Consider the following 72,089-nt stretch of genomic DNA (forward strand, 5'->3'; position numbering starts at 1 on the left):
CATGGTCTTTTCTCTAGAGACCACTAGATTTTCTGCTCCACTTTCAGGAACCACGGAACTGTTGCACCCATCAACAACAGTGCTACCTTGCAGCTTGTACAGAGTTCCAATCTGAAATCCTTGCATCAATATCAGTGCTCCCCGAACCATCTTGCAGGTATCCTTCTCGAACACTGTTTTTGTAGAAATTTTGAATAATATGACACTTATTCACAGAGATTATCCTGATTATACACTATTGTGGAATGCATGCATAATACATAACCTCATCTACATTGATCATCAATTTTGCGGAATTAAAAACAATGAAACATCAATCGCATGCGCACATTAACACAATATGTAACCCGGGGAAAGCATACAGCTGAAAACCCCACACTATCTGTATATTATAATGATAGAGAACATGTAACAATACATAGTACAATACTCCTCACAAGTACTCAGTACTATCTCCACCTGCTACACACAAACTAGCTCAGATTTGAATCAAGTCACTGGTTCAAATCTCCTCCGCTGTCTGCCTACCTCTACTGCACAATCCAAAGAAAGAATAGGAATGATCCAAGCTCGTTTTCCTTGGCTTGTACTGCGCAATCCTCATTGGAAATCTCCATCAATGCATGTGCAAATCTCATGCACAACTATAGTCACAACTGATAGCAGTCTCAACCTCTAACACCTGTCTCCACTGAACTGTACATGCACTGAGTTAACTGATGTATTCTTTAGTTCCTTTATGAGTTAATAATTAGTGAATTAATTAACAATTAATTCACATCACTCATCACTAGTGTATTTTCAGTTAAACTAAATACAACTAGTTCAACCAAGTCAAACTGAACATAACTCCATCAACTCCTCAATCAAATCCACCAAACTCAATCACTTGAGTTCTAACTGAAGTCCATCATGCAATAGCTCAACTGACCCATAAGAAAAGCGTATTTCCTTCTGGCAGTTGCATGTGCCACATCTGTAGCTCGAACTAAAGTGCTCCAAGAGGATAAGATAATGTTTATAGTCTAAATATTATTATGAGCTAATAATATTCCACTGTTCTATTTTTAGCCCAACAGTCTAAAAATAGACTCCGCCCATATGTCTAAAAATAGAAGTCCATCTATTTTTACCAACATCACCAATCATCCACAAATAGAATCTTGCAACTCATAGACCATGATCCATATGTCTAAAAATAGACTTTGCGCCAAAAATAGCCTGTGGGCCCACTTAGTGAAGGCGACTCCTTTCCACTAAGCTCCATCATTTTGTTGCATTCTCAACACTCCCTCTCAACAACATATGGATTATTTGCAACCCCTATCCTGCCTCGGTGGTATTCGAATTTGCTCCTGGTGAGCGCCTTCGTCAAGATATCAGCATCCTGATCCTCTGTTGGAATGTATGAAAGTAACATGATTCTCCACTGCACATCAGATCTATCATGAAATACTGGATTATTCGAGAGTTTAATGCAACTCTGGTTATCACAATAAATCACAGTAGGCCCCAAGCATGAACCGAACAACCCGACCAGGATCTTCCTCATCCATATAGCCTCGCATGCAGCCAAACTTGCTGCCATATACTCGGCCTCTGCTGAACTGAGTGCCACAGATCTCTGCTTCCTACTGTACCAAGAAACTGTTGTTGACCTGATACTGAAAATCCCTCCAGATGTGCTCTTTCTGTCTGTTGGGCTCCCTGCCCAATCTGCATCCATGAAGCCACATAGCTTCACCTCATCCTCCTGTCTGTACCACAATCCATATCCCGATGTGCCTCTGGGATAATGCAATACATGCTTGCCTGCCTTTTAAAAGAGCTTGATTGGCTTAACCATAGCTTGTGAAAGTTGGTTAACAGCATAGCATATATCGGGTCGTGTATTGACCAGATACATAAGCGACCCCACCAACTATCGATAAATAGTGGCATCCACTACTTCTACTGAAGTAGCATCCTCCTTCCTCCAACCTCCAGGAAGAGGAGTATCAACAGGCTTGCAGCCATGCATGTTGAACTTCTCCAGTATCTCCTGAGCATACTTACCTTGAGAAGCAAATAGTCCATCGTTGTGCTGCCGAATTTCCAATCCCAGGAAATAATGAAGGAGGCCCAAGTCCTTCATCTCAAACTCCCTAGCAAGATCATCCTTGCATGAAAGTATCAACAGCTCATCACCTATCAAAATCAAATCATCTACATAAAGTACAATGATAAGAAACTTACCCTCCACCACAATCTGGTATAGGTTAGGATCCACCTCACTCTTGGAGAATCCAAGTCCGGTGAAATAACTGTCTATCCATGTGTACCAAGCACGTGGTGCTTGTTTCAACCCATACAATGCTCTCTTGAGCCTGCACACACGCGACTCGCTACTAAAGATCTTGAAACCTTTGGGCTGCTCTATGTACACCTCCTCCTCAATGACTCCGTTGAGGAATGCAGTCTTCACATCCATCTGATGAATGTGCCACCCCATCTGCACTGAGAGAGCAAGAATCGTCCGTATGGAAGAATACCTTGTGACAGGTGCAAAGGTCTCCTCATAATCGATCCCGTCTATCTGTGAGAAGCCTCGGGCAACAACTCTTGGCTTGTACTTCTCCACACTCCCGTCAGCTGCCTGCTTCACTTTGTAGATCCATCTCGAACCCACCACTAATTTCCCCTCTAGTCTTGGGTCAATCTCCCATGCACTGTTTCTGACAATCGAATCATACTCTTCCACCATGGCATCTACCCATGCGGGATCCTCCACAGCTTCCTTGAAAGAGGATGGCTCAGTCACAACACATTTGCTCACAAGAGCCATGTATCCAGTGTACCGATCAGGTGACTGTCTCTATCTACGTTGGCCTGTAGGTGGTCCTACAACCTTCTCTGCATCTTGAGCCAGTCGCTCAGCTTTTGTAGTGTGCTTTCTCCCTCTGATGGTTGGCGTTGCATGAATGGTCTCTTCCACTCCATGAACTTCATCTTGTGGCTGATCCACGTCCTGAAGCTCATCCTTACGAACTAATAGCTCCTCATCTGCATGCAAGTATGGATCCCTCTCAAGCAAACACTTCATGGCTTTCTCCTCCTGAAATTTGATATCCCGTTGCACAACAGTCTTGCGACTATCTGGCAAATACACACGATAGTTGTGGGGCGTATCAGTGTACCCCACAAATATCCCAACCTCTGCGGTCGGCTCCAGCTTCTTCTTGGCATCCTTCGTCACATGCATGTAAACATTAGAACCAAAAATCCTCAAATGAGAAATATCAGGTCTCTTACCAGAATAAGCCTCCTCGGGTGTACTCATGCCAAGTACCCTGTGAGGACAACGGTTCTGCACATATACTACAGTATTGCGTGCTTCCGCCCACAAGTGAAGGGGTAGGCCCTAATCATGCAACAATGCTCGTGCATCACCCACGATCATTCTGTTCTTCCGCTCAGCAACCCCGTTCTGCTGTGGGTTATGGGGAGCTATGAGCTCTCTTCGAATCCCTTCTACGCTGCAGTAGTCCTTGAACTCGCTAGAGATGAATTCACCACCATTGTCACTCCTAAGAGTCCTCACCTTCTTCTCCGATTCCCCCTCGACCAGTGCTTTGAACTCACAAAACTTTGATTATGTCTCGCTCTTCTTCTGCATGAAGAAGATCCAGCACTTTCAAGAGAAATCATCAACAAAGATCACATAGTACCTGTGCTTTGCTGTCGAAGCTACTGAGAAAGGTCCACACACGTCTGTGTGAATTCTCTCAAGGATCGTCGTGGCGCAACTATCCTTCTCGTGAAAGGTGGCTTTCACAAATTTTCCCAAAGTACACCCCTTGCACTGATTTGACTGCGCAAGAGTGCCTTTGGGAAGCCTAGTAGTAATCTGCTGCAGTATCTTCAAGGCTCCATGGTTAAGGTGGCCCAACCTCTTGTGCCACAGCTTGCCATCATCCTGGCTCACCAATCCTACTGCCTTGCATGCCATTTCTGCGCAGCCATCTACATGCAACTGATAAAGATTCCTGACTCAAACCCCTATCTTTCGGGTTTCTCCAGTTGTCTTACTGCGTAGGAAAGTCTTTCCCTCGCTGAAAACAACATCATATCCCTTGTCTTCTAACATCACCACAGAGATAAGATTCTTATTCAATCCTAGAACATGAATCACTTCCTTCAATACGAAGGGTTTACCAGACTCCCTCTCAAAGGAAATGGTATCGATACTGATCGCACTGTATCTACCATCATCACCCATCTCGATGTGCACTCCAATATCTTTCTCCTCTAGATCAGAAACAAATCTCGATCTCCTGTCATGTGAAAAGACGCACCACTTTCTAAGAACCATACCGATCCCATCAAACTTGATACCAAGCATTCGACCAATGAAAAATCAAGCTCAAACTGCGAGACTAAGCCCTCTCCCACTGCAGATCTAGCACCTTGCTTATTTTTCTTCTTCTGTAGACAATTTGTGGCATAATGTCTGTGCTGGTGACAGTGAAAGCACTTCACCTTGGACATGTCCTGTTTTTTGCCTTTCGCACCGGAATGAGAAGCTTTCTTGTTCTTCCCCTTCATTGCTTTGGCAGCCAAAGCACAATTTTCTTCATCAAGTGCCTTTGATGAAGATCCATCCCTGGTATTCCGCCTGATCTCCTCTTGCACAAAATCTGACCAATGTCTCTCCCATCTTGGAAATTTCTCCCGACCATTGACAGAGTCCTGATAGGAATGCCAACTCTTCGAAAGACCAAGGAGAGCCAAGCTCACCAAGTCCTCATCATTGACAGTCACCCCCACACTTCCCAGCTCATCCCTGCATTGGGTGAACTTCGTGAGATACTTGGGCATACTCTCTCCTTTCTCACACTTAACGTTTCTGAGTTTACCCTTGAGCACCAACTTCCTCTGGTCACTCTTGCTTTAGAATAAATCTGTCAATGCTTTCCACATCAAGTATGGATAAGCCTTTCCATGCAGGCTAGACACAATGTGATCCTTCATGCCCTCCAACAGAATCCTTTGACACTTTGCTGTCTTCTTTTGCCAAACCTCAACGTGAGCAGCATCAGTAGGCTTTGGGACCTCAGCCTCTATGAAATCCTTCAGCCCATTTTCATCTAACACCGCCTCCATCCTGTCTTTCCATGCAATATAATTCGAGCTGCCCTCAAGGGCATACTCCAATCGCAATCTGTTGAAAGAAATTTCAACTTTGACACCATGAAAACACTGCTGCAAATTCGAATTCCACCAGCTCAAAACTAAACCACTTCTGATCTAAAATTCGTGAGGACAAATTATTTCTCGTACAGAGATTGAATGTATGGGCTTTTACCAAATATCTCACCTTCCAAAGGAAGGATGAATCCAGAGGCTACCTAGGCCGATTACATACTCTGCTTGAAGAAATAAAATGTAACCACTTTCTGAATAATATATTTGATGATCAACTCTGCTCTACTACCATGTAGAAATTTTGAATAATATGACACTTATTCACAGAGATTATCCTGATTATACACTATTGTGGAATGCATGCATAATACATAACCTCCTCTACGTTGATCATCAATTTTGTGGAATTAAAAACAATGAAACATCAATCGCATGCGCACATTAACACAGTATGTAACCCGGGGAAAGCATACAGCTGAAAACCCCACAGTATCTGTATATTATAATGATAGAGAACATGTAACAATACATATTACAATACTCCTCACAAGTACTCAGTACTATCTCCACCTGCTACACACAAACTAGCTCAGATCTGAATCAAGTCACAGGTTCAAATCTCCTTCGTTGTCTGCCTACCTCTATTGCGCAATCCAAAGCAAGAATAAGAATGATCCAAGCTCGTTTTCCTTGGCTTGTACTGCACAATCCTCATTGGCAATCTCCATCAATGCATGTGCAAATCTCATGCACAACTATAGTCACAACTGATAACAGTCTCAACCTCTAACACCTGTCTCCACTGAACTGTCCATGCACTGAGTTAACTGATGTATACTTTAGTTGCTTTATGGGTTAATAATTAGTGAATTAATTAACAATTAATTCACATCACTCATCACTAGTGTATTTTCAGTTAAACTAAATACAACTAGTTCAACCAAGTCAAACTGAACACAACTCCATCAACTCCTCAATCAACTTTACCAAACTCAATCACTTGAGTTCTAACTGAAGTCCATCATGCAATAGCTCAATTGACCCATAAGAAAATCGTATTTCCTTCTGGTAGTTGCATGTGCCACATCCGTAGCTCGAACTGAAGTGATCCAAGAGGATAAGATAATGTTTATAGTCCAAATATTATTATGAGCTAATAATATTCGACTATTCTACTTTTAGCCTGGCAGTCTAAAAATAGACTCCGCCCATATGTCTAAAAATAGAAGTCCATCTATTTTACCAACATGACCAATCATCCACAAATAGCATCCTGCAACTCATAGACCATGATCCATATGTCTAAAAATAGACTTTGCGCCAAAAATAGCCTACATGCCCACTTAGTGAAGGCCACTCCTTTCCACTAAGCTCCATCATCTTGTTGCATTCTCAACAGTTTTTACACCTGCATCATCCAGCTTGCTAACAGAAATTAGATTTCTGGCTAATGCAGGAATATGTAGAACACCCGGAAGTGTTCTAACCCTTCCACCTTGCAGCTTCAACTTTACTTTTCCACGACCAATGATTCTACCCTTCTTGCCATCCCCCAAGAAGACATCACCACCATCATATTTCTCATACTCACAGAACCACTCTCTATGGGGAGTGAAGTGAAAGGATGCACCTGAGTCAATCAACGATGCCTCGTGATCTACATGTGTACTTGAAGAATCCAAGTACACATCCCCACCTTCATCTGAGGTGGTTTTCGCCTCTGCAGAAGGAGCTTCATCAAATCCCTTTCCTTTGTTAGAAGATTTAGATTTATAGTCCCCTTTGAAGTGGCCTTCCTTTCCGCATTTCCAGCACACCACCTTTACAGGTTTTCCTGGAGATTTAGATGTCCCTCTAGATTTAGATCTCCCACTCGATGACATATTTTTGTTTCTGTTCTAGGACCGTCCTCGTACAAACAACGCATCACCATTTTGGCTGTCCATATTTTTCCGTCTCATCTCCTCCGTCAACAAGGTTGAGACTATTTCATCAAATTGCAAGGCAGTTGCATTGCTACCTATTGCAATAACCAGACTATCTCACGAATCTGGTATAGAACACAACAAATTGATGCACTTATCTTCATCTGAAATTTTAATATCAACAGATTCTAACTAACTTACCATAGTATTAAATGCATTCAAATGCTCTGTCACCAAGTCTCCATCTTTCATCCTCAGGTTATACAGCTTTTTCCGCAGGAACAGTTTATTCACCAGAGACTTAGATTGGTACAAAGTCCCTAACTTGTCCCACAAAGCCTTTGCTGTAGCTTCCTCTGATACATTCAACAATACTAAATCTGAGACACACAATCGTATTGTGTTCTTTGCCTTCCGATCCAACTTCTTCCATTCTTCATTGGACACTCCCGTTGGTTTAGTACCCGGATCTACCATGATCCACTGATCTTTATCCACCAACAGATCCTCCATCTTGAGTTTCCACAACTCAAAACTCTGACCATTAAATTTCCTGATCTCTATCTTTCCACTACTCGCCATCTTCTTTCACCACCAGAATCGATCTCACAGATCTCCCACTGAATAGGGTCTACCACAAGCCCAAGAGAAACCCCTCAGCAACAAACACGTCCCCTTGAAGCCAAATTTGCTCTGATACCAAATGTAGGTTTTAACCCCATAAAGAAATTACGTACATACGAATTCTAAAACACAGAAAATAAATAATGCGAGAGCAGAACACGTAAAACACATATACAGAGAGATTTTCCCCTGAATCCCAAAACTGGGACTACCAACTTGATTTTTCATTATGTTCCTTTCAATGTTATAATACATATTTATACATGCCAATGTTGAGATTTTCTGTTTCATAAATTAGGCCAAAATCTCTAATGTGTGCCAACAATAGGAATTTGTTGCTAGATTAGCTCCAGTTTGTTGGGAGGGAGTTAATGCATCCTAAGTTTGATGTGAGAGGATTTATGAGGCAGTTAGATTCTCTTTGCTATAAATCAGATGTCCATACGGAGTGTTTGAGGAGTGTGAGAGTGAGAGTTTGTGAGGATTTGATTTATGTAATCTCCTGTTTGATTAATAAAGAATTGTCGATGCCTATGTTTGGTGGACGTAGCCCAGATTGGTTGGGTGAACCACGTTAAGTTCCTGTATTGCATGTGCATGATTTTATGGCTGTGTATATGTTTTATTATTTGTTGTGCATCTGATCTCCAACAAGTGGTATCAGAGCAGTTGGAGGCATGTCACAGCTGGACCGGACTGGAGCTGGAGCGCGTGCTGAAGGTGGAGCGCAAAGTGCATGGAGGTGTGATTGAATTTTTGCCTAGAGGTGTTGCGCAGAGGGAACTCAGTCCCAAGTGTGCACCTACGTGCTGTGTAGTGAACCGGCAGTGAAATTAGTATACAGCTGCGTGGAACATACATTAACCTGCTGCGTGGAGCGTATGATCCTTTGCTGTGTGGATACGTGCTGGAATTATAACATCCCTTGCGTTTCTGGAGGTATGCATATTTGATGTTTTACGTGTTGTCATATATAAAATGTTTTATATGGCCATCAATGAAACGGGACACGCTCTCCTAGCATTGTGTGCACACATTGTATCGATACATATATATCTCCCAGACTTATTTGCATTTCAGCTTTATTTGCAATACCAAGCAAAAGGGTGTGATAAAGATATTCAAAAGCTGAGCATTTGATTTTTCTTTGCCGTAAGCTGATGGAGAAGACATTATTATATTGTATTTGCATTGCTCCATTGCACTTTTGATTTACAAAGACAGACAAAAATATTGAAAGTAAAGTGAGAGTGGAGAAAAAAAGTATGCAATGCGTGTTGGTATGTTGGGTCCCTATAATACTAGTGATTACCCCATTACTATTGTAGTTATACCCCTTATTTATATTGTTGTGCCCCTATTACCCCCATATTGTTATTTCTGTGCCCCATAGAATCCCTCTATTGTTATTTTTGTGGCTTTATATTATTATTGTTAGGTCGGCTGGATTATATTGTGACTCCTTAGACTCCTATATATAGAAAGGAGGTTTTTTCATTTGTATCATCCAAGAATTGTTCATTTTATGTAATGTAAAGGAGGTTTCCCCCTCGAAGAGGCTGAATTCTAAGGCGTTGATCTATCTTTTCTTGAGCTGGTTTCATAACATTTGGTATCAGAGCTTTGGATTCTAGGGTTTCGCTGCTCCAAACAGGTCATCGTGGCATTTTCGCTATAACTTTTTTTTCTGTGACATTTCAGAAGTTGCAAAAAACACCCATTTGAGAAGAAATTGCGCTGAACCTTGGGTCCGAATTTCAGAGCTTTTCGTGCGATATTTGCGGAGATATGATCTGAGGAAGTTGGTCTTTTTGCAGACTCCTGAATTACATTCAAAACAGGTGACCTGGGGAAAATCGTCATAACTTTCTCTCTGGGGATCGGATTGAAATTTTGTAAGAAGGTACAAAAAGAGGACAGACTGTAGTTTCTTGTGTGTGTGTTTCAGATTCAAAGGTTGAAACAGTGACTCGTGGCACGTCGTACAAGTTCGCTCTACTGAACCAGTCTAAAATCAAGTCACTGTGGGAGATTTCACATAACTCTTCCTTGGAGAATCCAATTTGGCTCAGACTTGTGGCATTGGAAAGAGGATGCAGAAGGCTACTACAGGTAGCAATTTTAGAACTGGATGATCCAAAATTACAGAGATACATCAGATTCAATATCAAGCTTCTATAAAGTGAAAAAAAAGGTGTGTAGTTTTTTTAAAATTTTTGTGTAAGCTTGGTTTAACGGAATTCAAAGGGAATAGTAAAGCATTATTATCGGTAACTGATGCCCCGAGGAAAGAAAATGCAAACACCTAGTAAGGAACCTGAAAGCTCTAGCATGACTCATGAAGAAGAGGAAGAAATGCTACATGATATATCAAAATTACAAGAACAAGTGCAACAAATGTCACACTCACAAAAGCTAACAGAAGCTAAGATAAGTGGCGTGGAATCTAAGATAAATGGAGTGGAATCTAAGATAAAGGGCATGGAAGCTAAGATGGAGGATTCGATGGCAGATTTGAAGATAGATTTGAAGACAGACATGGAAGAATTGAAGAAGTTGCTACAAGAAAGGGTCACTAATGGTGAAAAGGTAGTAAAGGAAACTCATGATGAGAACAAAAGAAATGTTAATCATGATTCCATAGATGCTAATGTTGGATCGAAGAATCACCATATTCCAAAAATCGATATGAGGAAGTTTGATGGCAAGGATCCCGCCACATGGATATTACAGATGGAGCAATTCTTCGATCTCAATAATGTGCAAAACGCACAAAAGGTACGTATGGCAACTGTATATTTGGAACCAAATCAATTTGTATGGTATCAATGGCTTTGCTCTCGTAAACAATTTATCACTTGGGCAATTTTTACGGAAGAATTGATAGCACATTATGAAGATACAAAAAGCAACACTTTTTTTAGCCAATTGATAAGTCTCAAACAAAAGGGTTCAGTAATGGAGCACATTGAGGAGTTCCAAAAATTGAACATAAGGGTAAAAGATATTCCAGAGGAGCATAGGATTGATGTGTTCATAGGGTCTTTAAAGGATAATATCCAACATGATGTTCGCCTTTGGGAACCTGATTCATTAGAGAAGGCATTCAGGTTAGCAAGAAAAATGGAAAGCAAAATTATGGCAACCAGGAAGCATACCACTCACAACTATAAAGACGGAAGTGTTGTTGCCCCTAGTCTTCCACAACCTATAAGGTTGACACCACAACAATTGGAAGAAAAAAGAGCAAAAGGGCTTTGTTACAGTTGTGATAGCAAATACACTAAAGGTCATAAGTGTGCTGAGAAGAAATTATTCTACATAGATTGTGAAGAGGAAGAAGAAAAGGAGCAAGAAAGGTCAAAAGAAGAAGATATACTCCAGGAACAAAGCCTAGATGAAGAACAAATAAATCCAACCATATCTTGTAATGCATTGGCGGGAATTACCACTCCTCAAACCATCAAGATAGAAGGAAAAATCAAGAAGAAAAAGGTAATAGTGTTGATTGATTCAGGAAGCACCCACAATTTTATTCATTGTAGGGTAGCAAAAGAATTGAATTGCTTCCTATATCCAACACCAGAGTGTCAAGTGATGATTGCAAATGGAGGAACAATAAATTGCTCTGGAAAGTGCCATAATATCAAGCTATCCATGGGAGAATATGTATTGACTAGCCCAATGCTTTCCATTCCAATGGGAGGTGTTGATGTTGTACTAGGAGTCCAATGGCTACAATCCTTGGGTACAATAGCTTTTAATTTTCAAGAACTTTTCATCAAATTTTCTACGGAAGGAAAGGAAGTTGAATTAAGGGGTATTGCAGGGAAACCAGGAAAGATAATCAGCTCTAATGGCATGACTAAGCTTCTTAAAAAGGAGCAAAGAGGTGTAATTGCACAATTATGTTCGCTAGATGTTTCCACATTGGAATCATCTATTTCTCCAGATCTCCAAAATGTCCTGGACAATCATTCCAAGGTATTTGAGACTCCCAAAGGTCTCCCACCTATGCGTGATCATGATCATGCTATTCATCTGATTCCAGGAAGTGTTCCTCCAAACATCAGGCCGTACAAATATCCCTATGCCCAAAAAAGTGAAATTGAACGTATGGTTGCAGAAATGCTAGAGGCTGGTATAATTCAACCAAGTCAAAGTTCTTTCTCAGCTCCAGTAGTATTGGTGCACAAGAAGGATGGATCATGGCGCATGTGTCCAGATTATAGGGAGCTCAACAAGCTCACTATTAAAGATAAGTTCCCCATTCCTGTTATTGATGAATTATTGGATGAATTGCATGGATCAATTTACTTCACCAAGTTGGATCTTCGTTCGGGATATCATCAAATCAGAATGAAGATTGAAGACATTCCGAAAATGGCATTTAGAACTCATGAGGGTCATTATGAATTTTTGGTCATGCCTTTTGGCCTTACCAATGCACCTTCAACATTTCAAGGTTTGATGAATTCAATTTTCAAACCATTCCTTAGAAAATTTGTGTTAGTATTTTTTGATGATATACTAATCTACAGCAAGTCTTGGAAGGATCATGTTGAACATGTTGACAGGGTGCTACAACTATTGGAGGAGAAACAATTATATGAAAAAAGATCCAAATGTTTCTTTGGAGTCCAGGAGGTGGAATATTTGGGTCATATTGTATCTCATGAAGGAGTTAAGGTAGACCCTAGCAAAATTAAAGCCATTAAGGAATGGAAAATCCCCACATCCATAAAGCATCTGCGAGGATTTCTTGGGTTGACAGGGTATTATCGCAAGTTTGTTAAGAATTATGGGAGAATAGCAGCACCTCTAACAACATTATTGAAGAAAGATTCATTTTCATGGACTACGGAAGCAACAAAGGCCTTTGAACATCTTAAAGAGGCAATGTGCCAAGCACCGGTCTTAGCTACGCCGGACTTCACAAAAACCTTTATTGTGGAATGTGATGCTTCAGGAAATGGAATTGGTGCTGTTCTAATGCAAGATGAAAGACCCATTGCTTTTGAAAGTCGTCCAATCAAGAGAAAGTTTTTAAGCAAAGCTATTTATGAGAAGGAAATGTTGGCAATACTCCATGCACTTAAGAAATGGCGACCCTACCTAATGGGAAGACACTTCAAGGTAAAAACGGATCATGATAGCCTTAAATACTTTTTAGAACAAAGATTATCCTCTGAAGAGCAACAAAAGTGGGTCACAAAGATGTTGGGTTATGACTTTGAAATCATCTACAAAAAAGGGAAGCAAAATGTGGTGGCAGATGCACTCTCAAGAAAGGATGAGGATGTGGAAGCATTGTTGTGTGCCATTTCTATTATCCAACCAAATTGGATAAACGAAGCAAGGGAGGAATGGAAGAATGACGAAGAAGTGTGGGCACTTATTCGAAAGCTACAACAAGATTCCAGTACTTCTGATACATTTAGCTGGCAAAATGATTCTTTATGGTACAAAGATCGCTTATACCTCTGTAAGAATTCCCAGCTAAAACAAAAGATTCTTATGGAATTGCACACTTCTCCCTTAGGAGGGCACTCAGGATTTTTAAAAACTTACCACAGGGTTAAGAAGGAATTTTTTGGGATGGCCTTAAATCAGATATTCAAAAGTTTGTGGCGGAATGTTTGGTTTGCCAGCAAAATAAAGTTGAAACAATTAAGACACCAGGTCTATTACAACCTTTATCCATTCCAAGCCAACGTTGGGAGGAGGTTTCAATGGATTTTATCACAGGTTTACCCAAGTCTGAGGGAAAGAGTGTCATCATGGTGGTAGTTGACAGACTTACCAAGTATGCACACTTTTGTGCATTATCACATCCATTTAAAGCCAGTACAGTTTCTACTGCATTTATGGAAACAGTTCAAAAGCTACATGGAAACCCAAAGATTATTGTAAGTGACAGAGATCCCATTTTCACTGGAAATTTTTGGACAAAATTATTTTCTTGTCTTGGTACTCAGTTAGCTCATAGCTCATCTTATCATCCTCAATCTGATGGGAAACTGAGATAGTAAACAAATGTTTGGAAGGATATCTTCGTTGCTTTGTATCTGATAAACAGACACAATGGGTCAAATGGTTGCCTCTGGCTGAATGGTGGTATAACACTTCCTTCCATACAGCAACAAAAATGACCCCATTTATGGCACTTTATGGGTATCAACCACCATCCATCACATCATATTTAAGAGAAAATTCTAAGGTTCACGCAGTGGAACATCACATCGAACATCAACAACAAGTCCTCCAACTCTTAAAGGATAACCTCGTGTTGGCACAAAATAGAATGAAACAACAGGCAGATCAACATCGCAGTGAAAGAAGTTTTGATGTAGGTGATTGGGTATTCCTACGGCTACAACCATATAAGAAAATGTCCCTAAAGCAAGCTAAGAAGGATAATAAATTATCACCAAAGTATTATGGTCCGTACAAGGTGTTGCAAAAGATTGGTACTATGGCATACAAATTGGAGCTTCCTGCAGCTTCTCGATTGCACCCAGTTTTCCATGTTTCATGTTTAAAGAAGGTTATAGGTGACAAGCTCCCAATTCAAACAATATTGCCAGAACTTGACGAGGAAGGAAAAATTATATTGGAACCGGAAGCAGTCACAGAAACAAGAACTCGACAGCTACGAAATCGATCAATTTCAGAGTATCTTATCAAGTGGAAGAACTTATCCGCTGAAGATTCCACATGGGAGGATGAGAATTTTATGCAGAAGTATCCAGAACTACTCAAGCGTTGAGGACAACACTTTTTTGAAGGAGAGGGGCATGTTGGGTCCCTATAATACTAGTGATTACCCCATTACTATTGTAGTTATACCCCTTATTTATATTGTTGTGCCCCTATTACCCCGATATTGTTATTTCTGTGCCCCATAGAATCCCTCTATTGTTATTTTTGTGGCTTTATATTATTATTGTTAGGTCAGCTGGATTATATTGTGACTCCTTAGACTCCTATATATAGAAAGGAGGTTTTGTCATTTGTATCATCCAAGAATTGTTCATTTTATGTAATGTAAAGGAGGTTGCCCCCTCGAAGAGGCTGAATTCTAAGGCGTTGATATATCTTTTCTATCTTTTCTTGAGCTGGTTTCATAACATGGTATTTAAAGTTATTGCTGCGTGGAGGAATTGTTTGTTTTTTGAGATTAATTTTTTGCCCAATGTACTGTAAGTTGCACAGCAACAAAACAAAAACAAAAGTTTTTTTAAAAGCAAGGATATAAGTGCATATGGCAGAAATTTGTATGTGAAATACAAAGGGCAGATGTTTGTTTGTTTTTAAAGGCAAAGGCATTTTTTAAACACAAAATTCATTTATTTAAAGTTGTTTTTGGAGATTATTGTGTTTTGCTGATACAAGATGGCGAAAACTCAAAGTACCCGGTTTGAAATTGAGAAGTTTAATGGCAAGAATAATTTCGAGATCTGGAAGGTGAAAATGTACGATTTTCTTGTCCAACATGGTGTGGCAAAGGCATTGTTGGGCAAATCCAAACAGTCTTACAACATCACAGATAATGAGTGGGCCGAGATGGATGAAAGAGCGATAAGTGCTATTCGACTGTGTCTAGCTGATGATGTCCTGTTTAATATAGTGTCGGAGACAACAACTGCTGGTTTGTGGATGAAACTGGAGAAACTGTACATGACCAAATCCTTAACCAATAGGATTCTCCTTAAGCGACAGTTGTACAGTTTGTGAATGAAGGAAGGTAAATCGATTGCTGATCATTTAAATGCTTTTAATACTCTTCTTGTGCAATTACAAAGTATAGAAGTAAATATTCAATCTGAGGATAAAGCTATTACTTTATTGTGCTCGTTGCCCGAATCATGGGATCATTTTGTTACTTCTATAAGTCTTAGTTCATCAGAAACTATTGAGTTTGATGATGTAGTTGCATCCTTATTATCGGAAGAAACAAGGAGAAGGTCGCATTCCGAAACCTCTACATCAGAAGCTATGATGGTTAGAGGTCGTTCGAACAAAAGACACTCCAGGAGGCCGAGCGACTCACGTTCAAAGTCAAAAGGGAAGAAGAGTAAGCTAAAGTGTTGGTTTTGTGGCAAATCAGGGCATTTAAAGAAGGACTGCTGGAAGCAACAACAGCAAACTTCAAAAGAAGATTCTTCGACAGAGAAGGAGGAAAATACGACAGATACAAGTTCGAAAAGTGACAAGTGGAAAGCAGCCATGAAGGATGAAATGATGGCCTTGGGTAAGAACGGCACATGGGATCTGGTTGAGCTTCCGAAAGACAGGAAAACTGTGGGGTGTAAATGGGTTTTCAAGCTGAAACGGGGTGTGAATGATACAGAAGATAGGTACAAAGCGAGACTGGTTGCAAAAGGGTTTTCTCAGAAAGCTGGTATTGACTTTCATGAGCTTTTTCACCAGTGGTTAAAATTGTTTCAATTAGAATTGTGTTAGCATTAGTGGCTTTGCTTGATTTAGAGTTGCAGCAATTAGATGTTAAGACTACATTTCTACATGGAGACTTAGATGAGGAAATTTATATGGAACAACCGGAAGGGTTTGTTCAGCATCACAATGAGAAATTTGTCTACAGGCTCAAGAAGTCATTATATGGCCTGAAGTAGTCGCCTCGGCAGTGGTATAAGAAGTTTGATTCTTTCATGTTGAGTCAGAAATATGTTAGAAGTGAATATGATCAATGTGTTTATTTTAAACAGTTAAATAATGGAATATTCATTATCTTGGTATTGTATGTTGACGATATGCTTTTAGCAAGCAAAAGCATAGAAGAAATCAACAGGTTGAAGGCTCAGATGGCAAGGACGTTTGATATGAAAGATCTAGGAGCAGCAAGACAGATTTTGGGCATGGATATTTTCAGAGACAGAAGCAATGGCAAGCTATGGCTATCACAACAAAAGTATATTGAGAAAATACTTTTGAGGTTTGGTATGAATAATGTGAAGCCTGTGTCAGTCCCTCTCGCTTCCCATTTCAAGCTTTCTTCGAGTTTATGTCCTAATTCAGATGAAGAAAAGGAATTTATGTCTCGAATTCCATATGCTAATGTAGTAGGGTGTTTAATGTATGCGATGGTGTGTACGCGACCAGATATTTCACATGCAGTTGGGGTTGTCAGCAGGTATATGGCAAATCCGGGTAAAGAGCACTGGTCAGCAGTGAAATGGGTGCTTCGGTATTTGAGAGGCACAAGTAGTTATTGTATCACTTACAATAAGAGTAGTGAATTTGTTTGCGGATATGTTGATTCCGATTTTGCAGGTGATTTGGATAAGAGAAGGTCAACTTCAGGGTATGTCTTTACTCTTGCAGGTGGAGCTATTAGCTGGATGTCAAAGCTACAAAACATTGTTGCTTTATCCACTACTGAAGCAGAATACATTGCTGCTTCGCATGCTTGCAAAGAGGCGGTTTGGTTGAAAGGTTTGCTTGGTGAGTTTGGTAGGTTACAGGACAACATCAGGTTACTTTGTGATAGTCAAAGTGCAATACATTTGGCTAAGAATCCGGCCTATCATAGTAAATCAAAGCATATTCCAATTAAGTACCATTTTGTAAGGCAGGTTATCACTAAAAGGGGAGTCTCTCTTGAAAAGGTGCATACAAAGGAAAACTGTGCAGACATGTTCACGAAACCAGTTTTGTTGGAGAAGCTACGCTGGTGTTTGGCTTCTCTTGGCTTGCAGAAAAGATAAAATAATAAACAAACAGGGCATCAGGCTAATTGTTGTCAAGGTGGAGATTGTTGAGATTTTCTGTTTCATAAATTAGGCAAAATCTCTAATGTGTGACAACAATAGGAATTTGTTGCTAGATTAGCTCCAGTTTGTTGGGAGGGAGTTAATGCATCCTAAATTTGATGTGAGAGGATTTATGAGGCAGTTAGATTCTCTTTGCTATAAATCAGATGTCCATACGGAGTGTTTGAGGAGTGTGAGAGTGAGAGTTTGTGAGGATTTGATTTATGTAATCTCCTGTTTGATTAATAAAGAATTGTTGATGCCTATGTTTGGTGGACGTAGCCCAGATTGGTTGGGTGAACCACGTTAAATTCCTGTGTTGCCTGTGCATGATTTTATGGCTGTGTATATGTTTTATTATTTGTTGTGCATCTGATCTCCAACAGCCGAAGCATCCAATACCATGCACTGAAAACCATCACGTCCAAAAAACATGTGCGAAAATCATGCAAAAAACCATAGGTGGGTCCGCCCAGCCTAACATAGGGTCCAAAACCAAAATTTTCTAGGGCGCTGCCCCAGACCCCATAAAGTGGGGTTATGGGTGCCCCTCAAACCCCCTATTAACTACATGGAAAAAATATAACACAACCCAACAAAAATGTAGAAGAACTGTGGGCATTTGATGCAAGCATATCATTCCATGTTTCGTTTGCATTGCTAAGCAAATTGAACATGCTTTGTCTCATCCTCCTAGAAGTGAATGAATTTCCCCCCAAAACATTTTTGAGGCTTTCCAATACCACTACCACATCTTTCATAGTTGGTCATTCATTAGGTGAATCTTTTGAACAAATCAAACCAACTTGTAGCAAAGAAAGTAGGCATTTGTATGCACTATTTTTCTCAAATTCATCTCCATCCACCTCGTTTAAAAGTTGGTGGTCAATTACCTCCTTCACTCTATTTGGGAAGGTTAGGTTCACCCACTTGTGAATGTCAAGGTCTCCAGAAAACATGTCACTGGTCGGTTGTTTCCTTGCACTTTCCTTGTAAGTATTTACAATAACAAAATGCCATAGCTGTGAAAATCTCGTTTGGTAGACATTGACTCAACTAATTCACACTTTGCATTAAGGATAACCTTCATCATTTTTTACTCAACCAATTCATACAAAATTGTTGATGAGAAGATACAAGTACAAATCTAGCATTCTAAAATGACATACCTGGTGCAACATAGCCCACAGTGCCTTTTAAAGCAAGTGTTGAAGTAAGTGGCTGGATAGCAGCTTCATGATCAATCTTGCAATACCAAAATCAACTACATGCCCTAACATGTTTTCATCTAGAAGCACATTGTTGGGGTTTAAATCACAATGCACTACTTGCACAATAGAATCATGATGAAGATATTCAAATGCATGGGCCACATCTATTGCAATTTTCAATCGTGTTGTTAGTCCCATCTGACACACATATTCACCATTTTTATCATCTTTATTAGGATACAAAAGCTCCTCCAAGCTTCCATTAGACATAAATTCGAACAACAATGCTTTGAAATCAGGGTTGGAACACGAGGTTATGATCTTCACCAGATTTTGACGTTGAAACTTTTGCAAGGCATTACATTCTACTGTAAAACCATTTTCAACCATGTTATTTTACAAATGGAAACTTTCACAGCAACAACAGTGCCATCTCTCAGAGTCCCTTTATACACTAAACCAAAATTCCCTGCTCCCAACAAGTTTGCCTCAACAAATCCGTTAATTGCTATCTAAAGCTCTTGATACAAAATCCTTTTGTGCTCTAGCTTTTGCAAAATAAAATTTTAGAAATCAAAGTTTTACATAGACATATTCCCTTTCTGAAGTAATATTAAAAATAGAAAACACATAAAAACAACTGCTCCACTCACTAGCAAGGGCAGAATAACCTCTTAGGCTTTTATGTGCAACACAAATTCAAACTTGAAATTTTTTTAAGTTTTGGACATCACCAATCATCCGTCATTGAAAATTATTATTATTTCATGAGATGGGATGAATCCAACAAGTTTCAACGAAGTGCTTTTTTTAATCATAAAAGTTACGTCACCATCTCAGAAGTTCTTTTTACTACTGAATCCGTTATGAACCATTAATTATTTGAAATTAGTTTAAGTAAATGAGCTTAAGGTTTTTAAAATTTACGTATTCGATGATTTTCGATAATTTAATCATTTCTGATCATTTCGATCATTCCATCGCTTGTTTGTCCTTTTTCACAGGCGAAAATGTTCGTCAAATTCTCAATATTTCTTACAAAAATATCAATATCCCACCTAATTATTTCTTACAAAAATCCTCATAAGCTGAGGAAAAAAATATCAATATTTCACATAAATATTTTTTACAAAAATCCTCATAAACTGAGAAAAAAATTACCAATATCTCTCGAAGAAAAAATTATATATATTTTAATTAATTATAAATGTTAGACCATTCAAAAGCAACTATTCAAAAGTAAAAATTATATAATTAATTATAAATGTTAGAGTATTCAAAACCAACTACTCAAATGTCCTGTCAAATTTGAAAATAAAAAATTACATAAATTTTACAATTTAATCAATTATTTACCCTTAACAATTGATGGAGTATCCACACAAAACCCACCTATCCAATGTATTTTTAGAAGGTCTTTCAATGATACACTCTTTAATTCAGTAATAATAAATTTTCATTTCAAAAGTGAATTAAAAGCAAAAATTAAAAAAGAACTATTTTATTTTATTTTATTGCACAAAGTTATATTTAATTTGCCTATTTGCTTTAAAATTTTGAATTTTTATTATTTTTTCAAACGAGTCAAAAAATTTAAATTCAAAATTAACCATTTTCTTGAAACAATCAAATTTTCATAAAACAATAATTAAAATGGATAACCTATTTTTTAGGTGAAGGCATATCTATTTTATTTAACCTTTTTAAAAAGTGGATAACTTATTTTTTAGGTGAAAGATATATGTAATTTATTTAACCTTTTTGAAATTCTAATGATTTGATTTTTTTCAAATGAGTCAAAAATTTTAAAAGCAATATTTCCATCAATTATCAACTACATTGTAAAATAATTATTTACAAATATCCTCTCAAAGTTGAGAAGAAAATTATGGACATTTCTGTCAAAGTTGAGAAGAAAAATTATATGAATTTTATATTTTTGTTTTATGATAAAAGGAATGCCAACTAAAAATGTTAGACTTTTCAAAACCATTTGCCCAAAATTTACATGAATTTTATTTTTTACTTAATTGTTTATCCTTAATATTAGGAAGTGTAAGTTACAAAATCATCACTCAACTATTAAATTTAATAAGGGTGAAAACTAAGAAATATATATGTGTCATATATCATTAAATTAAAATAATTCTACAAATATGAGTTGTGGAAATTTTAAAGAAAATTACAATTTATAAATAAACTCCAATCTTAAAACATTATTAAGTATCACTCATTTTATATTATTATGAAGAGCACATTATATTAAATAATTATAGAAATACAAAATATTTACAATATTTATTAAATTCCATAGATGTATATTACTTTCAACTATTTTTTCTAATTTCAATAACAAAAACAACAAATTTTAAATAAATTTAAATATAATTAAAATTCTGAAAATTTACAATTAGTAAAATATTTAATAAATAATAAATTTAAGTGCCCATAGCATATAAGAACCATTACAATGGGAAGCCAATTATCGATGAGAATCCTTTACTATGAGAAGTTGAATATCTACATAGGAAGACAAGAAGCCTTGAAAGGGCGTGACATTTCTTAAAAACTTGTGCAATAATGTATGGGAATAAAAAAATTGCAAATAACTTTCCTATAATATAATTGAAAAGGGAGAAATTATTTAAATATATAATAAATCATAGCTTTATGAGAAGAATGGTACAATTAACTATAATTTTAGTTTTAAAGGTAATGAGTAATTTGATTTATTTAAAAACAAAAATATCATATTTAAAATAAGAATTCAATGTTTAAATTATTTTTTATTACAGTTAAATATTTTAAATCAAATAAATTACATATTTAAAGAGTAATATTGTCATTTATCATTCATCACTTTCAATTATATATAAAATTAAAATAAAAATTACATTCAAATGGGATTTCAACATTTAAATTTTGGTTGAAAATATAAATAAATTATTTATAATTGAATTTTAAATAAAAAATCATTAGCTAATATTGTAAAGAGAGAATGTAATTTTTTTTTTTGTGATTTTTTTATTTTATTGATATGAATATTGACATCATGGATGATGATGAGGATGAATTGCATCAAAATACAAATCTTCATGAAGGTAATAAAATATTTCTAAGACATTTAACTTAGACACTAATATTAATTACAAATATATAATAAATACAAATAAAAGTTTGTTCGAACAATTAAAAGTAATATCAACAAATTAATTAAACTTCAACATAGTTCACAAAATCAATTCATTAAGCTAAAATATATGTTTATAAGCAATAGGTGATTTTTTTAAGAATCATGTCCTTTCTTTTTCTATAAAAACATAAAAAAGAATGAATATGATTTTTAGACAATTAAAAATATTGACATTATGAATGGATAATAAAATATACATAACTTAGATTTGTCATTCACATAATATGGTGTTACAAAAAGTGTCTATTTTTTAATTTGACACTAATTACAAATAGATATAAATGCTAATAGAAGCTTATCTCAACCGCTAGAAGTTCAAAAGAAGTTGTCATTATACAAACAATGGAAAGTCTACTTAAATCTTCTAGTATTGCAATTTTCACAAACTAAAATGTAGAAGAACCTTGGGCATTTGATGCAAGCATATCATTCCATGTGTCATTTGCATTCCTAAGCAAATTGACCATTCTTTGTCTCATACTCCTAGAAGTGAATGCATTTCCCCCCAAATCATTTTTGAGGCTCTCCAATACCATTACCACATCTCTCATAGTTGGTCGTTCATTAGGTGAATCTTTTGAACAAATCAAACCAACTTGTAGCAAAGAAATTAGGCATTTGTATGCACTATTTTTCTCAAATTCATCTCCATCCAACTCATTTAAAAGTTGGTGGTCAATTGGACTACTGGTGCGACTCGCGATTACAGAGAACTGTGATTGACCTAGCCCCTGCGCCGCCCCGTGCTGGCTCTGCGAGCTGTAGCTGCGGATCTTGGCAGCCATGCCCAGTGAAGGGGAGGCGGATCCTCCCCCCCTCCCTCCAGAAGTTTTAGAATTTCAAAAAATTATTGATGCATGCAAAAAACGCCCACCATCTGCTCAACAACAGAAATTCGTTAAGAGAAAAGAATACATTCCCTCGGTGGCCCTCCCTGAGGAAGAAACCTGCCGCTCAGCTCTGAATCTAGCTGACAGAGGGCTCATAGGGCAGTTTACCGGTCTCTGGCCTTCGCCCAAATCTGTAGAAAACTGGATCAAGAGAAACTGGACCCCTCTGATCAAGGAGGGAATTAAATCTTATTTTGTAGGTAAAGGTTTCTTTGTATTTGTCTTTGAAACAGCAGAAGATCGAAGTCTTATCTTCAGGAACGGGCCATACTTCATGGGGCCACAGGGACTATATTTAAACAAATGGTCTCCAGATTTCGACCCGACCCAAGATGTTCCTTCTGCGGTTCCAGTTTGGGTGCGGCTTCCCCATCTTCCCCTGCACTGCTGGAGTCAGAAATCTCTCCAAATCATCGGCAACTCCCTCGGCAAATACATTGATCAGGCCGCAAGGAAAGACCAATATTCCTGTGCTCGAATATGTGTGGAAGTAGATCTGGAAGAAGGCCTACCCGAAGCAATAAAACTTACCGTGGCAGGATGGTCACATATCCAAGAGCTGGATTACGAGCAGATCCCCTTCAAATGCAGACACTGCCATGACTATGGCCACTTTGCAAAAAATTGCAAGAAAAAAACGGAAGATCAGAGCCACCCCCACAAAGGAGATCAATGGACTACAATTCAGAAAACGGGTCATACAAAAGCAACAGGGAAATCAGCCACAAAAGGGAATGATCAAGGAAAAGCTAGCAAAGAAATTGAAACACAACAGCAACCGTATGAGATCCCAAGCACTGAAGAAGCCTCTCCATCAGAACCCCCAGAAACGGATATGAACAATCCAGCACAGGTCGAAGATCCACAGACAAATACAGAGCGTGGCGGAGAGGCATCGCCCGGCTCTCCTCAGGACAGCCCCTCCAGGCTTTCATATGCAGATATAATAAAGAAGAAAAAATTGCCAGATCCACCGGACTCCTCAGATGAAGAGACCTATGAGAGACCCTCAAAGAAAGCAGGCAGGAAGACCCACAAAGCAGCCAGGGAGGAGGAGGCAGAGCGACTCAAAATGCAAGGGAGCCAGTCCACAATAGAGATGACTATAGGACGAAATACTAGAGGAAGATCCATCAAGGGAGGAATCCCAAACCCCTCGCCAGGTAAATAATGCGTATAGTCTCTTGGAACTGTAGAGGTCTGGGGACCCAACCAAAAATTGAAGCCGTCAAAGATCTGATGAAAATAGAACCCTCAGACATCCTCTTGCTCCAAGAGACCAAAATCGATGGGCGAGCCCTCAAGGATATCAGCAAATCTAAATGGAAGAAGAACGATGGCATAGCAGTCAGCTCAAGGGGAACCTCGGGGGGAGTTGCAACTCTCTGGTCGAAAGATCAGTTCCACCTATCAAACTTCCATGAGACCCAGCACTGGATCTTCACGGAGCTCAAGCATCTAGAAAGTAAGTTAACTATAGCTTTATTCAATTTATATGTTCCAGTAAATTATGTAGAAAAAAGAGATTGTTGGAATACTCTTTCAGCCTTCTTAGATCAACACCCCCTAAACAACATTGTCCTGGGAGGAGATCTCAACTTAGTCATGAAGCCAAAAGAAAAAAGGGGGGGAAACAGCAGCAGAGATCAGTTGCTCCCATTGGTAGAGGAAATAATGCAGCAGAGGGATCTACTCGATTTTGCCCCGGTGAGAGGCAAATATACTTGGACCAACAACAGATCTGGGTCTGACCACATCGCTGCCCGGCTGGACAGATTTCTAATTCAAAGTTCCCTGCTGATGGAAAAGATTCTCATATCAACAAAAATTCTCCCCAAGCTCTCCTCGGATCACAAGCCAATCCAACTCCTTTTGGCTCCCGAAGAAGATCTTGGCCCCATTCCGTTCAAATTCAGTCCTCTTTGGATTGAAAAAGCAGGGTTCAAGGACACGATCCAATCAGCTTGGGATATCCCCATCAACGGATCCCCAAGTTTTGTTTGGGAGCAAAAATTAAAAGCCACCAAAAAAGCTCTAAAAGAGTGGCTAAGGAAAATACATAACCCCACCAGCCAGCAGAGAAAACTCGATGTTCAGCAGCTAGAAACCTTGCAAATTGATATGGAAGGGCTCAACATTACCCCGGAAATTTTAAATAAAGAAGCGGCCTTCCAAAGAAACATCCACCAATCCTGCAGAAGGGAAGAAGAGCATTGGAGACTTAAATCTCGCAGCCTCTGGCTAAAGGCAGGAGATCGAAATACTGCCTTTTTCCACCGACAATACAAAGCCCGCCTATCTCGGAATCATATCACTGAGATTAAAAATGAAGAAGGGCAGATCTATAATAAATTTGATCAAATAAAAATTGCAGCTGAAAACCATTTCAAAAATCTATATGGCACAAGGCACGAAGGAAGCAAAGAAGACATTGAGGATCTTCTCTCTCATATTCCCCACCTCATCACCCATGAAGACAATCAGGCTTTACTGAAACCAGTTTCTGAAGAAGAAATCATCAAGGTTATTTGGGCAATGGAACCAGATAAGGCCCCTGGGCCAGATGGTTTTACAATACATTTCTTCAAAGTCTGCTGGGACATCATCAAAATAGACTTGCTGAAAATGATACAAGGTTTCTTTGGGAAAGCCAAGATTGGGGGAGGCACCAACTCCACCTTTCTCGCCCTGATACCAAAAGAGGCCAACCCGGAAACATTCAACAGGTTTAGGCCCATCTCCCTATGCAATGCCTCCTATAAAATTCTGTCCAAGATTCTGGCAAATAGAATTAAACCCCTTCTGGACAAGCTGATATCCAATGCCCAAGGGGGTTTTGTCAAAGGCAGACATATCTTGGACAATATCATCCAAGTGCAGGAAGCCATCCATTCCAGCAAACAGAGGAAAGAGAAGGGGATGCTGATCAAGCTTGATATGGCTAACGCATTCGATAGAGTCAACCATTCCTTTCTTCTCAAAGTCCTACAATCCTTTGGCTTTCCTCCTCAGTTCATCAACCTTATCAAAGCTTGCATCTCATGCCCCTGGATCGCCCCCATGGTTAATGGACGCCCAACATCCTTCTTTCAAGCTCAGCGCGGATTAAGGCAAGGCTGTCCTCTCTCACCTTTCTTGTACATTCTCATGGCAGATTCCCTTAGCAGGAAGCTGGCCGCGGAAATGAATACAGGAGATCTCCCAGGAATCCGAATCGCAAATGATCTAAACCCAATAAATCATGCTTTATTTGCAGATGACTCCATTCTTCTAGGAGGAGCCTCTACTAACATCGCAGCTAATTTCAACGCTGTTTTAAAATGTTACTGTAGAGCTTCAGGAGCCGTTATAAATAACAGAAAGAGCTCGATCTTCGGATGGAATGTGAGCCAACATATTCTCAATAATATAGCCCGGATCTTTGGATTTGAGTGCTTCGCACATTGGGACAGCATCAAATATCTTGGCTTACCCCTTACAACCGGAGTCAATAACAGATCTTTGTGGCATGGCATCATAAGCAAAATTAAAGACAAGATCACTTCCTGGGGAGGTTATTGGCTAACCAAGGGAGGAAAAATTATCCTTCTTAAATCCGTCTTATCTGCTCTTCCCATATATCAAGCCTCCTTTCTTCTGGCCCCGAAACACATTACGGATCAGATCTCCTGTCTTCTACGAGACTTCCTCTGGAAAGGAGGCAGAGGCAATCACAATAAAATTCATCTGGCAAACTGGGATCTAGTCAAGCGGCCAACCCTCGATGGTGGGCTCCAGATCAGAGATCCTGCTCTCTCTAATCTGCTACTTGGATGCAAGCTTCTGTGGAAAATATACTCAGATCCTTCACACCAGGTCAGTGAAATGCTCATCTCAAAATACGCGCAGGGGATCTCCCTCAGGCATCTGTCAGCAAACAATACTTCAGCAGGCACTCTCACTTGGAATCTCTGCAGGAAAAGCATAAGCAGTTTCAGTAAACATCTATACCGCATCCCGGGCAATGGGGAGAAGATCCTTCTCTGGAAAGACCGCATCATGAACAGCCCTCCTCTCAACTCCCACGCAGAAATCCGGGACATCAGAAACTGGCTTCACGATGTAGGAATAAGAAAGTTGAAAGATATCTCTGAGTGGGACAGCAAAGGAAATTGGATCGAATGGGCGATCCCTCCAGTGCCAGCGCAGCTTCAACACCAAACTGAAATCCTCAAATCACTGCTCTTAAATGCAGCGCCATTACACCGCAATATCGCTGACAGATGGGGGTGGGGTGAAACTGGGTTTTATACGCCATCCTTGGGCTACTCTGCCCTGCAGATCAAAAAAGACAGCCTTAGAACGCCTTCATTCTGGAAACAGGTATGGAGTGCCAAGGGACTACCCAAAGTCAATTTCTTCTTTTGGACCCTCATTCAGAATAAGCAGCTCACTGGGGACAACTTGGCAAAACGAAACTTTGTTGGGCCTCATAGATGTGCATTGTGCAGGAACTCAGGAGAAACAGCCTCCCACCTGTTCATGGACTGCGTTTTTGCCAAAGAAGTATGGACATTAACCCTTCTTGGTCTGCCCGTCTCCCCGCCCCATCACAGCTCCATTGCTGTCCTCTTTTCTGAATGGATTCATCACTATCCTCATCCCATTCCAAATAAATCCTTGTGGACTCACATATGGCTCTCCATTCCTAAATTTGTAAGCTGGGAAATTTGGCTGGCGCGGAATGATTTAATTTTCAATAACTCCCCTCGCTCTCCTGCTAAGACCGCCTCAATTGCTAAAGCCCTCCTCATAGAATCCGTCCTCCAGCACTCCCACTTCTCTGACTCCTCCCTTCTCCCCTCTGAAAAGGCTTGGCTGAACCTCCACAGCCCTCATCCCTCTTGCAAAGCCACCTCCCTTCCCCCTCCCCTCCCCTCTCCTTCATGGAAAATCAGAGAATCTGAAGCAGCTTTCCAGAACTGGTGGAAGAAGCAAAATACAACTTCAATCTTCTTTGACGGAGCCTCCAAAGGAAATCCGGGGGTTGCGGGAGCTGGTGGAGTCATATACTTTGCAGACAATCTCAGTAAGCTCCATTTCTGCTGGGGGCTTGGCATCTCCACGAACAATCAGGCAGAGCTCCTCGCCCTCACAAAAGCCTGCCAAATAATGCAGGATAAAGGCATCAAAGACTGGCAAGCATTCGGAGACTCCGAAATCCTCATTAGGAAGATCAATGCAGATGACCAGTTCAGCAATGCAATCCTCAATAAGTCTCTGAATAGGCTGAAGCTAATCCTGCAAGACTTCACCTCCTACAAAATTTATCACATTCTCAGAAGTCTGAATAAGGAGGCAGATGAAATGGCAAACAAAGGTTGCCTATTAGAACCGGGAACTCTAAACTACAATGGTAACAGCTCAAGTCACATAGCATATCTTAGCTAAAGGGCAGATCAGAATAAGAAGCAGAAAGCAAGGATCACACCCCACTGATCAAGCATGAGAGGAACAAGACTGAATCTCCGGCACAACATATGATACAGGGCTCAGCAAGAGGTGGACAGGTAAAATTTGGGGAACTTACTCCTTAGCGAATATATTCTCATAAGGAAGCAGCAGCTGGAAAAGATGGAGGCTTGGAATTTCTATATAAAATCAGATCTATCAATAGCCGGATCATGGTTAATGCAAATGATAGAATTTTACTGATAGCAAGCGGACCATTCCTGTTTGTAGACTCTGTGGAGCATGGGCAGTAATACTAAGACCCTGTCTGCCAAGTATGCTGCCATCATAAAATCATGCTCAAAAGCTGACTTCTTGGCATGAAAAACAAAGTTCAGAATCTAAGTAGGCATTTGGTTCATCAATGAGACAAATATCTGCAAGCTGCACAAAGATGTGAAGTTATTGACAAATTACAGAGGCTGGTCGTAGAAAATTCCAAGGCTTATGCAGCTCATCTAAAAAATCAGTTGGACTTTGTCACGCTACTGCACTCAGAAAAGGAACGGTGGAGGACTACATAAACGAATACTGCTGGACAGGGCTCTGCCGACGCCATTGGGCTCGCTTGGAGGGTTCCAGTCTACAGTGGACAGCAAAATGCGTGCCAAGATCTCCAACAGCTCCAGATAAATCCGCGGCAATGCTTGTCCCTAAACGGAAATGCGCAGAGCCCTGAGAGGTGTCGCTCCTCAGGCTTGCGGTTCAAGACAGAAAATCCTTGTCCCCAAGCCGCGCAGAGGAGAGGTGTCAGCTTGCAGAACCCCATAGGCGGGAAATCAGAAAGAAATGCTTTGTAAAACTGAGGCGTTTTTGACCTTGGTCAATCCAGATTTTATAATAAAAGATACCCGTTAATGTTAAAAAAAAAAAAAAAAAGTTGGTGGTCAATTACCTCCTTCACTCTATTTGGAAAGGCTAGGCTCACCCACTTGTGAATGTTAAGGTCTCCAGAAAATATGTCACTGGTTGGTCGTTTCCTTGTAAGTATTTCCAATAACAAAATGCCATAGCTGTAAATATCTCCTTTGGTAGACATTGACTCACCTAATCCAGACTCTGCATTAAAGATAACCTTCATCAAATTTTACTCAACCAATCCATACAAAATTGTTGATGAGAATAGACTAGTACAAATCTAGAATTCTAAAATGACATACCTGGTGCAACATAGCCCACGGTGCCTTTTAAAGCAAGTGTTGAAGTAAGTGGCTTAGTAGCAGCTTCATTGATCAATCTTGCAATACCAAAATCAGCTACATGCCCTGACATGTTTTGATCTAGAAGCACATTGTTGGGGTTTAAATCACAATGCACTACTTGCACAATAGAATCATGATGAAGATATTCGAATGCATGGGCCACATCTATTGCAATGTTCAATCGTGTTGTTAGTCCCATCTGACACTCATAATCACCATTCTTATCATCTTTATTAAGATACAAATGCTCCTCCAAGCTTCCATTAGGCATAAATTCGAACACCAAAGCTTTGAAATCAGGGTTGGAACACGAGGTTATGATCCTCACCAGATTTCGATGTCGAACCTTTTGCAGGACACTGCATTCTACTGTAAAACCATTTTCAGCCATGTCATTTTGCAAATGGAAAACTTTCACAGCAACAACGGTGCCATCTCTCAGAGTCCCTTTATAGACTGAACCAGAATTCCCTGCTCCCAACAAGTTTGCCTCGGCAAATCCATTAGTTGCTATTTGAAGCTCTTGATACGAGATCCTTTTGTGCTCTAGCTTTTGCAAAATGGAATTTGAGGAATCAAAGTTTTGCATAGACATATTCCCTTTCCGAAGGAATCTCAGAAGTAGACAACATAGCATAAAAGTAATTGCTCCACTCACTGGCAATAATATTATTTTGACAAGTGCAGAATGACCGCTTGGAGTTTTACATGCAAGTAAGTGGAATTCTTTTGGTCCACAAAGGCTAGGATTTCCGATTAAAGACACAACAATCTTTCTGTTTGCAAAAATCCTTCCTTCTGGAACTTCCCTGTGACATAGTTGAAAGACAAATTCAAACTTTGAAGCATTTTTAAGTTTTGGAGAAGAACAACTAGTATTGGCCCGATAAGGAGTTGGAAGAGCGATCTAGGTTTGCAAGACTCTATAAATTTCCGAGTGAGTCTCGAATAGGCCCTTGGATGGAATTTTGAGATAAGTTCAATAATTGCAGTTCACTACAACCTCCAATTGCAAGGGGAGTTGTTCCAGTTAGTTGATTGAAAGAAATGTCTATAGCTTGAGCCATTGTAATTTTACCAATCTCCATGGGTAAGGAACCTTCTAATAAACTCCATGACAAATTCAAATAGAATTGGAGATGAGAAAGTTTTGCAATTTCATGTGGTATACTGCCTGCGAACCTATTGTGAGACAAATCGAGCAATTCCAAATTTGTACAATCTAGTAAGTTGGAAGGTATGGTTCCCGATAAATAGTTATGATGAAGATGGAGTCTTCTCAGTTGTTTAAGGGGTGCAAGGGAATTTGGAATATTTCCAGAGAGAATATTTCCACTAATGTCCAAGAGACCAAGGTTTTGTAAACTTTCAAAGTCATCGGGGATGTTTCCTTCTAATCTGTTGTTACTTAAACACAATATTTGTATTTTTTCAAGCTTTCCCATATGTGGAATGGTACCAATTAAAAGATTTTCACTTAAATATAGAAAAGATAGGCTACTAAGATTGCCAATATGTGGAGGGATGTTTCCTTGTATTCTATTGTTTGCTAATGACAAGTAAGACAAATTGGTAGAAAGTCTTCCTATGGCAAGGGGCAAGACACCACTTAGTTTATTGTTGTGCAGTTTTAGTGATTGCAGGTGAGAGCAATTGGTAAGAGATACAAGAAAGAGTATGTTTGGAGTGTTTCCACTATCGAGTTGATTAGAGTGCAAGTATAATTTTTCAAGGAGGGATAACTTACCCAACTCTATAGGAACACTCCCACTCAAACTGTTACGACTTAGATCTAATTCTATGAGTTTGGAACAATTTCCAACAGAATTTGGAATGTTTCCACTAAGTTGATTTCCCCACAAAGAAAGCACACTCAAATTATGCAATTTTGAAAAAGATGCAGGAATGGATCCTACCAAATTATTTTCAAATAGCATAAGCGTTTGTAAGTTGATGAGCAGCCCTAATTCTTGTGGAATGCTACCCTTGAGATGGTTGCCTGCAATATCTAAGTAAGTCAAAGTGGATAGATTGGAAAACACAAGGGGAATGGTGGCTGAAAATGCATTTTGACGGAGGTCGAGCGATTGCAAACGGGAGAGTAAACCCAACTGTGGCGGAATGGGATCGACGAGATAGTTTACTTCAATACCCAAGTCAATCAAGGTAGAAAGATTACCGAAGGAAGAGGGAATGGCACCTATGAGGTAGTTCCCACCCAAGTAAAGGTGTTGCACATGTGGGAGCTAACCCAACTCCTCGGGGATAAATCCAGTCAGAGCATTGTAGGAGAGTGCCAAGTGAACCAAATTTCTGCAGCGGCTGAGTTGACTTGGAATGGGACCGGTGAAAATATTGTGATCAAAACGCAAAAGAATCAAGGAGGAAAGGTTTCCCAAGAAGGAGGGAATGGTACCTGTTAGCTGGTTGTATTCCACGTGGAGTTGTTGCAGATTTGTGAGGGAACGCAACTCTTGGGGGATACTGCCCGTGAGATTGTTGTTGGAGAGCATCAGGATACTCAAATTTCTGCAACTACCCAGCTGACTTGGGATATTTCCTTCCAAGTCATTATCTGCCAACTGGAGCTCCCTCAAACGAATGAGCCGTCCCAATTGAGGCGGTATATGACCGTGGAACGCATTGTGTGGCAGGAGCAGTGAGCGGAGAAAGGAGAGATTGCCGATCGAAGGAGAAATGGAACCGCGCAGATCCATGTGAGCGAGGTCGAGGGACGCCACTCTGTTTGGATGATAGCGGCTGCAGGTAACACCATTCCAGTTGCACAAGGGGTTGGCCGGACTCCAAGTTACGTCACCATCTCAGAAGTTATTTTTACCACTGAAACTGAATCCGTTATGAACCCTTCCTTATTCGAAATTAATTTAAGTAAATGAGATTAAGGTTTTTAAAATTTACGTATTCTATGATTTTCAATAATTTAATCATTTCCGATCATTTCGATCATTCTATCGATTGTTTGTCCTTTTTCACAACTGAGAAAAGAAGAAAAAAATTATATATATTTTAATTGATTATAAATGTTAGGTTATTCAAAGCTAACTACTCAAAAATCTGGTCAAATTCAAAAAAAAAATAATTACATAAATTTTATTATTTAATTAATTATTTACCCTTAACAATTAAAGTATTCACACAAAAACCACTTATCCAATTATTATTATTATCCAATTATTATTATTTCATTTGATGGGACGAATCCAACGCGTTTCCGCGAAGTGTTTTTTTTTAAATTATAAAAGTTACGTCACCATCTCATAAGTTATTTTCTCTGAATCAGTTATGAACCATTACTTATTGGAAATTTACGTATTCGATAATTTTGAAAATTTAATTATTTCCGATCATTTCGATCATTCCATCCGTCCTTTCTCATAAGTGAAAATGTTCAGCAGATTCTCAATATTTCTAATAAAAATATCGTAAATATTTATAGATAAATTCAAATCTTAAAACATTATTAAGTATCACTCATTTTAAGACAGGAAGGCTTGGTTAAACCTTTGGGAGATCAACTAGAATGATGCTTTGCAAAACATTAATAACATTAAAAATATTGTTACTTCTAAGTTCAAAGAAAAAATGTGGTGTGAGAAAGATTTACCAGCTAAAAGAAAATTAAGTTATTATAAGAAGGTCATCAACCTCACCCTACAAGATCAAAAGTATCTCTCTGTTTTAACTATCTCAAAGAAGAAAATTAATATAGCGAAGATTAGAACGAACTCTCATGAGCTCCATAGTGAAACAGATCGTTGGGAAGTTCCTAAAACACCATGGATGGAAAGGATCTACCATCTCTGTGAGAATAAGAACATCGAGGATGAAAACCACTTCCTCTTAGAGTGCCCCGCGTACAACCACATTAAATCTCAGCTTCATAATATTTGTTGCAATACTAACCTCACTTCCTCTTAGAGTGCCTCGTGTACAACCACATTAGATCTCAGCTTCATAATTTTTGTCACAATACTGACCTTCCTAGCCTTTTACGATGTCAAAATTATAGTGAGCTCGGGAGGCTTCTCTCCAAGGTTTTTGAGCATAGGAATAAAATCTTAAATCAAACTAAATAATTTTTTTTATTTAGGTCCAATAGACCAAATTTTGGTCTCAGTGGACGTTAACCATCATCATGATCATTATTATGAAGAGCATATATATATATATATATATATATATATATAATCATGCTATGTCATATATATATTAAATGTTAAATTTGTATATACTATATATATAACAAAAAAATCTCGTTTTGGATTTTTAATTTAATTGATATTTTTTTAAATACAATTATTTTTTAAAAATAAATTACTATATTTATTATTAAAAAATGTTTAAAATATAAATTAATTTATATTTGAAATAAAAAATTAAATAAAATTTCTTATTTGATAAATAAAGGTTCACCATGATAACAATATTCATCATGTCATTCTCAAGTTTCTAATTTAATTTTATTGGTTATAGTTTGGTTGTTTTCTATTTGGAATTTGTTTGGGCATATTTTTGGTCAAATTTGTTTGAAATTTAAATTGCATTTTAAATAAATAAAAAATCATTTTTTTTTTTCACTAAATTCCTAAGAAAAAACTTTAAAACCTATAATAATTAAAAAATAAAGTTTTTACTATAGAAAAAAAATCATAATAAACATGCTATCATTGCAATTATTAAAAACTAATACAATGAAATGAAAAAAATTTAAAACCTAAATTATAGTTTTTTTTGTGGTTTTCAAATGTTTTCCTAGTGCTTTTCTAGATTGTTTTTTTATGGTTTTCAAGGGTTTTCTTGGTGGTTTTTTGTGGTTTTCATGGTTTTTTTTGTGATTTTTATATGGTGGGTTTTTATTTCAAATTAACTTATTTTTGCAATAAAACTAAAATAAAGGAAAAGATTAGCTAGTTGGTCTTTCAGATCGATGAACATTGCAAGCAGAATTGTACTATTAAAATCGGTCTTATTATCTATCCCCATATACCCCCTGTCTATTATGGCCGCTCCCAAAGGAGTTTTTTCCAAAATGAGAGAGATACTGGGAAAATTTCTATGGGGGGGTACCAAGCAACAGAAGAAATGGACTCTGGTTTCATGGAAGAATGTAATCAAGATGAAAGAGGAAGGAGGCCTGGGAGTGAGAGATCCAGAAATTGTAAATAAGGTTCTAGGGGCGAAACTCTGGTGGAGATGGGTCCAGGGGGGAACCGATGTGTGGAAAAAAATATGGAATCGAAAATATGACATGCCTGATACAATTGAAGGGCATTTAATAATAGAGGAAACTCCAAGAGGATCACAAATTTGGGATTTAGCAAGTAGAAATAGGGATATAGTTAGGAACCTTGCCTTCTGGGAAATCCGTGAAGGAAGCTCAGCAAGATTTTGGGAGGAAGGATGGCAACATCGTGACAATCTGGATAGGATCCAAACTCTTCATGAAGTCCAAGAAAAAGCGCAAAGAGCAGGAATGGAATATGTGAGAGACTATTGGAAAAGAGAAGAATTAAACGACATATGGAGAGTCTGGAAAAGACCGGAGGAATGGGATGACAATATAAGCCAGGAGGCTGGGCAAGTGTATACCAAAGAAATAGAATCGAGGAAAATCAAGATCAGAGAAGGTAAGGATATCCTTAGATGGGGTAAAGCGATGAAGGGCATGTTCACAGTAAAAGAAGCATACTATTGGGCAACGAAAGAGGAAAGAGAGGAGGAACCAATGGAATGGAAAAAGATTTGGGAAGGAAAATGGTGGCCAAAAGTAACATTTTTCGCATGGTTGGTGAGCAGAGGAAGGATCCTGACATGGGACAATATTCAGAAAAGAGGAATGAATGGACCATCAAGATGTAATCTCTGCATCAAGGAAATAGAAACTCAGGAGCACTTATTGAAAAAATGTTTATATGCTCAGAGCTTGTGGGAAGAAATTAGGGTGCTCTTTGGTATGACAAAAAGGGATCCAGACAACATCAGGAATACTCTGCTTCAATGGGGAAACGAGAATTTCCAAAGCAAAGTCGTAAGAAGAATATGGAACCTGGCGGTAGGTTTCGTAATATGGGCGATTTGGAAAGAGCGAAATCGAAGAGTCTTTAGGGATAAAAGCTGTCAAGAATCGAGAATTTGGGATGAAATATGCAGGTCAATTAAAGAAACGGTTTTGTCCGAAGTTTGGGAGGAAGAAGATTGGAAGTTGAACCCGGAGGAGCAGAGAATAGTCTCAAAACTGAATATGGAATTTAAGATGGTCTACCCCAATACAGAGAGGAGGATCAGAACTTGCATGCAGAGCCCCAACCATTTCAGACTTCCCGGGGATCAACGGATTAAATTAAACTTCAATGGGGCATCTAAGGGTAACCCGGGACAAGTAGGTCTGGGAGGCATTTTCAGAGATAGCAGAGGTAATACAAGGTGGGTGTATGCTGAATGGGGAGGGGAAATGACGAAAAACAAAGCGGAATTGTGGGCAGTACATCATGGACTCCGGATAGCAGTTAGAAACGGGTACATGAATCTTGAAATCGAAGGAGATTCCCAAATTACGATAGAAATGTTAAGGAAATTAAGGGATGGTAAGAGATGGGATCAGGTAACGAATAGTTGGAGGACAGCAGGGATAATCCAGGATATCGAGGGACTGCTGAGTAGGATTGAATATACAATAATAAACCATGTATTGAGAACCGGAAACCGCGCAGCTGATCTATTGGCCAATTGGGGAAGTGAAGGTTCGAACAGGACAGTGGATGGCAGCTGGACATCATTAAAGGATGATCCAAGCTGGATCGAGTTAAATAATCTACTAAGTCAGGATCATAATGAAGCGACCGCACAGGAAAGGAATAATTAGATGCCTCCCGATTATGGGAAGGAGGGGAAAGGACAGGGTAATCAATGATCGATCAGAGCGTACGCAGGATCAAGCATATGAAGATCAAGTCATGAAGGGTGGGATCAATCAGCCCACGGGAAGGATGATCATCCCAAGGAGAAAAGTGGGTAAGGTACCGAGGAGGAGAGGTGGAATTGTCAGAGAGACAGCGAACGCTAGCCCTCATGATAAAGAAAATGGAAAGGATATTAATGAGGAGGACAGGCAACAAAGATGTTTCAAGAAGAAAAGGTGGCAAAGCAGGGGTAATATAGGTTCTGCATGCTGTAGAACGACGCAAAGGGAGAAACCAGGAGTGAACCAAAGCCAAGTGAGGGGGAGAATTATGAAATCGCAACAGACGAAGGCAAGTCAGCGAAAGCAAAAGAGAGCAAGGAAAATGGCAGAGAACCAAGAAAGGGGAGTAGGAAGGTGGACGAGAAGCAAGGCGGCAAATCCAGAAGAGAAAGGAAAGAGCACAGTAGAGGAAGCCCTGCAGAAGATCTATCTAACAATCCCGGACGAGTCGGAGGAAGAGTTTGACATCCGGAATTACATTATAGATGAGGAGCCAGGACGAGCAAAGGCTGGAAAAGAAGGTAAGTTGAAGGGGAACAAGACTGGAACGGGAGACCGAGAAGTCGAGGAAGAGGACCAGGAAGAAGACGAAGAAGAGGAGGATGGCAAACGAGTAAGGAGCAGAGGAACGCGAGGGCGCAGTAACCAGAGAGGCAGAGGGGGGATTGGAGGACGAGGTGGTCGAGGGAGTAGGGGCGTAAGACGGGAACACGAGGAGGGAAAAGCTAGTGAGGCAAGAGGCAGAAAAAGAGGTAAGAAAGACATGAGGAAAAAGCTACAGGAAGCAGAAGAAGCGTATTACCACGATACAAATCTGAATATCAGAAGGATAATTGATCACTTAGAGGAAGAAGCCATGCAGGAGATTTCAGATCCCGAAATGGAAGATTCGGAGCGGTTCCTCCCTGACCCGGGGCATACGAGAGGAAGAATGTCCCTGTATAAACAATCGTTACATGTTTACTAGGGAATGAAGCGGTTACTGGCCAAATCAATGGAGCAGGTGGCCATGGAAATGGCCGAATTGGCCCAAGGAATCCGCACCCTGAAAAAGGAATTGAAGAATATCCAGGTCACTCTACTTATGCAAGACAGAAAGATGGATGAGATTCAACAGATGCTTCAAGCGGGCGGAATGGGAGTCAAGGTAGAGAGAGAGCCAAAGCTAGATACAATGAACCAGTAGAAGATGGAGCTGCTGCAAGGAGGTTTTTATATATTTCTATTTTGTTTTTTGGAATATTAGATGTTAATGACTCAGAGAAAAAACAGTTTGACTATAGCAAGAATAGAGGGGTATTTAGCTTGGATAGATAGACTGGTAATATACTTTTTTTGGATGGATTTTAAAAACTTCAGATGGTCAAGAAACCCGGTTTCCCTTAAGGGCGGGTTGAGACCTGCCTATATATGTAATGTCTTTTATTTTCAGTAATGGAAAAACAGAGTATCGCCTCAACTTACAAAATAAAAATAAAGGAGACAAAAAGATAAGAAACCTACCTTGGCTTGAGCCTTTGGGAGTTGGTGGGGGTCCTCTATCTATCTAGATTGAGCCTATAAATCCTCAATTGAGCTCCTTCCTTCTGATACTCTATACAAAATGGCTTGCATGGACCAAGATTGGGATTTTGATAAGAAATAAGGGCTCCATTGAACCCTAATCCTCAATTGAGCCATAACTGTCATTTGAGTGATAAAGTTCAATCAATCCCTAATGCTCGATGGAGCTCTTACCTTGATAAGAATTTATTTTAACACTCAGGTCTAGTTGTTTCTTAACCCTCAAGAAGCTCGATCTAACACTTAAAAATGGCTCAATTGAGCTTGTTTAAATTTTTTCTAAAAATTTTATAGAAAAAGAAAAAATTAACAATTTCTTTATTAGAAAAGAAAAATAATATTTTCATTGAAATATTAATAAAATAATAATTTCTATAAATTTTCCATAGATTTTTTAATTATTAAACCTTTTTGAAATAATGATGATTTCTTTTTCTTGAATAAGTTAAAATTTTTAAACAGCAAAATTTCCATCAATTATACAGTACAATAATTTCTTAAAAAATTAGAAAACTTACTTATTCGATAATTCAAAAATTGTTATAAATTTAATTATTTGATAATTTAATTATTTGTCTTATTTAAGAATAATACAAATGTATTTGAAAATAAAATTAAAAGTAGGAAGACATAAAGTCTCCTTTAATTTACATATTTGAAAATTCATCTCTCAATATTCTTTTAAGGTGAATTAGAAAAATTAAAGTCACAATTTCCTTAAAAACAACAATGATTTCATGAAATTTCCATGAAACAATAATTTTCAACAAAAAAATCATAAAACAATATTTTCTATAAAATTCCTATGAAACAATGTTTTCTACAAAATTCTAGATAACAATAAATTATAATATATATATATATATATATATATATATATATATATATATATATAGATATATATATAGATATATATTTGAATTTGAAAGAAAATTTTAATATTTCTATGAATGTTATAATTAATTCACTATTTGGACTTGATGATGAGGTTCCTTTCATGAAGATTGTTAAAGAATAAGCTACGCTCATATTCTTCGGTGTTCGTTTTCTTTTAGAGTAGAGTTCTGAGGGGAGATTGGTTTGTAGAAATAATGAGTGGGCAGGATGAACTCTTGAGGGGAGGGGGGGGGGGGGGGGTCGGTGTCCTAAAACACATGGCGTTGGAAGCTCATCCAAAGAATCTTCAATTATATGGGCATAGTGGACATTGAAACGTAGAGGTAAATGCATTCCCAAAGAAGCTCGAAACCCAAAATATGTAATCCCACGAAAAATCCTGTAGAAGAATAAAAAGAGGGTGAAGGACCATGCCTTCATCTATAAGCTTATAGGGAGTTAACCGACAGAAAACCATATCAAAAGATAGATACAACAAAAATGGAAATTGAAAGGGGAGGTGGATCTAAGGCTTGGGATGAAAGGATTTTTTATGGTGATTTTCTCTAATCTAGAGGACAAGACAAGACTATTTGAAGGGGGAATATACTTCATGAATTTTGTCTGATTATACATAAGGAATTATTTAACCCAGACAAAGAGGAGTTTATTGTGGCTCTAGTCTTGGTGAGGCTCTACTCTCTACTAGTTGATTTCTAGATTCCAGAAATCTTGGAAGAAATTGGTAACTCCTTGGGAAATTTCATGAAAATTTTTGAGCTCACTAGAATAGGAAAGAGCGTGACTTATGCTAGACTTTGTGTCTCTCAATCTCTACCAGAATTGATAGATCTAAAGTATAAGGGGGAAATTTGGTCTCAACCATTGGAACATGAACATGTTCTATTCAAGTGTTTCTATTATCACAAGCATTGCCACCTGTTCCTAGATTGTCCTATGAGAAAGGAGGAAATTCAAGAAGAAGGCCAACAAAGGGTGGGTGATGGATTCATGAGGGTGCCCTTCCATCGTAGAAATCTAAGGGGTCAAAGATCAGAGGTGAAAGAGAACCCTTTAAACAATGAGAATGTGTTTTCTAGCCTAGAGAATATGGAGGAATAATTTGTTCTATCGAAGGATATAGCTATGGAGGAGTTTCCCCTAGAAGCCACAAGTGACAAAAAAGTAGCAAAGTGGAAGTCCCCATAAGATAAAGCCCCACCAAAATGCTTTGTCTCCTTACCCGAGACTGGTGAAGTCTTATCGATGCTTGAGGAAAGCCCAGATTCTTTTACAGAGGAAGGATTTCTAATGGGACTTATCAATTGTTGGGTGCAGAAGGACCTCTCATATCTTCCCTAAGATCAAAAATAAATTTATGTGTAGGGGTATTTGTGTTGAAAAAGAAATGGTTGTGCGAGAGAGATCACAGACAGAGGGCCAGGAGATATAAAGGGGGAGAAGGATAAAGGAAAAGAATCAATGATCAAATAAGTGAAACACAAAGGTAGAAAGACAATGAAGGATCCACTCTCTATAACCTAGAATAGAGAAGAAATCAAGAGGAGTTGTTGTGGAGAAAAAAATGAAGAGTCTAATGGCTAAAGGAAGGGGAGAAAAATTCTAGCTTCTTCCACAAATCAATGATTAAACATAGGAATAATAACTTGATAGTATCCCTAAAAGGTAAGCATGGGAAAAGGAATCTTATTCATGAAGAGATTGAAGATGAATTGATGTTCCATTTTAAAGATATTTTGCACGAGCCTCCTCAGAATATGTTGCAAGCTATAAATAAGATCACAACCTACATTCCTAAAATAGATATTAATGATCAGAATGAAGTTTTTATGTGGAGGGTTAATTTTGAAGAAGTAGAGTTTGTGGTGAAGGAAATGGAGAAAAAAAAAGCCCCATGTCCAGATGGTTTCACTTTGGAATTTTTCAAGGGGTGTTGGAACTTCTTGGGTGAGGAGGTTTATGAAGTGGTGGAGGAATCTAGGAAATCTCAAAAAATATAGAAAGGGTTGAATGCTACCATTTTAGATTTTATTCCTAAGGCTGGTAAGACTAAAGAACCTAATTGATTTAGATCAATATCATTGTATAATTTCATTTATAAAATTATTTCACTTGGTATAGTGAATAGACTGAAGCCCTTGTTGAACCAACTAATTAGCCGTAAATAGATTGGTTTTTTGGAAGGGCAGAATTTCTTTGATGGAATAGTTCCAGTGCAAGAGGTGGTTCACTTTTTAATATCCAAGATGTATCCAAGTATGATGATAAAACTCAATTTCTCAAAGGCATATGATAGGTTGAATTTGGATTTCCTCTTGTAGGTTTAGATGCTTATGATTTCTCATGGCAATGGATTTCCTAGATTAGACCTCTCAATTCATCTCCATTTTTCTATATATTGATTAATGGTTCTGCATCAATCACGTTTAATCCAACTATGGGTGTTTGAAAGGGAGACCCTTTATCCCCCTTTTTTGTTTATCTTGACAGTTGAAGGTTTAGGGAGACTTTTTAAAGATGTGATTTCTAGGGGCAAGCTTAAGGGTCTGAGGATATTTGGGGAAGACCTTCGCATCACCCCTCAACAGTTTGTTGATGATGTGTGTCTATTCAGGTTGGATAATCTCATGGAAGCAAGATCAATTCACTCTCTACTAGAAGTCTTTATGTAAGCATTAGACGCTCTAATAAATAAAGAGAAGTATAACATTTTATTTTTTAATTGCAATGTCCTAGTTCAATGGTACTTGGATAGGACTCTAGATTCCAGTATGCATCCTCTCCTTCCAAGTATCTTCGAGTGCCTCTTGCACTTAATTCAATGAAACCAATATGTTTCCATGAGATGTTAGAAAAATTGGCAAATAAGTTCAGAATTAGCCCTTCAAAGCTTTAAATTTAGTCGAGAGAGCGGTGTTAACGAAATCAACGTTACAATCTATTCCTCTATACCAAATGGAAGTGATGCATATTCCAAGAGGTACCATCAAGGAAATAATCATTGTTTGCAGAAATTTCCTTAGGAGAGGTGCTAGCAAGACTAAGAAGTGGGCGTTGATGGCGTGGGAGAAGCTTTGTTTGCCCAAAGATGTTGGAGGGTTGGGTTTAAGAGACCTAGAAGCCTTATGTGAAGCACTGGGGGCTAAATTACGGTGGTCATGGGTGATGGGTGGTCAAGAAATTTGGAGACAAATATGGAAGAGAAAGTATAGGCCCCAATCTACTCAGGAAGCTTGTATTCAATATCTCAATTACTATCCTGGATCCCAGTTTTGGATATGGGCACAAGTGAGTATGAAACTAATAAGAGACCATGCATTTAGGGAAGTGAGAAAAGGGGATATAACCAGGATTTAGGAGGCATCATGGTAGCATCTCCCATGACTATCGGAAAATTCAAAGTGGGTGGAGATAGAAAATTTTACTAAATCAAGGGGAGGCCAAAAGGTGGGGTGATTTTGGAAGGAGAATTGTGATTCTTTATTTTGGTGAACATATAAACTTAAGGAGGATTGGGAAGGTCAATAGGGAGAAATATCTTGCTATAGTTTTAATAAAGAATTTGTGAAGAGGAAGGTCTAGATAGCTCATGGCCATGACAAAATGTGGTGGGGTTATAATCCAATTGGTATGTTTACTTTGAATAAGGAATATGTCACCTTGGAAAGACATAAGGAAGTAGCGAAATATTTGCTTTGGAAGGTGGCATGGTCTCGCAATATTTGGCCAAAGGTAAGCCACTTCCTTTGGTTGTTGGTGAAAAACAAAATTTTTGTAGAAATTCTCATTGTAAATCACCTGATAATGCAATCTAACTAAAGAAAAATACTTGATCTACTTCTACTATCAAACTTTGCAGAAGATTAATCGATTTGAGCAAGATCAAACATAACACATATAATAGAGAAGAGGAATCAATAACACATGAAACACAGAAAATACTCAGGGGAAAGGCTCAGCTAAAAACCTCGCTATCTCTATTATCATACAAGGTGGAAATACATCAAGATTACACAAAGCTTTAGCTCTCACAGCTAGCCATCTCTCAGTACAATCCTCCTAGATGCTCACAGGCAAACAAGGCTTCTCACAAACCTTCTCCTTTTCCCTCCAAGCCTCTTGTTTCCTTGTGTTGTTTCTCCTGGGTGATCCTACTGTTACCAAGTGTAACATTGATAACTCACACTGATCTCACACCCTGTAAAACTGTGCAATCCTCAAGGAACCTTATTCCTTCTGCATGGATGAGTTGCCTTTATAGAAAAAATTCCTCCAACTGATACTACAATGTCCCTATCTTTAATCTCAACTGGGTCTTTGTCTGAACTAACATGCATGAGTTATTTATGAGAGAATCTTCAGTTATCTGGAGTACACTAGTTTCATGCATGCATGCATTCATTGACTGAACTCACAATCAGTTCCACAAACTATTTGGAACTAATCTAACTAGACTTAGTTAATTGAGCTAACTAATTGCAACTCAAATACAACTCATCTATATCTCCTTAATTAAGGATAACTTCCTCAATCAAAGGGATAACTGTTGCATGACTTCACAAAAACTTCATGTTTGAATTTCTCCAACTAATTAACTCAAGATGAATTAATTAATTATTTTTCAAACTGCTTGTGAGACGAAATTCGAATTTTAATTCTCAACTTTAATTCAAGGACAAATTAAAATTGGAATATATATTGAAATGCTATCCTTAGCAATGTTATTTTTAGCATTTCTTGTTGCTACTTTCAACACTCCCTCTCAACAAAAAAAGAATTCAACTCGATCCCGATCGTGAACCTTTGGAATGTTCTGCATGCAACACTTCTCTCTAGTGTTGTTGCTTTAGCAACTCCAGAAACAAAAAATATCCAACCTGAATCAAAATGATGCCTTTGTCATCAAAGTCTCTAACTGATATTGCCTCTGTCAACTGAAAACTCTGCACCTCTATGCTTTTTAGTATCTGACTGCTCTAGCCTCTGTCACTTTGATCTCTGACTGCTTCAATCCTACTGATTCCTCCTACTGCATTCGTGCTGCCACTGGTCCTATCTCCCAGCACTACATCCGCACTACACATCCTCTCATCATGTTTCATCGTGCTGCCCATTGCTGCACTGTAACTCAGTTACTAAGAATTAAGTAACTGATCTCCCAACTAACCTCCATGTTGGGCTAGAAACACACTTTGATGCTGAAGCTCCCTCTGCCACTCCATCCGCATCTATCTCTACCCACTCAGCTAGTCCTGCTACTCCTCGTTGGGGCTCCCGTAGTAAGGTCTAATCAAAGAGGTTGGGTACCTCAAGGATCTTGCCCCTATTTCAGCCTCCATGGGACTATCACTTCACATCGCCCCACCTCACACTTGGAGGTATGGATGCATGTGATCCCTCTGTTGACTTCTTTAATTGTGGCCCCCCCACAATTGTCTAAGACTTCTTCTGGCATTGCATGTTGAGAGGTAATTTACTCTCCCTCGCAACCACCAAGTCTCTAACATTTTCCTTGCTCCTTAAGGCTTTGCATGCATCTTGAACCTCAAGAGAATACAGGTTATGTACCCATGAACTGATCTGTTTCACCTGTCCCGTGGTGATGTGTCTAAAGAAAACCTTTCCATTACTGAAGACAACATCGTAGCCTTTGTTCTCCAACATTGTGATCGATACCAAGTTCTTTTTCAGTCCAGGCACATATTTCACACCATCTGTCAAGGCGATAGAAGCTCCATGCTCCCTCTGAAAAGTAATCGTGCCCACTCTTGAAACACTACACCTTTCATCGTCACCCATCTCGATGAGTATGTTGAGGTCTTTCTCCTCCAAGGGACTAAATAAACTTTTGTCACTGGTCATGTGGAATGAGGCTCCACTGTCAAGAAACCAACCACAACCCATCATTGAAGACACCATGCATGCGATGAGAGTGATGTCCATTTCGAACTGAGAGGCCAATGCCTAACCTTCAGATCCTTCCAAGGATCCCTTCTTGGACTTCTTCGATGGGCAATTAGTTGTACAAGGGCCCATCTCGTGACAATTAAAGCGTCTCACTTTGGATATATCAATCTTCTTCCCACCATGAGAAGAACTCGATTTGGAATGTGAAGCCTTCCCTTTCCCTTTCCTTGCCTTACTGGCTAAGTCTAGATTTTCTTCATCATCATGCTTAGATGAAGAACCATCTTTGGTGCTCCTCCTAATCTCCTCCTGCATTAGATCCAACCACAGTTGTTCCCAATCCAGCAGTTTCTCTCTTCCATTCACTAAGTCTTGATAGCTATGCCAGCTCTTAGGAAGACTGAGGAGAGCAAGACTCACCATATCATCATCGGTTGTTGTGATTCCTACACTTCCAAGCTCATTTCTGCAGGTGGTGAGCTTGTTCAGATATGTAGAAATCATGTTGCTCTTTTCACACTTGTTTTTCTGAAGCTTTTCCTTCAGCGCCAGCTTCCTCTAGTCATTGATGTTCTGATATAGTTCCTTCAATGTCTTCCACATTGAAAATGGATTCTCCTTCCCATGGAGACTTGAGAAAATATGGTCTCGAACTCCCTCCAGAAGAATCATCCTCGCTCTCACCACACATTTCTTCCATTCCGCCAATTCTTGGGCATTAGCTGTTGCTGGCTTTGGGACTTCTTGATCAATGAAGTCCTTCAAACCATTGTCTTCTAATACTGCTTCCATGCGATCCTTCCATGCTATGTAATTAGAGCTGCCATCCAGAGCATACTCGAGTCTCAAGCCATTGAACGCCATCGGTGAATTTTGAGATTTGACAAGAAATCAATTTTGTACCTACAATCAAGAACTTCAAACTTTGAACATTCCCTTCTCAATATGTTGTTCACAGCTCTGATCACCTTTACTCTGATAAACTTGGCTCTAATACCATGCAGGAATTCTCACTTTAGATCACCTAATAATGCAATGTAACTAAAGTAAAATACTTGATCTACTTCTACTATCAAACTTTGCGGAAGCTTAATCGATTTGAGTAAGATCAAACATAACACATATAATAGAGAAGAAGAATCAATCACACATGAAACACAAAAAATACTCAGGGGAAAGCCTCAGCTAAAAACCCCGTTATCTGTATTATCATACAAGGTGGAAATACATCAAGATTACACAAAGCTTTAGCTCTCACAACTAGCCAGCGCTCAGTGCAATCCTCCTCGATGCTCATAGGCAAACAAGGCTTCTCACAAACCTTCTCGTCTGCCCTCCAAGCCTCCTATTTCCTTGCGCTATTTCTCTTGAGTGATCCTACTATTACCAAGTGTAACACTGATCTCACACCCTGTAAAACTGTGCAATCCTCAAGGAAACTTATTCCTTCTACATAGATGAGTTTCCTTTATAGGAAAAAATTCCTCCAACTGATAGAACAATGTCCCTGTCTTTAATATCAACTGGGTCTTTGTCTGAACTAACATGCATGAGTTATTTATGACAGAATCCTCAGTGATCTAAAGTACACTAGTTTCATGCATGCATGCATTAACTCACTGAATTGACAATGAATTCCACAAACTATTTGGAACTAATCTAACTAGACTTAACTCAGTTAATTGAACTAACTAATTACAACTCAAATACAACTCATCCTTATCTCCTTAATTAAGGGATAACATTGTGAATCAAAGGGATAACTGTTGCATGACTTCACAAAGACTTCACGTTTGAATTTATCCAACTAATTAACTCAGGATGAATTAATTAACTCAGAAAAACAAAAACAAGAGCAAGAGCAAGAAATGACATGGTCGGAGAAATAGAGAGATAGAAAGTGAAACATAGCCTTCCCACAACATTGGGAAAACAGAAAGAGTGTTTCCACAATAGGGCGCAGAAATGCAGTGGGTATGGTTTTTGTGAGAAGCAAGGCAGCTCTTTATAAATGGAAAAAGGGGATCCGTGTGAGCCTTTCGGCGAAGAAGACGGAGTTAGTGACATCACCAATCATCCGTCATGAGATGGGATGAATCCAACGAGTTTCCACGAAGTGTTTTTTTAATGATAAAAGTTACGTCACCATCTCAGAAGTTATTTTTACCACTGAAACTGAATCCGTTATGAACCCACCCTTATTTGAAATTAGTTTAAGTAAATGAACCATTCCTTATTTGAAATTAGTTAAATTAAATGAGCCATTCCTTATTTTAAATTAGTTTAAGTAAATGAGCTTAAGGTTTTTAAAATTTACGTATTCTATGATTTTCAATAATTTAATCATTTCCCATCATTTCGATCATTCCATCCATTGTTTGTCCTTTCTCACAAGTGACAATGTTAAGGCAAATTAAAAACCTCAATATTCCTATGCTATGTCATATATGTATTAAATGTTAAATTTATATATACTCTATATATATAAAAAAAATCTCGTTTTGGATTTTTAATTTAATTAATATTTTTTTAGTAAAATTATTTTTTAAAAACAAATTACTATATTTATTATTAAAAAAACATTTAAAATATAAATTAATTTATATTTGAAATAAAAAAATTAAATAAAATTTTTTATTGGATAAATAAAGGCTCATCATGATAACAATATTCATCATGCCATTTTCAAGTTTCTAATTTAATTTTATTGGTTATAGTTTGGTTGTTTTCTATTTGGAATTTCTTTGGGCATGTTTTTGGTCAAATTTGTTTGAAATTTAAATTGCATTTTAAATAAATAAAAAATTAATTATCATCATGCCATTTTCAAGTTTCTAATTTAATTTTATTGGTTATAGTTTGGTTGTTTTCTATTTGGAATTTCTTTGGGCATGTTTTTGGTCAAATTTGTTTCAAATTTAAATTGCATTTTAAATAAATAAAAAATTAATTATCATCATGCCATTTTCAAGTTTCTAATTTAATTTTATTGGTTATAGTTTGGTTGTTTTCTATTTGGAATTTCTTTGGGCATGTTTTTGGTCAAATTTGTTTGAAATTTAAATTGCATTTTAAATAAATAAAAAATTAATTTTTTTGAAAAAAAAATTCCCTAAATTCTTAAGAAAAACTTTAAAACCTATAATAATTAAAAAATAAAGTTTTTACTATAGAAAAAAAAATCATAATAAACATGCTATCATTGCAATTATTAAAAACTAATACAATGAAATGAAAAAAAATTAAAACCTAAATTATATATATTGGTTATATATATATATATATATATATATATATATATATATATTGGTTTTCAAATGTTTTCCTAGTGCTTTTCTAGATTGTTTTTTTATGGTTTTCAAGGGTTTTCTTGGTGGTTTTTTGTGGTTTTCATGGTTTTTTTTGTGATTTTTATATGGTGGGATTTTATTTCAAATTAACTTATTTTTGCAGTAAAACTAAAATAAAGGAGACAAAAAGATAAGAAACCTACCTTGGCTTGAGCCTTTGGGAGTTGGTGGGGGTCCTCTATCCATCTAGGTTGAGCTTATAAATCCTCAATTGAGCTCGTTCCTTCTCATACTTTTTGCAAAACGGCTTGTACGGACCACAATTGGGATTTTGATAAGAAATAAGGGCTTGATTGAGCTCTAATTCTCAATTGGGCCATTACGGTCGTTCGAGCGATAAAGTTCAATCAATCCCTAATGCTCGATGGAGCTCTTGCAATTTTAACACTCCATCTAGTTGTTTCTTAACCCTCAAGAAGCTCGATCTAACACTTAAAAATGGCTCAATGGAGCTACCTTTTTTCACCTAAACATGTCCTCATTTTTCTAAAAAGTGTAACCTGACTCCTTGCATAGAGCTTATGAAACAACATTTTCTATCAAATTTCTATAGAATAATAATTTGTTTAAATTTTTTCTAGAATTTTTATAAAAAAATTATTTTTTAACAATTTTTTTATTGGAAAAGAAAAATAATATTTTCTTTGAAATATTTATAAAATAGTAATTTCTATAAATTTTCCATAAAATTTTTAATTATTAAACCTTTTTGAAATAATGATGATTTGTTTATGTTGAATAAGTTAAAATTTTTAAAGAGCGAAATTTCCATCAATTATACAGTACAATAATTTCTTACAATATTAGAAAATTTACTTATTCGATAATTCAAAAATTCTTATAAATTTACTTATTTGATAATTTATTTATTTGTCTTCTTTAATAGTAATAAAAATGTATTTGAAAATGGAATTAAAGGTAGGAAGACATAAGGTGTCCTTTAATTTACATATTTGAAAATTTCATCATTCAATAATTTTTTTAAATGAGTTAAAAAAAATAAAATCATAATTTCCTTAAAAACAACAATGATTTTCGTGAAATTTCCATGAAGCAATAATTTTCAACAAAAAATTTCATAAAACAATATTTTCTATAAAATTTCTATGAGACACTGTTTTCTACAAAATTCTAGATAACAATAACTTAAAAAAAAATGAATTTGAAAGAAAAAAATGATATTTCTATGATGTTATAACTAATTCACTATTTGGACTTGATGATGAGGTTCCCTTCATGAAGATTGTTAAAGAATAAGCTACATTCAAATTCTTTAGTTTTGGTTTTCTTTTAGAGTAGAGTTCTGAAGGGAGATTGGTTTGTAGAAATAATGAGTGGGAAAGATGACCTCTTGAGGGGGAGGGGTGAGAACCCCTCCCTCAAAGATGTTGTAGTTGGTAAAATTCAGAAAGGAAAGGAAGGAAGAGGGGGGAGGGTTGTCTTAAAAGACATGGAGTTGGAAGCTCATCCAAAGAATCTTCAATTATATGGGCGCAGTGGACATTGAAACGTAAAGGTAAATGCATTCCCAAAGAAGCTCAAAACCCAAAATTTGTAATCCCACCAAAAACCCTATAGAAGAATAAAAAGAGGATGAAGGACCATGCCTTCATCTATAAGTTTATAGGGAGCTAACTGACAGAAAACCATATCAAAAAATAGATACAACAAAAATGGAAATCGAAAGAGGAGGTGGATCTAAGGCTTAGGATGAAAGGATTTTTTATGGTGATTTTCTCTAATCTAGAGGACAAGGCAAGACTATTTGAAGGGGGCATATACTTCATGAATAATGTCGGATTATACATAAGGAATTATTTAATCCAGACAAAGAGGAATTTATTGAGGGTCTAGTCTTGGTGAGGCTCTACTCTCTACTAGTTGATTTCTAGATTCCAGAAATCTAGGAAGAAATTGGTAACTCCTTCGAAAATTTCATCAAAATTTCTGAGGTCACTAGAATAGGACAGAGTGTGATTTATGCAAGAATTTGTGTCTATATGAATATCTCTCAATCTCTACCAGAATTGATGGATCTAAAGTATAAGGGGGAAATTTGGTGTCAACCATTGGAACATGAACATGTTCTATTAAGATGTTACTATTATCAAAAAATGGCCACCTGTTCCTAGATTGTCCTATGAGAAAGGATGAAATTCAAGAAGAAGGCCAACAAAGGTTGGGTGATGGATTCATGAGGGTGCCCTTCCATCATAGAAATCTAAGGGGCCAAAGATCGGAGGTGAAAGAGAACCCTTGAAACAATGAGAATATGTTTTCTAGCCTGGAGAATATGGATGAATAATTTGTTCTGTCGAAGGATATAGCTATGGAGGAGTTTCCACTAGAATCCACAAGTGACAAAAAAAGTAGCAAAGTGGAAGTTCCCATAAGACAAATCCCCACCAAAATGCTTCGTCTTCTTACCCTGGACTAGTGAAGTCTTATCGATCCTTGACGAAAGCCCAGATTCTTTTATAGATGAAGCATTTCTAATGGGACTTGTCACTTGTTGGGCATAGAAGGACCTCTCATAGCTTCCCTAAGATCAAAAATAAATTTATGTGTAGGGGTATTTGTGTTGAAAAAGAAATGGTTGTCCGAGAGAGATCACAGACAGAGGGCTAGGAGATATAAAGGGGGAGAAGGATAAAGGAAAAGAATCAATGATCAAATAAGTGAAACACAAAGGTAGAAAGACAATGATGGATCCACTCTCTATAACCTAGAATAGAGAAGAAAGCAAGAGGAGTTGTTGTCGACAAGAAAATGAAGAGACTAATAGCTAAAGGAAGGGGAGAAAAAATCTAGTTTCTTGCACAAATCAATGATTAAACATAGGAATAATAACTTGATATTCTCCCTAAAAGGTAAGTTTGGGTAAAGGAAGCTTATTCATGAAGAGATTGAAGATGAGTTGGTGTTCCATTTTAAAGATATTCTGTAGGAGCCTCCTTAGAATAGGTTGCAAGCTATAAATAAGATCACAACCTACATTCCTAAAATAGATATTAATGATCAGAATGAAGTTTTTATGTGGAGGGTTAATTTTGAAGAAGTAGTGTTTGTGGTGAAGGAAATGGAGCAAAACAAAGCCCCATGTCCAGATGGTTTCACTTTGGAATTTTTCAAGGCGTGTTGGAACTTCTTGGGTGAGGAGGTTTATGAAGTGGTGGAGGAATCCAGGAAATCTCAAAAAATATATAAAGGGTTGAATGCTACATTTTTAGAATTTATTCCTAAGGCTGGTAAGACTAAAGAACCTAATGGATTCAGATCAATATCATTGTATAATTTCATTTATAAAATTATTTCACTTGGTATAGTGAATAGACTGAAGCCCTTGTTGAATCAACTAATTAGCCCTGAACAAATTGGTTTTGTGGAAGGGCATAATATCTTTGATGGAATTTAGTTCCAGTGCAAGAGGTGGTTCACTTTTTAATATCCAAGATGTATCCAAGTATGATGATAAAACTCAAGTTCTCAAAGGCATATGATAGCTTGAATTTGGATTTCCTCTTGTAGGTTTAGATGGTTACAGTTTCTCATGGCAATGGATTTCCTAGATTAGATCTCTCGATTCATCTCCATTTTTCTCTATATTGATTATTTTTTCTCCATCAATCACTTTTAATCCAACTATCGTTCATTGAAGGGAGACCCTTTATCCCCATATTTTTGTTTATCTTGATAGTTGAAGGTTTAGGGAGACTTTTTAAAGATGTGATTTCTAGGGGCAATATTAAGGGCCTGAGGATATTTGGGGAAGACCTTCGCATCACCCCTCAACAATTTGTTGATGAAGTATGTCTATTCAGGTTGGATAATCTCATGGAAGCAAGATCAATTCACTCTCTACTGGAAGTCTTTATGTAAGCATTAGACACTATAATAAATAAAGAGAAGTATAACATTTTATTTTTTAATTTCAATGTCCTAATTCAATGGTACTTGGATAGGACTCTAGATTCCAGGATGCATCCTTTCCTTCCAAGTATCTTCGAGTGCCTCTTGCACTTAATTCAAAGAAACCAATATGTTTCCATGAGATGTTAGAAATATTGGAAAATAAGTTCAGAATTGGCCCTTCAAAGCTTTAAATTTAGCTGGGAGAGCTGTGTTAACAAAATCAGTGTTACAATCTATTCCTCTATACAAATGGAAGTGATGCATATTCCAAGAGCTACCATCAAGGAAATAATCATTGTTTGGAGAAATTTCCTTAGGAGAGGTGCTAGTAAGACTAAGAAGTGGGCGTTGATGGCATAGGAGAAGCTTTGTTTACCCAAAGATGTTGGGGGGTTGGCCTTAAGAGACCTAGAAGCCTTATGTGAAGCACAGGGGGCTAAATTATGGTGGCCATGGGTGATGGGTGGTAAAGAAATTTGGAGACAAATATGGAAGAGAAAGTATAATCCCCAATCTACTCAGAAAGCTTGTATTCGAAATCTCAATTACTATCATGGATCCCAGTTTTGGATATGGGCACAAGTGAGTATGAAACTAGTAAGAGACCATGCATTTTGGGAAGTGAGAAAAGGGGATATAACCAGGATTTGGGAGGAATCATGGTAGAATCTCCCATGACTATCAGAAAAATCAAAGTGGGTGGAGATATAAAATTTTACTAAATCAAAGGGAGGCCAAAAGGTGGGGTGATTTTGGAAGGAGAATTGTGATTCTTGATTTTGGTGAACCTATAAACTTAAGGAGGATTGGGAAGGTCAATAGGGAGAAATATCTTGGGGCAGTTTTAATAAAGAATTTGTGAAGAGGAAGGTTCAGATAGCTCATGGCCATCACAAAATGAGGTGGGGTTATAATCCAATTGGTATGTTTAATTTGAATGAGGAATATGTCACCTTGGCAAGACATAAGGAAGTAGAGAAATATCTACTTTGGAAGGTGGCATGGTCTCGCAATATTTGGCCAAAGGTAAGACACTTCCTTTGGTTGTTGGTGAAAAACAAATTTTTTGTAGAAATTCTCACTGTAGATCACCTGATAATGCAATGTAACTAAAGAAAAATACTTGATCTACTTCTACTATCAAACTTTGCGGAAGCTTAATCGATTTGAGCAAGATCAAATAGAACACATATAACAGAGAAGAAGAATCAATCACACATGAAACACAGAAAATACTCAGGGGAAAGCCTCAGCTAAAAACCCCACTATCTGTATTATCGTACAACGTGGAAATACATCAAGATTACGCAAAAATTTAGCTCTCACTGCTAGCCATCTCTTAGTACAATCCTCCTAGATTCTCACAGGCAAACAAGGCTTCTCACAAACCTTCTCCTCTACCCTCCAAGCCTCCTATTTCCTTGTGTTGTTTCTCCTGGGTGATCCTACTGTTACCAAGTGTAACATTGATCACTCACACTGATCTCACACCCTGTAAAATTGCGCAATCCTCAACGAACCTTATTCCTTCTGCATGGATGAGTTTCCTTTATAGGAAAAATTCCTCCAACTGCTAGTACAATGTCCCTATCTTTAATATCAACTAGGTCTTTGTCTAAACTGACATGCATGAGTTATTTATGAGAGAACCCTCAGTTGTCTGGAGTACACTAGTTTCATGCATGCATGCATTAATTGACTGAACTCACAATCAGTTCCACAAACTATTTGGAACTAATCTAACTGGACTTAACTCAGTTAACTGAGCTAACTAATTACAAATCAAATACAACTCATTTGTATCTCCTTAATTAAGGGATAACTTCCTCAATCAAAGGGATAACTATTGCATGACTTCACAAAGACTCTTGTTTGAATTTCTCCAATTAATTAACTTAGGATGAATTAATTAATTATTTTTCAAACAGTTGGTGAGACTAAATTCGAATTTAAATTCAAGGACAAATTAAAATTGGAATATACCCTGAAATGCTATCCTTAGCAATGTTATTTTTAACATTTCTTGTTGCTACTTTCAACGCTCCCTCTCAACAAGAAAGGAATTCAACTCGATCCCGATCATGAACCTTTGGAATGTTCTACATGCAACACTTCTCTCTAGTGTTGTTGCTTCAGCAACTCCAAAAACAAAAAATATCCAACCTGAATCAGAATGATGACTTTGTCATCAAAGTCTCTGACTGATATTACCTCTATTGACTGAAAACTCTGCACCTCTGTGCTTTTTATTATCTGACTGCTCTAGCCTCTATCACTTTGATCTTTGACTACATCAATCCTACGGATTTCTCCTACTGCATCCGTTCTACTACTAGTCCTATCTCCCAGCGATGCATCTGCAATGTACCTCCTCTCATCATGTTTCATCGTGCTTCCCATTGCTACATTGTAACTCAGTTACTGAGAATTAAGTAATTGATCTCTCAACTGAACTCCTTGTTGGGGTAGAAACACCCTATGATGTTGAAGCTCCCTCTGCCGCTCCATCCGCATCTGTCTCTACCCACTCAGCCAATCCTACTACTCCTCATTGGGGCTCCTGTAGCAAGGTCTAATCAAAGAGGTTGGGTAACTCAAGGATCCTGTCCCTATTTCAACCTTCATGGGACTGCCACTTCACATCGCCCCACCTCACACTTGGAGGTATGGATGCATGTGATCCCTCTATTGACTTCTTTAATTGTAGCTCCTCCACAATTATCTGAGACTTCTTCTGGTGTTTCATGTTGAGAGGTAATTTACTCTCCCTCGCAACCACCAAGTCTCTAACATTTTCCTTGCTCCTCAAGGCTTTGCATGCATCTTTAACCTCAAGAGCATACAGGTTATGTACTCGTGAACTGATCTGTTTCACCTGTCCCGTGCTGATGTGTCTAAGGAAAACCTTTCCATTACTAAAGACAACATCATAGCCTTTGTCATCCAACATCATGATCGATACCAAGTTCTTCTTCATTCCAAGCACATACTTCACATCTGTCAAGGTGATAGAAGCTCCATGCTCCCTCTAAAAAGTCACTGTGCCCACTCCTAAAACACTATACCTTTCATTGTCACCCATATCTATGAGTATGTTGAGGTATTTCTCCTCCAATGTACTGAATAAACTTTTATGGTCGGTCATGTGGAATGAGGCTCCACTGTCAAGAAACCAACCACAACCCATCATCGAATACACCATGCATGCGATGAGAGTGAAGTCCATTTTGAACTGAGAGGCCAATGCCTCACCTTCATATCCTTCCAAGGATCCCTTCTTTGACTTATTCGATGGGCAATTAGTTGTACAATGACTCATCTCATGAAAATTAAAGCATCTCACTTTAGATTTGTCAATCTTCTTCCCACCATGAGAAGAACTTGACTTGGAATGGGAAGCCTTCCCTTTCCCTTTCCTTGTCTTACTGGCTAAGGCTAGATTTTCTTCATCATCATGCTTAGATGAAGAACCATCTCTGGTGCTCCTTCTGATCTCCATTGTCTTCTCCACACCAAAATCTCCTGTGACCCAGCTGTAATCCGCTTCCCATATCAGCTCGGCACGCTCTCTTGAAGGAACACAAATATTAACTAGATAGCACAATAATCCATCCTAAAGGTGGAAATATTGAATTAGCTTTCCTACCATCAAAATCATGTAGGTGGTAGTGAATCCCAAGTCATTTTCATATAGTTGTGGCCATCCAGAAGTCTTGTGCCCACAAGTGTTGAGAATTATGCTCAGTTCCACAATTAGTGGTTGAATGGGTAGTCTACGATGCAATTGGTTCTACCTTTCTTGTATTTAATGTTAAATGGAATTATTGAAAGTATGTGGATCATTTTTGAATGAAATCGTTCTACAACTTATATTGTGTCTGAAATAAATTGAAGAGGTTGGTGGTCCATGTGGATAATCGTCACCTTCCCCAAAATATAATGTTTACATTGTCGGCAAGCCTACATGATAGAACACATTTCCTTATTATAGGTGAGGTATCTTCAAATAGTATCATAGAGCATATCATTGTGATAGTCCAATGGATGCCCTTGTTAAGTGAGGACTGTACCAATAACATACTCAGAGGCATTTATCTCAATCTCAATTGGTTGTTGTGTGTTTGGAAAGGTGAGGACTGGTGTAGAGAAAGGGCAATGTTTTAGTTCAATGAATTCCTTTTGTTGTGACTTGGACAAAAAAAAATCTTTTGCTCCACCCTTGGTAACTTGACTCAAGGGACAACTGATATGAGAGAACCCCACCATGAAACTATGATAGAAATTAGCAAGCCCCAAGAAGTTGTGAAGGTCTGCTAAAGTCGTGGGGGTTGGCCAATCCTAAATGAATTGGATCTTATGTGGATCCACATGCATGCCTTGCTCATCAATTATTTAGCCCATATTTTGGATATGGTCCATTTCAAATGAACATTTCTCTAGGTCAGCACATAACTTGTGTTGTCGCAAGGTTTGAAGGGCCCCTACCAAATATGTTCCAAGTGCTCTACCCAAATCTTGATGAAGATGAGGATATCATCTAGATATACAACCATGACCAAGTTGTTGAAAGGTCATAAGATGTGATCCATTAGCATCATAAACATTGCAGGGGAATTTGACAACCCGAAGGGCATTGCCAACCAATGAAAAAGACCCTCGAAGGCAATCTTCTATACATATTTGGGTTCTATTGGAACTTGGTGATAACTAGACTTCAAATTGATCTTGCTGAAGTAATTAGCACACTAGAGCTAGTCAAGAAGTTCATCAATCTATGGGATCATTTATTTGTTCATGAATATGATTTTTTTAAGTGCCCAATAACCAATCTAGAGTCTTTAGGTCCCATCTTTCTTCTGCATGAGTACAATTGGGATCCCACAAGGTGATGAACTTGGTCAGATGTTCCCTTTTGTATCAACTCCTAGATATGTTGCTTGATTTCTTCATTTTCTAGAAGAGATCAGTAGTAGATTGGCCCATTAGGTAGAGGTGAACCTAGGGTCACATCAATCGAATGCTTGACTTGACATTGCAAAGGTAACCCCATAGGTAAGAAGAATATTTCTATGTGCTCTTCCACAAAATCATCAACTTGCTTATGTTATGTGGAAGAGTTGTTTATGGAGGCCATGGATGTGGCCACAATCTTCCCCTTACTTTGAGAGTGAACCATGAAGAAAATAAATTTCCTAGTTTAGGAGATCATATTGCAACATTTCTTAGTAGAGATCAAAGAAATGTATGTAGGTGGGGCTACCTCCAAAATATTGTATGGCTGGCCTAATAAAACATAAAAAAATTCAAGGGGAGAAACAACACACAATACCTTATGCACTAAAATCTTGATGTTGTAAGGTAGGCGACACTACTGGGTGATGTAGTGATCTCACTCTTAGTGGAGCCATTCGATGGTGTATGGATGCAGGTGTGGTGTTGTCGGAAAGCCCAACCAAATAATAACAGTTCTTAAGATGATTTTCTATTGACTCCCACTATTGACAATGAACTACAATGGAGCACCCTTCACCCACATTTGTGAGCAGAAGAGATGCTCACCCTCCTCCGGATCTTCGGGCTCACTTTTCTTAACCTTGGTGGTGGAAATGGTGGAATTGGGTTCTAGATCAATGATTTTTTTCCCATTGTAGGGTTATGGCTCTAAATCAAAACATGCATCTAGCTATGAAGCTTTCATCTCAGCCACTAGTGACTTCTTGGCATGACATTCACTTACGTTGTGAGTGGGGTTCTTGTGGAATTCATACCACTTTCTCGTGTATTTCTTTGTTTACCCATTTCTATTCTTTGCTTGTAGATTTGACAGGTTGCACTAGGTCATTCAACCTTGGATCTTTCCTTTGTTCTATGGTTTCGAGGTTCCCTTGCCCTGCTTTGGGTTTGTAGATGAAAAGTCCCACTTCTTCTATTTAAGTTTCAGCTCGATCTTGACAATTTATCGGTAGGATACACCAAGCAAGAAGATGTCCAGGAACTCCATTTCTATCTTGATGAATTTTGAAAATAGACATTGTACTTGAGCACCAATAGTCACTTAGAGTCCTTGATACCCAACTTTGTGTGTAGGGTATGAAATATATTTATGAAATCTCACACTTCTTGGTCCCTTTCCTATCATAGTGTTTTCCATTTTATGTACTTGTCTTCATAGTTTCCAACAAGGTAATACTATTCCTTAATAACATCTCAGAAATAGTCCCAGGACGGTGCAACTAAAAATAGTGAGGATTCCTCCTCAACCCTTTTCTCACAGTAAGTTTCCCACTAGTTCTTGACATGGGGGGCAACCTCAAGGAGTGCAAAAGTAATATTTTCTCTATTGGAAAAATTATGAACTAAAAGATATCCTTTCAGCAAATTTATCCATTTATCTAGAGCATATGCATCTATCTGGCCTTCAAATATGGGAATGTAAAAATTAAATAGTACCTTAAAGGGGGTGATGCCTCTGAAGTGACTGCTAGATGAAGGTGCTTTTTCCATTTGTATTCTCCAAAGGATATAGGAAAAACTATCCATCATCTTTTCCCTCTGTTGGTTGAGGACTTCTTTGAGGGACAATTTGAAAGGATCTCCTACTCCCTAATATTTGTTTTCTTCCACCATGGCAAGATATCAAGGTCAATGAGGATGGTCTTGCATGGGTTAAAGCAGTTTGAGTCCAAATTCCTTATACCCCGACCTTATTGGGGACATGCACGAAAAAATAGAGAGAGAGAAAATATATGTGATACCGCTGATCCAAATTTATGAAGGAACGGAATGAAATACAAATTTAAAATAGAAACATAGATATACAATAAAAATAAACTTCAATTAATAAATAGCAAATGCTAAATATTGTTTACATGAAGAATGAAAACAGACTAGCTACGACAATGGTAACTTTTCACTATTAAGAGATGTGATTGCTACATGCCTTCTGAACTGTGTTATAATGAGGCTATAAGGACCTTTTATCACTAAGAAACAATGAGAAACCCTAAACATCCAAAAAGATAACCCTAGGAGATGAAGTGCGAAAAGACATGGGCCTTGATGGGGTTAGTTGGACCGTCAACATCCCATGGTCATAACTTTGGCATATGATCTCTGTTTGGTGTGAACGATAGACCATTAGAAAGGAATATCCTAGGAAAACACCTTTTGATTGCAAATTGAATGTTTTTATGTTTCCCCAAAAACCGTCATTTAGGGCCTCAAAATGGCTCTAGAATTTCACAACTTGAAAATTGCCAAAAATAAAAAAAACAGTTGAAATAGGATGTTGTGCTGAAAAATATGAAACTGATAGTGTTGGGCATCCAAGTGTAATAGGAAAGTGGCCGCCAATATACATAGATCAATTAGTTTCCTCCATTATATAATATCATTATTTTATTCATTTTCAAGATTTAGTAACATGAAAAAGACAAAATATTCAAATATGATAAAAATGAGAGAGCAACGGAAGAATAAATGTCTTTATTTTGTTAGTAACTATTTCGATTTTCCTCACCCTTGAACAAACAACCAAATTTTGAGTTGTCTACTCAACATTTTAGATTTTAGTATAACCTAATAAGATGAACTTGATTTTCGAGTTGATTACTCCAACTAGTTAGTCTTCCAGTCACTATGGAGAGTCTGTTAGTGCCTCCTGTGTCACAAATTTATATTGTTGTTCCACTTTGATTCAAATTCCACCCAAGCCACCATTTTTTTGTGCTTATGATCAAGGGAAGTTTCACAATGTGCCATCCATTCCTCATAATTTCTTGACTATCCATGTCATCCTTCCTAGTTGTCAAGTACCATCATTATCTATGTTCATTACTCATGTGAGTGTGGAAAGTCTCCATTGACCTTTTATTAGTGAGTGATCTTTTATTGACTGACACATTACTTTAAGAGTTTAACCTAGATTCAATGGAACCCTAGGTCTATTTCCAACATTGATAGGTTACTTTGTGCAAAGATGATAATGCATCAATGGTTACTAATTGAGTGGTTTCCCATGTGTTTAACAACAAGAAAAAACTTTAAACACTAAAATTCATGCTATACCTTGGATTTTATTTTCATCATTGGTGGAAGTGCTCACCTATATTAGTGGTTGTTCCTCATAAGGTATCAACTCTCTTTAATGCGTTATTCCATTTAATACGTTTGAGAGGCATATTTGTTAATATCTTCTTTTATCTTTTGTCAAAGACCTCCGAAACAATATCCTTATGTTCTCTCATGTTAAATGATAGGAGATGCATTATTTCCATCCTTTAAATGCATCTCTTTCCATCGAATTTGTAAAATTTTCTCGAGGAATGAGATTTAGAGACTTTATAGTACCTTGACGGTTTGTAGTCATTAGTGGAAATATTCGTGACTATCAACCATGAGAATACATCAATGTACCATGATCCATAGATTCTACAAGTGTTTGGTTATATCTCATCTATTCATGCTTGCTTGAATTTAGTTACTACCTTGATGCCCATTACCATTATTGGTGGGATCTCACATTTGTTGATGACATACATTAATGATTCGTAACCAAATAATATCTCCCATGTTCGATAAGGTTATCTTTTCAAATGGCATATAATTTTACCCTTAATGGGTTTGAATTGAACACCTTAGGCCAATAATAGCATCCCCTCTTTATGTTATTGTCTGAATGACAAAAAAAAATACCAATCACTCATATGACATCGATACTTTTTTAGGATCAAATTTTCCAATTCATTGTTCTAGCTATCATTTTAATGCATATTGAGACATACATCCATAGTGTATATGTTTGTTCTTATGATCTATTTTGACATGGATCCACTATATTTATTTCATGGACATGATCACTATTTATATATATATATTTCATGGACATGCAATTTACTTGATTTGGTGGCCATGCTTTTCCACACTTGAGCACGGGTATACTTGCTTCGAGAAGAGATTCATCTAATACCTTATTTTCTATTGTAGATGCTTTCCTAATCCAAAGATTGGTCAATTCCATCTATTCCCACTCAATAGCTTCTTCCATCATAGCATATGATGCATTTCAACCATAACCTCCCCTTCCGACCTCACACATAAAGGGAAATATAATATCATATTTTACAATCGATATTCCTTTGTTTGGCCTTCATCAGTTTCATATTTATAATTATTAGCATCGATACACTGGAAAATTTATTGAAAAATCCCTTTTAGCAATCTACTTGCACTTTATGCTCATTCTGAGCAAGTACTTCCCTTTTCATTCAACGAAGATGTGAGTAGACTAAAGAATGACTAAAAGTATATAAAAATAGTGTGAAAACCATGTTCTCTTGAGAGAGGTTTATAGGAAACCGCTTTTGTAACTCACATAATCCCATGGAAAACAATATTAACAATATTGAAATGGTATAAAAGTGGCCTACTTGAAGGAGAATGCTACAAGATATATTGTTACATCAAAGTTATTTTCCGGCTAAAAGTAATCATAACCATTATATTTTTTTTATCTTAATCTCCTAAGTCCTTGTTTTTAGTAGTTTTCTTCTCCCTTTTCTTGTGATTGAGGCCTAACACATCTTGGTATTCCTCTTCCTTGTCTGGAGAAGAATAGAGGAGATGAAGTAGTGCTAAGTGTCCCGAGGATGGAGGAATCTAAACAATGGTCGTAGATAGTAAATTTGTGTATACTTTTGTTATTTTGTCATTGATTTTAATAAAAATAGATATATATCTTCTTTTCTTCCAATAAATTTGGATTTATTTGTATCTATCTAATATCTATTTTAGCATTTAATAGTAGTCATAGCTATCCTAATAGATGTTAGTTAGAGTAGTTATTTTATTGTTTCTTATTATTAGAGGAAGATTATTTGCTTCATTATGTTCAAGTCTACAAGTTTGAGCTGGAGAAATTATAATTTGCCAAGAAATAAATTCCTCATAACAAACTAATAGTTATTTTGAAATTCACGTAAGTTACTATAAAAAAATATCAATACTATTTTTTGAACTTTTAATATATCAATACTATTTTTTGAATACATAAATTTTATTTACAACAATGTTTTTACTATATAAAATATTTACTATTAAATTCCACATATATCTATATATATATATATATATATATATATATATATATATATATATATATATATATATATATATACTTTAATCACTACTTAAGACTACTTTCAACTCTTTTTTTCTAATTTCCATAATAAAAACAACAAATTTAAATAAATTTAATTAAAATCCTTAAAGTTTAAGGATTAGTACAATATTTAATAAATAATAAGTTTAAGTGTTCATAGCATATAAGAACCAAGATGCCAATTATTGATGAGAATCCTTTACTATGAGAAGTTGAATATCTACACGGGAAGACAATTATTAAAATATATAATAAATCATAGTTTCATAATATTATTTTGCATACTTTTCACCATAATTTATAGATAAGAATTGTATAATAAAGTATAACTTTAATTCTAGTGGTGATTAGTAATTTGATTTATTTGAAAACAAAAAAATAATATTTAAAATGAGAGTTCGATGTTTAAATTTGTTTAAATTTTTATGTATTATAGTTAAATTAACCTAATAAATTACATATTTAAAGAGTAATATTGTCATTTAGCATTTATCACTTCCAATTATATATAAAAATAAAATAAAAATTACATTCAAATGTGAACATTTAAATTTTCGTTGAAAATATAAATAAATTATTTATAATTAAATTTTAAATAAAAAAATATTTGCTAATGTTGTAAAGGGAGAAGGTAATTAATTTTTTTTTTAGTTTTTTATTTTATTGATATGAAAATCGACATCATGGATGATGATGAAGATAAATTACATTAAAATACAAATCTTTATGAGTGTAATAAAATGTTTCTAAAGCATTTAATTTAGATATTAATATTAATTGTAAATATATAATAAATACAAATAAAAGTTTGTTCAAACAATTAAAAGTAATATTAACAAATTAATTAAACTTCAAAATAGTTCACAAATCAATTCATTAAGCTAAAATATATGTTTATAAGCTATAGGTGATTTTTTTTTAGAATCATGTACTTTCTTTTTCTATAAAAACGTAAAAAAGAATGAATATGATTTTTAGACAATTAAAAATGTTGACATTATCAATGGATAATAAAATATACAGAACTTAGATTTGTCATTCACATAATATGATGTTACAAAAAGTGTCTATTTTTTAATTTGACACTAATTACAAATAGATATAAATGCTAATAGAAGCTTATCTCAACTACTATAAGTTGAAAAGAAGTTGTCATTATACAAACAATGGAAAATCTATTGAAATCTTCGAGTATTGCAATTTTCACAAACTAAAATTGTAGGTTTTAACCCCATATAGAAATTACCTGCATACGAATTCTAAAACACAGAAAATAAATAATGCGAGAGAAGAACACATAAAACACATATACACAGAGATTTTCCCCTGGATCCCAAAACCGAGACCACCAGCTTGCTTTTTCATTATGTTCCTTTCAATGTTATAATACATATTTATATATGACGAAGCATCTAATACCATGGACCGAAAACCATCGCGTCCAATACCATCGACCGAAAAGCTTCGCGTCCAAAAAATATGTGCAAAAATCATGCACAAAACCATAGGTGGGTTCGCCAAACATAACATAGGGTGCAAAACCAAAATTTTCTGGGGTGCTGCCCCAGACCCCATAAAGTGGGGTTACGGGTGCCCCTCAAACCCCCTATTAACTACGTGGAAAGAATATAACACAACCCAACATTCTCCCACTTGTTGTTTTCTTTCCACAAGGGGCCACAACAAAGCTTAGTCATTTTTCCAGCCCTGAAATGCCCATTGTCTCTCTACACCAAGAGAACTTCTCAGAGCTCATAGATTTTGTGAATGCATCTGCAGTATTCTTCAAAGTGTCGACCTTTACCAGCAATACCTTTTTGTCTTCTATCATATCACTCACAAAGTGATACTGAACATCAATGTGCTTTGTCTTTGAATGATATGCGGGGTTCTTTGCCAAGAAAATTAAACTTTGGCTGTCACAGTCTATCCTTATAGCTTCATGTACTAACCCCATACTTGAACACAATGTCTGCAACCAAACTGCTTCCTTTCTTGCATGAGTGGCTGCCATGTATTCTGCCTCTGTAGTTGATAGTGCTACTACAGATTGTTTCTTATTCATCCAACTGACTGCACCTCCAAATAGGTTAAACACATACCCACTTTTAGATCTTCTCTGATCCATATCTCCAGCCCAGTTTGCATCAACAAAGCCATGAATATCCAACACTCTATCCAATCTTGGTCTTCCTTGATAGCACAAACCATAATCACTAGTGCCACGCAAATACCTGAAAACCCGCTTCACCATTGTCCAGTGCTCCTTCCCTGGTTTTGACATAAACCTGCTCAATACTCCCATTACATGTGCAATGTCTGGTCTAGTACAGACCATTGCATACATCAGGCTACCGACTGCACTTGCATATGGAACACGGGACATGTCCTCTTCCTCTTCTTGTGTCTTGGGACACTGTTCAACAGATAACCTCACACCTACAAGAATAGGAACCTTCACCGGTTTACTATCCTACATATTAAACCTCTACAATATTGTCTCGACATACTTCGTCTGGTTTAAACATAGCTTCCTCTTTGCTCGATCTCTTTTAACTTCCATGCCCAAAATATAGTTTGCAGCACCAAGATCTTTCCTGTCGAATTTGGAGGACAATTGGGTCTTCAAATCCTGGATATCTTCTTTTTCATTTCCAACCAACAACATATCATCCACATACAAGACCAGATAAATAACACGGTCACCAATTACTTTAAAAAACACACAGTGATCCACTTTGCTTCTGGTGAAGCCAAATCCCCGTATAAATGTATCAAATTTCTGATACCACATCCTTGGTGACTGTTTTAACACATACAAAGACTTTTTTAACTTACACACCAGTTCTTTCTTACCCTTCACTGTAAAGCCTTTAGGTTGCTTCATGTAGATCTCCTCTTCCAGATCCCCGTGAAGAAATGTTGTCTTCACATCCATCTGTTCTACCTCAAAATCAAAAGCAGCAGCAATAGATAAAAGTAATCTAATAGAAGTTACCTTGGCAACAGGAGAAAAATATCACCAAAATCAATTCCTGGCACCTGGGAATAACCTTTTGCTACCAATCGAGCCTTGTATTTCTCCACTTTTCCTTCTACATTTGTCTTCTTTTTGAACACCCATTTGTTTCCAATGGGTTTCCTTCCAGCCGGCAACTCCACCAGATCCCAAGCCTCATTTTTGTGCAAAGATGCCATTTCATCAACCATGGCCTCTTTCCAGAGTTTTCCATCCTCTGAATCCACTGCTTCCTTCACTTCTGGGATCATCATCAGTAACAAACAAAGAAAAATTTGAATAGAAAGCAGATGGACTATAGCTTTCTAGCTGCCTTCTTTCTCGAACTGATCTTCTCACAGCCGGAGTTTGTGGCTCTTCATCTTCTAATTCCTTCTCTGCTGTAGAGTCTAATTCTTCTTCCTTTAGCTCAAACTCTATCTTCTCAGGTTCCTTTGGTTGGACTTCATGTTTAATAACATATTTCACCTCTCTGAACACCACATCTTGACTGTACATAACCTTCCTTGTTACTGGGTTCCAAAGCTTATAACCCTTTACACCATCCTTATACCCAATAAAGATGCACTTTTCAGATTTACTATCCAACTTTGTCCTTTTCTCCTTTGGAACATGTACATATGCATCACATCCAAATACCCTTAGATGTGAAAGAGAGGGTTTCTTACCAGTCCATACCTCTTGTGGAGTCTTATCCTCCAACGCTGATGAAGGTGACCTTTTGACCAGGTAACATGCAGTATCCACCACCTCTGCCCAAAATTCCTGTCCTAACCCGGCACCACTGAGCATGCTTCTTGCCCTTTCCATCAACGTCTTGTTCATTCTTTCTGAAACTCCGTTTTGCTAAAGTGTATATGGAGTAGTCTTCTGCCATGCTATACCACACTTCTTGCAGAATTCTTCAAATTCCTTATTGCAAAACTCTCCACCATTATCTATCCTCATCACCTTTATCTTCTTCTCTGTCTGGTTTTCCACTAGAGCCTTAAATTCTTTAAACCTATCAAAGACTTCAGATTTCTTCTTAAGGAAATATATCCATGTATTCCTTGAGAATTCATCTATAAATGATACATAGTACACATACTTACCCATTGATGGAACCTTCACAGGTCTAAACACATCACTGTGCACAAGCTCTAATATATGTTTCGCCCTCTTACCACCAGAGGGGAAACTCACCTGATTTTGCTTCCTGTATACACAATTTTCATAGAAATCAAAATCCAGAGAGCTATTACTCATACCTTCTACCATACCTTTACCATGAAGTATTCGAAGGTCCTTCTCTCCAATATGTCCAAGCCTTTGATACCACATCATGGTCTTTTCTCTAGAGACCACTAGATTTTCTGCTCCACTTTCAGGAACCACAGAACTGTTGCACCCATCAACAACAGTGCTACCTTGCAGCTTGTACAGAGTTCCAATCTGAACTCCTTGCATCAATATCAGTGCTCCCCGAACCATCTTGCAGGCATCCTTCTCGAACACTGTTTTTGTAGAAATTTTGAATAATATGACACTTATTCACAGAGATTATCCTGATTATACACTATTGTGGAATGCATGCATAATACATAACCTCATCTACATTGATCATCAATTTTGTGGAATTAAAAACAATGAAACATCAATCGCATGCGCACATTAACATAATATGTAACCCGGGGAAAGCATACAGCTGAAAACCCCACACTATCTGTATATTATAATGATATAGAACATGTAACAATACATAGTACAATACTCCTCACAAGTACTCAGTACTATCTCCACCTGCTACACACAAACTAGCTCAGATCTGAATCAAGTTGTTAGCACCCAGGTTGTTCCCTATGACTCCCAAGGGAATACGGCCGGGGTAACCACTAACCAATCTTTGGATCACTGTTTCTAGCCAAACTGTGATCAGAGAGGGCTCTCTCTTTATGATTTGTAACTGTTTATGATAGGGTTTTAGGCTAGCTATTATGCACAGGTTTTGTTTATGCTTTGGTTGAAGAGTTTCTTTTAGGTCTTAGTGATGTAGTATTCAGAGAGTCAAGTATCATTGGGCAATGGAGTCTATGGCTATAGGTGTCTAGAAACCTTGAGGTGAACTGGTGAAGTTTGCAGGGCCATTTGGATACTTCATAGAACAAATTTTGATTTATAACACAAACAGGTGAAAAAACCAGTGAAAGCAATTAAGAATTTTCACTAAAGTATTCGAGTATTTCCACCAAACTAGGTATGAGAAACAGATAGATGCCTCAGGAGCAAAGCTTGAATCCCTGGGGATGTCTATCACTGTAAAAGATATAGTTTTTAAAGTGCAGCAATTAAGAATTACACTTCATTCACTGTATCTGAAGAAAACATGGATAATAGCTCAGATTGAGTTCAGGGTAATCAGTGATTAAATCCTGTAACTATTCTTCTACTTTGCTATTAAGTGTAAAACATTTAAACAAAAAAAGAGAACAAAAGACTCGAAAACATGTAATACAGAGATTTAAGAAAACTTATTGTTTTATGAAACACTCTGGAATCCTGCAACATTCACCATTCATCACAACGCATCACATACACCAAGCTTTTGGAAATTCCATTCTCCCTTTGTATTACTTCTCTCAGAATCTTACAGCAAGTGAGACTTCTAAAAGGAAAATAACAACAACCCCTTCAGCTTCTGCGAGGGGTAAATATATACTTGCGATTGTTTACAAAATATCTGAGTTCTAGGTTATCTCAGACTTTAATATTCTCACCAACTTTTGAGATATTATTATCAGAAATTTATTACCGCATTGAATACAAGATAAAGGCGTCTTAATGTTCTGTCAGAAGATATTTTGGCCTTTGGGATCTGCTGAGTCGGTTGAGATACTTTGATTAAATGCTGGGGAACCCGACTTTATGGCTTGTACGCTGTATTCTGGGTTTGTCACCTGTGATTGTGACTGCTGCTGTGGTGAGTAAATAGCTCTGCTGAGTTGGCTCAGCATCTGTCTCTTCCTTGTAGATTTTATCTATCAAAATTCTGCCTGTGCATGACTGCTCATATACTGGAAAAAATTAGCGCTACAGGTTCTGGCCTGATAAAATTATCTGTGTCAAATTCCTCCACTCTTCCTGTGTGGGCAATTGGTGTCTTATGATTGCCCCCAAAGTTTCATCTGCCTCTGTATACTTAAAGAAATTTGGTGGGGTATCAAACAGGTGATCAATTTCATTCATAATAAAGAACAGGTTATCCACCCTATCATACAAATTCTGCCCTGTTGCTGGCCCTGTTTCAGCTGAGGTACTGGGTTGTTTTGCTATTTGTGCTGCAGCCTGCGTATCAACCCTTTTGATGTAATTTTCCAGAGTAAGCAGCCTTCCTACACTGCTTAATATGCTGGGGAGGCCTCTGTTTTGTAATGCCACAAATCTGTCCAGGAATTTGTTGATCTCGGTCTGCATATCCTGTGTTCTCCTCTCCAGCGTTCCAATTAGGCTTCTTAGTGTCAAGACTCTTTTAACTACTGAAATTGTTTCAGTCCTGTTAGTAATTCCCATGGTGGCTAGTTGAGAGCTGGTTTTGTTATTCAAAATATTGATCATTCTGCTGGCAGCATCTGGCATGTGGCCAAGGCTTGCTCTTGCTCTCTGTACCTCCCTGTTTGCCTTCGTGATGAGTGCTATTTGCTCATCCATAGTCTCAATATACTGCCACTGATTGGTGATGGATCGACCAATGTTGCCCCAGAGGACTGCTTTCATTTCTGCTGTTACTTTTTCTAGTGCAAGCTCTTTTTCTAGTTCAGCTATTCTCTTTTTTAGAGCTTTCACCTCTCTTTCCTTTGCTGCCTCATTCTGCTTGCTTTTGTCAAATTTTTCATTCACCTTGGTCAAAGATCTTTTGACCTCATCAAGCTCTTTCATTTGGGATTCAAGAACTTGGATCTCAGCTTGCAGCTTCTGCATATCCAGAGTAGGAGTTGGCTCTGTTGTTGGTGTAGTTGTTGCTGTAGATGGTGCTGTAGTTCCCGTTTGCTGAGGAGGAGGAGTAGTTGTTGGAGGGACTTCCTCAAGATTAATTATCACAGGAGGAGGCTGGGAGGGTTGGCCCTCTCCTCTTTGCTTCATTGCTGTTTGTAGTGCTGCCTTTGCAGCTTCTGATTGTCCTAGCTGGTCTTGAGTTCGAACCAGCTCCTTGTACAGGGATATCAGTAGGTCTGTAGCATCCTTTTCCTGCCTTTGCTGGGCAACTTCAACTGTTTGAGGATGAATGGTAGCTGGAAGCTTGATTTTCTTTCTTAAGGCCGCCAAGTCTGCATCCCTTAGCTTCAAGAGTTCTTGGATACCCTTAACATCTTTAGGATCATGTCCTATTTCTATAATTACCTCTTCCAAGGACTTGATCCTGTTGTCCTTGGCTTGTGATGATGCTCTCTCCAATTCCAGCTGAGATGCTGTGTTATCAAGGCTGCTCTTCAATTTGTAGTTCTCCAATGTCTCATCTGCCAAGGAGGCATACACCATTTCACCAGTTTGTTTATGTAATTCAATCTTATCCATAGGGTGTATGTCCTTGGCCAGAACCTCCATGTTGGTTCTTAGGTAATCCGAGGTAGATTGAGGATGCAGCGTTGTGGGTATGAAGTGACTCATGATCATCTTGCCTTCACTTACATCAAAGGCAGACATGAGTCTTTGCTGATTGGTAGGAGCCAGGTTCAGCAAATGATTGTACAGCTGTACTTTAATAGGATCACTCCTCCTCTTAATGTCAATAAATTGTTGTTTGATGCTTGACTGTCCTTCTCTGTGCTGGCTGGAGGAGCTGACCTCTCCTCCCACGGCTCTATCATGTTCATGCTGAAATGAACTGGCTGAAAATTCTCCACTGGGTGGGCCCATGCCCATTGCTTGCCTTACTGCTATATCCTCCTCTTGAGAGTCATTTAGTCTTTGTCTTTTCTCTCCCCGATTAAAAGACGAGGTCAGGGGAGTCTCTCTATCCCTTTTCCTGGTCAAGTCCTCCTTTTGTGGGGTTTGGAGGACCGAGGTGTCAACAATAGTTTCTGCCCTAGGAGGCACCACTGTCTGAGCCTGTTGCTCCGTGGAGCTTGGAGCATTCATCACTTTTTCTTGCTGCAAGGGCTGCTGTTCACTAAATTGTTCCTCTTCCTGTTGCTGCCCGAGTTCCTGCTGCTCCATCTCTTCTTGCTGCTGTAGCAATGTATCCACTTGTTCTTCTGTCAATGGAGGTGGCTGTTCCACCTGCTTCCCTTTATCCTTGCTTGCTGTCTGTGATGCTTTCTCGGCAGTTTGCTGTTGTACTGTTGATGATGTAGCAGCTGCTCCAAGTTGCTTTTTGTAGGAGAGGGGCACCTGTCCACAAGTTTCCAAGTCAGCTTCCTTTTGCATATTTCTAGCCTCTCTCTCAAGTAACTCTTCATTAGTAATTTCCTCCTCTAGGGTACCCTCTTCCCAATTTGATGCATTGGCATACTGTTCAATCTCGGGTTGTCTCTTGTGTGCATAGCTACCCAATTTGTATCTAATCCTCCTGAGGGAGATAGAATGATTGGGGTCATAGGGTATCCATTCAAAGCTGGTTTGCAGTCTGAGGCCCTCCAGGATACTGTCTGCCTCCTTCCACCCTTCCTCTTTTCTGTTATATAGGAAAGGACCCAGCTGGCTCCTCACCTTTAGCTGTGACTTCTTGTTCTTGCTCTGAAAATGCAGGTAGTCTGAGTTCCCAAACTGTCTGAAATATTCCAAGGCAAAAAGCCTCATGGGGACATACCTTGGCAACCTAAAAGGGGTCAACTCACAGCCATATATCCTGATGACTGTGTGGTTTTGGTAGAAGTACCAATTACCAATGCTGTAGGACTTATTCAAATGGAGAATTCTTCTCATGTCATCAGTTAGTCTAGGAGGAGGAGTACCATGCAATACTGTCATGACTGGATAAATGAATAAGTCAATAAACTCAGTGTATGTGTAAGGTGATACAGAGGTATGATGAAAAACAGAAGTCCAGAACACAACTGATCTTGGATTTCCCTGGGCATTGAGTTGCTTCAAAGGAAAAGAGAAGGTGGCTGGCTGATAGAACAAGAATAGATGGTATATATATGAAGTATACCTGAATAGTCTTTCCCTCTTCAAGTTCATAAACTGCTCATGGATTTTATCTGCAATGTAGGTTGCATAGTCATAATGTACAGCTGGGGGCTTACCAGGAGAGAATATAGACAGCATTGCCATTAGGCTATCATCCACATCCTCCATTCCCCTGAATCCTAGGACATAACTGATTAAATCCACTAACATCCTGCCCAAATCATTCAAGTAGTGATACCCAATAGGAGGGGTTCTGACTGATTCAGAGCCTGGTCTTACAAACAACTGATTGATTTTAATGATTTGGTCATTTGACAGCTTGGTCCCTTTGTTTATCAAATTCTGCATAAAGATGGGGGCCAATTGCTTGGCAGTTTGGAAGTGCAGCATTCCATTTATACTCTCTGGGGTAATCTGGAACAGGATTGAGCCTGTGGGGCTGATGACAGCTCTTTGGTTTGGGTCATAGCATTCCTGGCAGCTGTAGATCAGTTCTGGCATAGGATTTACTTGGGGAAGGTTGTAGATGGGCAAATTTGAGTCCCAAATTCCCAAGATGTCTGCCCCACTCAGGTGCTGGGCTTTTAACTCATTCATCATCTGGATATTGTATTTGGTTCCCATAGGGAACCAGTCCAGCATTTGGTAATCCATGTCTCCCAGAGCTTTCCATGCTAATTCCTGGTGAGGAGCATTGAGG

General features: G+C 37.9%; 1 pseudogene; it reads right to left on the reverse strand.

Annotated features, from left to right (window-relative positions):
• Positions 1 to 28,806: 28,806 nt before the first annotated feature.
• LOC149223111 (receptor kinase-like protein Xa21 pseudogene) lies at positions 28,807 to 30,087 on the reverse strand (annotated as a pseudogene).
• Positions 30,088 to 72,089: the final 42,002 nt, after the last annotated feature.

The sequence above is a fragment of the Pinus tabuliformis genome, chromosome Q (assembly GCF_031772625.1).
Source record: "Pinus tabuliformis cultivar Carrire ecotype Pingquan chromosome Q, CPIR1, whole genome shotgun sequence".
NCBI lineage: Eukaryota > Viridiplantae > Streptophyta > Pinopsida > Pinales > Pinaceae > Pinus > Pinus tabuliformis.